Source organism: Lissotriton vulgaris, chromosome 6 (genome assembly GCF_964263255.1).
Source record: "Lissotriton vulgaris chromosome 6, aLisVul1.2, whole genome shotgun sequence".
Classification (NCBI taxonomy): domain Eukaryota; kingdom Metazoa; phylum Chordata; class Amphibia; order Caudata; family Salamandridae; genus Lissotriton; species Lissotriton vulgaris.
Genome location: NC_141694.1, coordinates 663,503,885 through 663,575,973, shown reverse-complemented (window position 1 = coordinate 663,575,973; position 72,089 = coordinate 663,503,885).

The following is a 72,089-nucleotide window of genomic DNA, read 5'->3' as shown; positions in this document are numbered from 1 at the left end:
TTTTGTTTTCTTTTGGAAGTGAAGAGGATATGTAATATCTTTGTTTCCATTTGGAAGAGAAGAGGATATGTAATATCTTAGTTAATATGTTTTACATGCTTTACACTCCTCCATCTGTAGAACACTATAATGTTGATGTCATTTAGAATGTTGGTGCATGAAGCAGACAGTTGGAGAAGGGCTGACAGCCTTGCTGGCTGCTCCTGGTGGGGCTGATTACATCTATACTTCAATGCTGTAACTTATCTTAATAAATCCTCTTGAAACATCACAATCTACGTGGACTAAGTTACTACACATACTACATGCCAAATACTAAACATGCACATTAGAAGGACATGTCAGTTGACATGAAGGCGGCAGAATCTTAAATATAAACACACGTCATGCACAACATGAGTTAATTACATTGTGAGCCCATGGAGCACTGTCAAACATACATGTGCATTGGCAAGGACTCAAATTGACACTATTAATGATGTCACCTGTAATGCAGCAGTAATATTGGGTAGAAGCCTGTCAAGGACTGGCCGTACCTTTCTTCATCAGAGTGGTGTGATGCTCAAAGGGTTCCACCTCCAAATAGCCCCTTGGTCTGAGTACAAATGACAGACACAAAAGGGTGATCAGGCGACGGAAGGAGAGGATGGGAACTGCTGGGAGGGAGACCTGAAACAGAGGCAAATAACCATTAGGAGTACATTCCATTGTCACTGCTAATACAAAAACCTCATGTGATACACTGTACCAGTCACACCTGTGAAGTAAAATGACTGGAGACAACATTACATTAGTCATCATGCTATCACATCAGATCCAATGCAATGACACGGACACATAAAACCTAGGACAGTCTGTGATCCATTAGAGTATTGTGAAACGCTCACAAGTGAGCAACCATGCAATGTGACCTATGTTGGTAGAAATACATTCACTGCCTCAGATGCAGTGGACCTCACAAACAAATGAAAACAGTTGGCAATGCTACTTACGCAGACTGTAATATCTGTTATTGACCATGTGTACCCATAAGGGCCATGTAGGCAATATTTACTTCACCAACAACAGCTGTAAGAATCACATATGATGAGGAAGCTAATGACCTACATGCAATGAAGGCTGTTGGACTTGGCCCGTCTGGCAGGTCCGCCCCTGAAGTTTTTATGGTATATGTAACCTGGGGATGGTGATTCCCCCTCTGAGTGCGTGTGAAGAGAGAGCGACCTACCCTTCCATAGGAATACATGGGGAATGGATGAGTCCTCGGTAGTTCCCGATGCGTAGGGTGTGCAGGGTCAAGTCTGGTATGTATGAACTTGTGAGATTGAGTGCTGCGCAACGGTATATGTGGCATGAGTGTGTCTAGTGTAGAAGTCTCCCTTTTAGAAGTTGGCATATTTGTGGAATGTGTGCCTGGCGTATGATTGGCTGAGGCTGGCTGGTGAGCCTGGCTCCCAGGATCTGGGAGGGTCTGCCGCGGTGGTGAATGGAGTGTTTAGCATGCTGATGTGAGGGGAGGAGTGAGCCTGGGTCTGCTTGTGGATTGACTGTCTGGTTTGAGTGTCATGAATGAGGCTGGGTTTTCCCCAGACAATGCTGGCTCCACCCCCTGGGGTGCGGCTGATGTTCCTAGCCTGGCCAGTGTAAAGAATCCCCCCATTACCAGTTCCAGCTGGTTCTCTCCCTGCCTGCCCCTTCAGACCAGGAATGTGTGTATGAAAAGGGTGCTGTGACACTCTGGACTTGTTCTTTTTCTTAACTTGAATCTACCAGGGGCTGCCCGCCGCTGCTTGGGCTCAGGGTTGGCTTGCCTCCCTGGGCCCTGCCCTACTCCTGGACTACTGATGACCTTTTTCCCTTCTAGGGGCTGCTGAGCTCCACCTGATGTCCTGGACTCTGTTTGGACTGCTGCTCTTCCTACAGCCTTTTCTTCTGACCCCCCAGCGCTTGGGGAGCGCTGTTCTTCCTACTTAGCGCCTGGAAGCGCTGCTTTCTGCCCTCGAGCGCCTGGAGCTCTTCATGGAGTTTACCCGCGCTGAGAGTGCTCTACCTCCCCTGCAGAGCGCTGTAATCCTGTCCTAGCGCCTGGGGGTACTATTTCCTCCAGCCGGTGCCACCCGGCCTTTTGCCCTGTTCTTTGGGGGGTACTATTCCCCCAGCGAGTGCCTACCTCGCTAACTGCCCTTATCCCTTGAGGGAACCTAGCCCTCGCCAGTTTCCCCGAGGTCACCACCACCGGCCCGGGTTCCTTCGTGTTGTCTGTCCCGGGCCGCGCTGGGATTGGCCGCTGACCCGGGACTAGCTGCTGACGTCTCCCCGGGCCGCGCTGGGAATGGAAGGCGGCCCGAGGAGCATAGGAGGCGGAAAGGAGAGAGCGAGCGAATGCAGGGAGCGGCGGGAGCCTACTCCGCGCCCCTGCTTTCCCCCAGGAGACTGCCGCTTCCCCCCCGGGGCCCCAGGAGCAAGAGGGAGCCCCGGAGAGCGAGGAGAGACCAGCGCGTCTGCCAGCCCACCGGTGAGTGCTGCAGGAGGGGAGGCAGGGCGTCGGGGCGCATTGCCGGTGCCCGCCCCTCCCCTCCAGCGCGAGCCCACATGCGCTTAGAGGCCCGCAGGGCCCCCAGTGACGCCGGGTCCCCCGAGGGGGGCCCCGCCTGCCCACAGTTCCTTTCCCGAGCCCCGAGAGGGACTCCCCCACTCATCATGAGCCCCGAGAGGCTCCACCATTGCCCCCCTGTTCCCTCAAGCCGGCGAGGCTCCGCCCAGCATCTTTGCTCTGGAGCCCTAGAGGCTCCCTCATGGAGTCATCCTCCCCCGAGCCTGCAAGGCTACATCAAAGCCCCTCAGCGGCCCAGCACTTCGTGGGCCGCTGCCACGTTTAGGTTTGCCCTGGGCCCCTTGCAGCCCACTCTGAACATTGAGACTCTAAGGCGCCCTTGCCCCAGGAAGGCCATCTGGCCTATGGGGTACTACTGACTAATATCAAAGTGATGCTGAGAATTATTCTGTGTTGCCCTGCTGATGGGGGCCTCTGTTGTGTTATGTACCTTGTCCCTTCCCTCCTGAATACCCGATGTCCCATGTATGTGATCCCTGGTCAGAGTGAGTTCTACTGCTAGTTCTAGGAAGCTCCCAGTGGATATGTGTTCTAATGCCAGTTCTATCATGTGCATACCCCTGGCAGGGGCCCCTTGGCCCTGCCCTGTACCTTCTTCCGTGTAACCCCGGCCTGTGCCTCGGGCCCCTTGTACAATGTGTGTTCCTATGTGTCCTTCTTAATACAAAGACTATTTTCATTTATACTTGGTGTGGAGTCCTTTTGTGGGAGGCCCTGGATGTTGTTGTTGGTGGGTGCGTGCGCAAATGCTTCACACATGTCCTCCGAGATAGGCCTGACTGCCCACACCGCGTTACCTAGAGGGTGAGCAGGGGTCGACTTTACATAGGAGTGGCGGTCTCTGACTGGCTGTGGCGCAAGCCCTGGCCGGCCGGGGGTCCCATTTCCTACAAAGGCACTCTGTGGCCAGTCTTTTGATCTATCAACTAAGCTAAACATGAGATGCTGTTAGAAGAAATATCAACTGGAAGTCAAGTTGAACCAAACCACAATATGATACCCTACCATTGCACATAAATGCTGCACGGGACTCGAGAATTATGTGCATGACCGCACTCCACTGGTGCAACACAATAATTAAGATATGCATCATCCCAACATTGTCATGTCTCAAGCAAAACATACATGGCATCATGTGATTCAAAACAGAAGTGCTACTCACTGTGAAGGCTGGTGGAGCAGTATTTTCAACCTGCACGGAGGTAACGACATGACAGTGACATGAAATAGTGCAACAAGGGGCTATGCATCCATGTCCACAGATTCACAGGACATTTCTCAGGACATGTGGAACATACAGTGGGCAACACCTACACGACATGGTGGAATGGCAACCAAACTGGACTGTCCCACAAGGTGGAGGCGAGGATCCAGTCACATTCAAATGAACACAGTGATGCTGCAATCCCCCACAGAGTCCATGTTTGAGAGCTCTGACACAATGTCAAACCATGGTATGTGCAATGTTGCAGTGGCAATGTCTACACACATTGATGCATCCACCAGAGTATACAACTACAACAGATGACTGTCAGATGGGGTGACTATCCTGTCATGGGAGTGGGCATACATGTAATAAGTAACATATTGTTGTTGCATGTATTCATGGTCGCACTACATGCACATGAACATGTACCACACGTTTCAACACATACCAACGCTAAACAGCCTCGTATGAGTCCTTACCCAAAATGACTTCTCCACATGTCCATGCATGCTCCGTTGATTAGGCTGACATTGCAATCATCTTCAGCAATAGCAGGGTGACCACAATGACCCAAACGGACAACAGGCAGGGTGAGCTGTGGATGAGAGTGGCACACAAGGGGTCAAATTCTGTACAATGTCATTCAGACAATGTCCTGTACAATATCCAGTTGTTGTAGTACACCTGTACATTCCAAGTACACACATAGCACATATGTGTGTTGCATTACATCTGCACCTGTGTGACACAGCACTACAGACATCCAAGTGACATTGCATACAGTCTGCTGCATACACATCATGCTACCCATGCAACTCTCTAATACATGTATTACATATAACCAGCTATGACTCACCATTATGAGAAGAAGTTGCGGATGAGGTGACTCCGGATATCATCTTCTACCTCCTCATCACTGGTATCCTGGGCAAGGCCTTCATCCTCTACGGGCGGATGTTCCAGCTCATCAGGGTCAAGGTAGAGCAGCACGGCCTTCTCCAACTACAATGTTGTGAAGCATGCAGCACACAGTGAAGATGTCACACACCTTGCGTGAACAAATAAACAAAGGAAGAGTGTCCATCAGAGAAGCGTTAGAAATGATTGTAGCACGTAAGATAGGAGGCCAAATGTAAGTGGTCAGATGGACAGACCAATTTCAAGAAAAAATGCAAGATTTTTTCAGGAAACCCTCACTCACCCTAGTGGTGACATGCTTCATCATCGGGTCCACCGGGAGAGATCGAATACCTCCCCGGTGTGCTGCGACGCCAGGAGACTGCGGAGCAGGTTTTTGCGAGGGTAAAGAGTGAAAAAAAGTTAAGTGTATTTAAAAATGTCTAAGGTTGTGCCAAAAAATCATTTATTAGCTGGTCAACCCGACATAATAAAATTAACTATGTGTAGGGAAAACTAACCAAATAAAATATACTGGTGTTTCCCTGTTAGGGGAAGGTCAACATGTTTCTGCCCGTGGTATGTGTGAATTTACAGGGCTTTCATCAGGACCAATTTGCGAGTGTTACCTTAACAGGTGTGGGCGCGCTAAGGCCCACCCTGCCAAAGGCGGTGAAAGTAAAAAATAGCACTATGTGTAAAAATGGTGCATAAAAGGTACAAACTAGTAAGTTTGGGGAATTACCTCTGTTACGAGGAACCTAGAAGTCTGTGGACAAATAGTGAGACAAACAGACAAATAAACAAAACAAAGAAACACAAAAATCAATCATTATTGATCATTTCTCATGGCCTTTACTCCAACTTGGTGGCGTGATACGTGCTGGCAAACCTATCAATGGCCGTGGCCGAAATGAATGGGATGCGAAGTAATGGTTGTGCCCTGAGCCGGGGTGATGGGCCTCAACTAGCGCTGAGAAGTGTGGTCCAGCGCAATCCGTTGCACGTTAGGTAGGGCAACAGATATATAAGTGGAGAATTACAGTGTTAAGTCCATCCGTGCGGGAAGCCAGGAGAGGCTGCCCGTAATTACATGACTACCTATAGTAGGGCAGCGGAGAAATAATCCCCGAGGTGTTGAGCGAAAAAGCAGGGCTACAGTGTAAATACCAGTAACTCTGCTGGCCGTGACTTTGAGTTCTGAATAAGCACACAAATAAAGGAGCGTAAAAGTGAAACAATCCTCACTTGTACACAAAGTGAACCACGCCCCATAGATTCAGGAGGGGGGTGGGAGCGACAATGGCACACCCTAATTGGGAAGGAAAAACAAACAAACACGGAGGATTAAGAGACCTGGCAGGATCTCATACACAAGACTTATCTTAGGAAGATGTCCGGAGAAGAAATCTTACGCCCGCAACGCTCTGCACCCTCTCGGCACCTAGCTGTTCCCCCGCTGGATCTCGTGGATCCTGAGCGAAGGGCGAGCCCGGTGTTAAGAGGGAGGCGGCAGAGCATTGGCCAATGGGAGCCGGTGATCCGAAACGAGGCTTGGAATACAAGTCCCGTAGTCCCGCGAGCGGTGGGCTCGAGGCGGGATTCTATTGCGGAATGGAAATGAGGGTTGAAAAGCAAGCCCTGGTTTAAGAGACTTGACAATGAGGCTTGGAAGGCAAGTGTCGGTCTAATTTATAGTAACCATAATAACCAAGTTTGAAAAGAAAACAAATGGTTGTTACTGGTAAACAAAGGCGGGGTTTTCTGGTACCGCAAAATTATTAAATTCAAAATAAATGTTGGAGTCTTAACAAAAGGTATATTGGAGTTATCAGCTATAGGTCTCAGCGCTGATAGAGGTAGAATTTGTACCATTAAAATCTATTCATAATACTACAGAGTGGATGCTCAGTGAACTCTTAGCCCTCTGAGTGCGTGGTTCTGAACACAAGGTATTAGTGGTGTACATCCCAGACTCTGGGTACTGAAAAAATGCAGTATTAGAATGAAAAGTCACAGCAATTGACTCGTGATAGATCTAATGTTTTAGAACACTGGCCCAAGGTATTTGGTCATTCAACCCATGAATGTGAGTGCTGAGTCTGTATACCCAGCGCTGTTCTTTCTCAAATAGGATACTGTCTCTGTTCCTGGGGTTGCTGACCTGTTCGATGACTGTCCAGGTCATATCGTTAGGGGTGTGATGTGCCTGCAGAAAATGTTCGCTGAGTTTAGTAGTCACTTTTTTACAACGAATATTGCTGCGGTGTTCACCAATGCGTGTCTTGACTTTACGTGTTATTAGCAATAATGATGGGACCCCCTCAAGACTAGTACAAGCCAGGGAAGGAGGGGAATGAAATGATCTAACAAGGAAGAACAGTTATCCCTTATCTACCACATAATTGAAAAAATAAAATAGCTACAAAATGGGTGACAAGAACAAGACCATAACTTACAATATTACAACAAGGTATATATTATTTATTTCATTTTTATAAATATATGCTCCACAAATTTACTTCAAGTAACATTGTTACAGAAAATTCATTAGACATAATTAAATTTATAATTTTTATACAAACAATTTTTATAAATACTAAAGAAGAAAACACAAGAATCTAACTACGCATGTAAATCAGTCAAACATTTATAACAAATCAAATAACTAAAGACAAATACATATGAAATGACCCCTGGAAAAAAGAAACAAGGTAACAACCAACCACATTCATAACGATCTCCACATTACCACTCAAACTACACACATTCTCACAACATTTAAAACACGGAAGAAAAATCAAGAGTGAAGGTCTCCAGAGTCAATGGGAGACCCCGCACTTGGTCGACGCGTTTCGGCGGCTCAGGGCCACCTTCTTCAGGACCACTTCCGTTAAAGAAACCCAAATGTCCAGGGGGTCTACAATATAAATAATCACATTGTCACCAAAAAGAAATAGTATATATTTCACATAATTAGAAAACAACAGTAAGACAACCCGATGGATTTGACCAGCATGACATGAGGAAATACAATCAGACAACACAAAATACTAGATACATGTGAGAACAACAGTAAAGGAAATTTAAAAGCATACATGGATTAACCTGTAGGGCATTTAGTCTATGTCGTGTGATCTACTGTAAAAACGAGGGTAGACAGCCCCCTCATACCTTGCATACTTATAACCTACAAACTGATCTTGATGTGAATAAAGAGTCCCATCAATAATAATCATAAGGGTATGGATACTTACAAAGAGGGGCGAGGGTTGACACTATTGATGGTGATCTAGTGACGCAATCCAATTATAAATATCCTGAGGGTAGTATGACATCTAAAGATGATCTACAGAGAGAATATGCAGGAGGCCATACTATAAGACAAATGTGTAAAATGTCTCTCAGTACAAAAGGTTAACACTGTGTGTATAAACGGCTCTTACCCCTGTATAGGTGGCTGCAGGATTAAGTCCGGTGATCTAAGAATCCTGAGGTAAGATTAGTCCTTGGCCTTCTATTATTTGATAAAAAGCCACCAATAGTTGGGTCCCAGCTGAGAGTAAGAATAGAAATAAAACGAACTAAGTGAAAGAATCAATGGTGATTATTTACTGTATACATGGCTCTAAACCAGTTATTACAATACTTACCTATTTTAGGTAAAAATTATGTCCATGAGGTATTATTGTTCTATTTCGAATACTGGGAAAGTTGCATCCAAGCTATGGCGCATCCTAATAATATAGAAATAAATATACAGATCTTAGAAAGCTGATGTATAATGAAAGACTTAATGATGTTATAACAACAGCCGAAAAAGGACCCGAGTTGAGCCTATACGATAAACGGAAGCACACAAATGCCAACTGATGAAGTATTAAAAAGATAAAGAGAAGGGGGCGGCTTGAAACAAAAGGCATCCCTATAAATAATTGTACATATGGTGTAAGACTGCTTGACACTGATCCAGTAAGCGCATATGCTGGACCCAGATCCGAGTTGGAACACACAGCCCCATCAACCTCAAACCGGCGTATTGGATTTAAAAACGCCACCCGTAATAAGCGCCGTTCCTATGACCCAAGTACTGCCGCTTACCTGCTAAAGTATGAGACTCGACTTCCATGTGACCGCATCGGGTGAAATTTCAAAACGCCGGGAAGGAATCTCCGACATTCGTCCACTCATTTTAAACTATCGCGCAAGAACGAGATATCGCGATAATACATGTAACACAGGAAGTGTAAAGAATAACCTTCCTGAATAAAAATAAAGGACGTACTCAAGTGACACCATGTTGGAATGGGTATTGAATTAAATCGCTGTACGCGGCACAATAATAAATTGAGTCAAGCCCAAGTAAACAGAGGAAATATATTTTCGATGTAGGATCACAACGTCAGTAAGATAAATTGCAAACTTAATCACGGTTCGCATATGAGGGGATGCTTCGAAAAGAGATGACAAAGTGTACACGTAGAGGATGCATAACACACACTGGAGTGGCGCCATCTTGAAATAGGCATCCAAGCATGAAATGCAATGTGTACAAAACATACATAAGGTGAAAGACGATAGGTGCCAAGATGATACACTGAGCTCCCATAAAGGTGAATTGAGTAGCCTCAGTAATGTAATGCCGGCAAGGGAGACAGAATAGAAAAACATCTATTTGCAATGGAAAATACAAAACCTCAAATAAGGGATGAGATATGTGTAAATATAATCCCTTAGGATGAATATTAAACATAATATAATCCAGCACAAAATTAATCAACTGTATTATGTGAAATATATACTATTTCTTTTTGGTGACAATGTGATTATTTATATTGTAGACCCCCTGGACATTTGGGTTTCTTTAACGGAAGTGGTCCTGAAGAAGGTGGCCCTGAGCCGCCGAAACGCGTCGACCAAGTGCGGGGTCTCCCATTGACTCTGGAGACCTTCACTCTTGATTTTTCTTCCGTGTTTTAAATGTTGTGAGAATGTGTGTAGTTTGAGTGGTAATGTGGAGATCGTTATGAATGTGGTTGGTTGTTACCTTGTTTCTTTTTTCCAGGGGTCATTTCATATGTATTTGTCTTTAGTTATTTGATTTGTTATAAATGTTTGACTGATTTACATGCGTAGTTAGATTCTTGTGTTTTCTTCTTTAGTATTTATAAAAATTGTTTGTATAAAAATTATAAATTTAATTATGTCTAATGAATTTTCTGTAACAATGTTACTTGAAGTAAATTTGTGGAGCATATATTTATAAAAATGAAATAAATAATATATACCTTGTTGTAATATTGTAAGTTATGGTCTTGTTCTTGTCACCCATTTTGTAGCTATTTTATTTTTTCAATTATGTGGTAGATAAGGGATAACTGTTCTTCCTTGTTTGACTTTACGTGTTGTCATACCCACATAGCGTTTGGCACATGGGCAAGTAATCAGATATATAACATTGGCAGAGTTACAGTTGGTATGAGATTTTTGAATCCATACTTTGCCGGGTTCCAAATTGAGTTGTTTGGTGTGGGTGGTAAGATGACAAACACTACAGTCAGTACAGGGAAAATGGCCTGTAATGGGAGGCGGGTGCTAGGGTTCTGTGACAGACCTAGTGAGTGTGGATGGTGTTGAGCATGGTAAAGGTCTTGTATGCACCAAGGCATCTTTGAGGCTCCTGCCCTTTTTAAAGGAAAAAAGGGGTTTCTCCCAATCACTCATGTTGCTTGTGATAATTCTCCAGTTTTTATTGATAGATTTTTTGACGTTATCTGAGAGTGTGCTGTAGGTGGTCACACATGTGAGTGGCACATCAGTGTTTGTTTTCACGTTCTCTTCAAGGAGGGCATCGCGGGGTTGATTTCGAGCCCGGGTCTGGCCTTTGTTGAGGATTCCTTGCGGATAACCCCTTTGTTTCAATTTTTCGGTCAGTTCTTTGGCCTGGGCTTTATAGTCAGTAGTATTGCTACAATTCCTTCTTAAGCGGAGGAATTGTCCATAGGGCAAGTTTTCTCGCAGGGGTCTGGGGTGAAAACTGCTGAACTCCAAAAGATTGTTTTTTGCCGTAGGTTTATGATGGGTCTTAGTAGTGAGAGATGTTCCCTCTATCCTTATTACTACGTCAAGGAAGACAATTGATTCTTTACTGTGATTGTGAGTAAATCTCAAATAAGGGTCAATGGTATTGACCCAGCTCAGGAACTGAGTAAGACTGTCTTCATTCCCTGTCCACAGGAGGAGAATGTCATCAATGTACCTCCTCCATAATCCTATGGAGGAGGCAAAGGGGTTAGTTGCAGGTAAGATGTGTTTTGTTTCAAAATCATACACGTACAACCCCGCTATGCTAGGAGCAAAAGTACTCCCCATTGAGGTCCCTGTGCATTGGAGGTACAGTTGTCCTTTATATTCAAAATAATTTTCTCTGAGTGCCATCCTTGCACATTGTAAAATGAATTCCTTTGGGGTGGTGTACTCCCAGTTGACTGTGTCTAGTGCTTTGGCCAGTACCCGTAGTGTTTCTTCCTGGGGGATACTGGTATAAAGACTCTCTATGTCCATGGTGACCAGTATAACAGAGTCTTGTGCAAAGGAGATGTCGTTCAGTAATCTGAGTAGACTTTTTGTGTCCTTCAAGTAAGTGCTGGAGTTTTGCACTATTGGTTTCAGATAGTGATCGCAGAAAGTAGATAAAGGTTCCAACACTGAACCGATACCAGACACGATAGGGCGACCTAGAGGTGGTAGCACATTTTTATGTGTTTTTGGCAAAGTGTAAAAATAGGGGATCGTTGGACCTCCTGCCATTAGGTATGCAGCTTCATGTGGGGAGATATGCTCATTCATCTCTGCCTCTCGTACAAAAGTTGCTATACGTGCTTTCATTTCTGCGGTCGGGTCTGTAGAAAGGGGCGAGTAATTGGGTCTATCGTTCAAAAGTGTCATACACACTTTGTCATATTCAGAAGTATCCTGAATTACAATCCCGCCGCCCTTATCGGCTGGTTTGATGGTAATTTCTTTGTCATTTTTTAGATTCTCGAGGGCTTTGTGTTCCGCAGCCGTGAAATTGTTGAACCGTTTAGGATTTTCAGTGGTTTCTAGATCTTTCGTAACAGCCTGTTCAAAAGCAGTAATTGCTGCAGGTATTGTATGTGGTGGTGGCATGAAGGTGGATTTAAGTCTGAAGTTGGTGTCGAACTCCTGTTCATTTGTTATAGACTGGTCTTTTGACTCAAAAAATGCCTTTAATTTGAGTTTCCTAAAGAATTGTGAGAGTTCGCAGTGGAGTCTGAATTTGTCCGGGCGTGAGGTAGGGACAAAACCTAGACCCTTTTCCAGGACTTTCGTCTCCTCTGGGGTTAGAACTTTCTTCGAGAGATTAGTCACAAGACTTATATTGCGCTCGTGCTGGCTGTTGCTGTTCGGCTGCGGGTGTGTTTCCCCACTGCATCTTCGTCTTCCCAGGTCACTTGCGTGTTGCCTCTCCTCCGTCCCCGTCCCCGCCCGCCTCTCCCTAAAAAAGGCATGGGTGGATGGTTTTGGTTAAAAAGAGGTTGCATATATGGGTTCCAGTTCATCATAGGGAACTGGGGTTGCTGGTAGAACAGCGGCGTGGGGCCGTTGTTTGGATGACCATAATTCTGCCATCTTGGTTGTTGATTCGGGTAGTTGAATCTACCCCTCCCTCCTCTTCGTCCTTTTTGTCTAGGACTTTGATTACTCGTAGTGCTCCCACTAGAAGAGTGACTGTCTGAATCATCAGATTTGTTAGTGTTCTTTTTTGGAACACTATAGGTAGGGTCGGAGTAAGGGTAAACACTTTCGAATTTAAATTTTTTTAGGTCCTTTTGGAATTTGGTCAATTTTGCCTGCATGAGATTGTCCTTGTACTCTGTGAGGTCTCTATTGATTTCATCCAATTTTTTCTTATAACCAGTTATCGTGGTTTTAAACTGGGCTTCTGTTTGTTGGATCTCAATCTGTAGAGTTTCAGATAGGCGAAGTGCTGTTTTAATAATCAACACTAGCCAATCTCTTGTGCAGTGCCATGCAATCATGGCCCAGTCCCTTCTAAACGTAGCATCATTTAGAAATATCCTGGGAGCGTTAGTGACCAAAAGCCCTTTTGGGGCTGAGTTGGAGGTGAGGAATTGTTTAAGTATGGTACCGTGAAGTATGGTCCTTATTCTATCACGTTTGAGTTCAGTCAATTGTTCCCATTCCGCTGTGTGTGACACCGCTTGAGATATTGCTGGGTCTGCAAATATGTTTGGATCTGCTAGTAGTTCATCTATTTCCTCCGTAGAGTATGTGAGTCCCAGATTAGCCATAGCTCTATGTTGTTTTCTATCAATAGATACAGTTTAGTGTACCTATGATAGATAAATATAAATGTGAAGGGGGCTCTCACTGCTGTGTGCAGCTAGATATCAATCTACAAAGGGAGAGAAAGGGTTATAGGGCACTCTTGGTCCCCAGTCAGTAAGCAAATAAACAAAGGAAGAGTGTCCGTCAGAGAAGCGTTAGAAATGATTGTAGCACGTAAGATAGGAGGCCAAATGTAAGTGGTCAGATGGACAGACCAATTTCAAGAAAAAATGCAAGATTTTTTCAGGAAACCCTCACTCACCCTAGTGGTGACATGCTTCATCATCGGGTCCACCGGGAGAGATCGAATACCTCCCCGGTGTGCTGCGACGCCAGGAGACTGCGGAGCAGGTTTTTGCGTGGGCTGTATTGGAGGGCTCCGCCTGTCCTGTCCAGGCACCTGAACCGGCTCTTCAGGACTCCAAATGTCCGCTCTATCACCCGCCTGGTCTTCCCATGAGCATTGTTGTACCGCTGGTCTGCAGCTGTCCTGGGGTTGCGTAGTGGAGTCATGAGCCACGGCATGTTTGGATATCCAGCGTCTCCTGCAAATCCACATCATGGAATTGAGTGTGTAATATGATTCAGATGAAGAAGGTGTGACATACTGACATACATAGCTGACGAGTATACTCACCAACAAGACATGCCCGGTGGTTGTGCAGCTGCAGCATCATCTGTGGCACCCTGCTACGCCTCATGATGAAAGCATTGTGGCACGATCCTGGAAAACGTGCAGATACATGTGAGTTAATCATGTTGGCAAGACACACCACCAGGGCATTTATCGAGTGGTAGTGTTTCCTGTTGCGATACGCCTGCTCCTGAGCCTGTGGTGGCACCAAACTAACATGTGTACCATCAATTGCACCAATAACATGTGGCATGCGTCCCAGGGCATAGAATTCCCCCTTGACATCTGTCAACTGTTCTGGAGTAGGGAATGTGATGAATTCATCAAGGTGGAGCAACATCGCAGCCAAAACATCTGTCAATACACGGCTGAACATGGTCTGAGACATCCCTCCCACATCAGCTATGGTCAATTGGAACATACCTGTGGCAAAGAAATGGAGGGCTGCCATCACCTTTACCTTGGGTGTCAGCGCCGTTGGATACCTGTGTCGTGGTTGCAGGTGAGCCTCCAGTCTGTCCGTCAGGTCCTTGATCATCTGTCTGGTGAAGCGATAACGACGGATGCAATTGCGTTCCCTCATGGCTTCCAAGTCAGGTAACGGCCGTTCCAGAGGGGGTGCCCTGCAAAACACATATATTAGGAAATGTGTTCAACTGTCTGACTAAGACAATAACAATGTACATGGCACAAGCAACACTGCTTCAACAAATCTAGACAAGTGTGAGTGTGGCGTGGGAGACACACTGTTGTAACATGTTCAAACTCCCAGCCACTCCTCCGTGAACAGTACAAGACCTGTGGTCTGTGGAATGGATATGACATGCATACAAAATATCTGATGGAAAGGTCTTATTGAGCATGACAATGTATCATGTCAGTGACACACGGCATGTGAATGTCAGTAGGAGGTTGTCTGCACATCCAGACAGCTTACAGCAATACACACACCACATGTTGCATCATTTGCACAGTTCTGACATAGTCATGTTGCGGTGTGATATTTCCCTAACTATTACCTGAACATCATCATACTGCATTAATGTTTGATTAGTCACAAATGGTCTGTGATGCCATCACACATATGAGCGCTTCATTAACACAAGTGGCATGGTGTGCGTACATTAGAAACCCTGTAATCACGGCAAGGACACAATATGGATGCTCCAACAGAAGATGTACTGAAATTTATGAACTGGTTACTTACCTTTCGTAACAAAATATCATAATGGAACAGTAGTAAGTAGCATGTTCCTGACTTTGAATACATACCAATCTTCAGACAAATTTGCCTCTCTGGATGCCATCTATGTGAGTCGGGGATATTGAGCCATCACTGGATGAAATACGGTGTTGCTGACTGGCATCCTACAAGTGCTTGGCCAAGTATTGCCCGTACCTACAACGCACACTCTGCCAGCAGTTACACAACCATGTCCCACAGACAGTCTGGGAAGCAGACAAAGAGGCATGTGATGTTGTAAGACCTCAGTCCCAGACTCAGGGAGGATGATGACATCTGTCCGTACTGCTCAGACCTCTTGGATACCCTCTACAGCAGAGATAGGGGGAATGTGGTCTGTGATTTGGCGGGCAGGATGCCCATGCTCTCTGGGGTGGGGTGGGAGGACAGGGCAAATGGCCGGTCCAGGGAGGGGTGTGGTCGTCTGACAACGTGCCTATCTACAGCCAAACATGCAGCGTGCCTGTACATGCAGAACAATATAGATACAGTACATTCCTCAGGATAGGCCTGCAGACGCTCCGCGGAGCGTGACTGCACTTGAAGGACCTCAGTGAGGAGGTTGGTCCTCACCGCGGCAACGGGGAAATGATTGGGCAAGGCTATGGCCGCACACATAAACATTACACTGTACGTTGGCCGGTCATCCATTAACAGGTTTGGAGTAGAGACATCACCAGTGTCTGGCTAGGTGTCCAGGCCACTTGCATGCCCCAGTCCACCTGTCCTGTCACCTTGGGACCGACACTCATGTGTCAGTGGGTCTTCAAGACCCTCCCAATACTCTTTGACACCCATTTCATGATAATCAGGCCTGTCATGAGCTGTGGCCGGCTCTTAGGAGTTGAACCCCCCCCTGCAGCATTAATGGCGGTATACTGCCGCACAGTTCCCACGCCAGTGACGTACAGGGTGTGGTATCAGGGACACCACCACCCGAGAACGCCGCAAAGGCTGGCAACCGGGGGAAAGTTGCCAGTGAGGTTGTGAGGTGAACCAGCGAGGACCAGGATCAACATTCAGATCCTTTCGGTCACAGCGGGTCTGGCACAAATGCGCCGCCTGCGTCAGGAACGAAGTGAGTGATGGCGTCACGGGCAAATCACCAGACGCGCAAGTGCCCCCAGACGGGTCCGCTGGGCCAGAATCCGCCACGTAGGCCTTTGGTGGTGGGAGGGACATCATGGACATGAGGACCACAGGTCGTGGTGCAGGCTACAACGGCTGCAAATTTGACAGAGCCGCGTGGGCGGTGTCACCCGAATCCCATGCAGCATTGCACGTGCATTGTGTAGATTTTGAAGTGTGATGACATCTCTTTCACATACATGGGTTACCTGATGACTTGGCCCTGGAGGACTGATGTCAAATCCAGGGGCAATGATGTCTCAACACCCACGCCCAGGCACTCCTCCTACGTCCAGACCATGAGCCATTGTGCTGCAGGGACAACTGCTGGAATCTGAGCGGCATGTGTGACCAATCACACCTGCATTCATATGTCTGGTCCCAGCAGTCGGAGCAGCTCTACTTGTCTTGCTTGACGTGAACACTGTGGAGACACCGACGGTGAGGGCAGTCACCAACATGAGAGGGTTGCAATCCTCACAGGCTTTGAAATGGACATCCCTATTGGCACCGTCCTGAGTCAGACAATCCAAGTGAAATGGTAAGAAGTGATCGTATTATGATCTTGTTTCAAAATTGAGTTAGGTTACACTTATACGGGACCAGCGCAGGTGTTGTTAATACAGAGGACCTGACGTGAGCACACTGAGGTCACGTATGAGTACCCAGACAACGTCATCACGGCACACACAACGCCAACAACACACGGTGGGCCGCGGGACATGCCTACCGACACACAAGTGTACTACTGAGCGGAAATTGGCATGTCCAGGATGACACGTGGGGATATTCTAAGGTGAGTAAGATGATACTGTCCTGAACATTTCATATGCAAACAGCAGGCACAATATCACATATGGCACACACATGACGTGGTGACTCAGGGTCATGCTGTGCGTCTATTACACCTCTGTCACAGTGGGCATGTTGCTGTCATCATGTGCCAGTTCCCTGTGCTGATTGGTGTGGCAGTCCAGTGTTCATGTGCATCGCAATATGTTGTAGACGTTACGCTGGTGCAAAGTGTTGTATGCATGTGATGCACATGTGCTGAAGGAGTAATGACAAGTCTTGCCAGCTCTTCACACATCAACTGAGGCACTAGGTCACAGTCCCTGTGCTTCTTCAATGTCTGCCACACTTGGGGCATGCTGATGTGAGGATGCCATGCTGATGTATGCATCCACATTGTCAACATGAGGGTAGAGTACATCCCTGCTATGTGATTTCCTGGAGTCACTCTCCCAATGGTGACATGAAGGAGGTCAGGAACGCAGCCTACACAAACGTTCACATGAGCATGTCTGACGCACTGTACATACGCCTCGTTTCCCTATAGCTTTTCAGCCCTACGCGAGCAAAGCGTACCCCAATGGTACGTACGTGTGTACGCCTCGTTTCCCTATAGCTTTTCAGCCCTACGCGAGCAAAGCGTACCCCAATGGTACGTGCGTGTGTACGCCTCGTTTCCCTATAGCTTTTCAGCCCTACGCGAGCAAAGCGTACCCCAATGGTACGTGCATGTGTACGCCTCGTTTCCCTATAGCTTTTCAGCCCTACGCGAGCAAAACGTACCCCAATGGTACGTGTGTGTGTATGCCTCGTTTCCCTATAGCTTTTCAGCCCTACGCGACCAAAGGTACCCCAATGGTACGTGCGTGTGTACGCCTCGTTTCCCTATAGCTTTTCAGCCCTACGGGAGCAAAGCGTACCCCAATGGTACGTGCGTGTGTATGCCTCGTTTCCCTATAGCTTTTCAGCCCTACGCGAGCAAAGCGTACCCCAATGGTACGTGCGTGTGTACGCCTCGTTTCCCTATAGCTTTTCAGCCCTACGCGAGCAAAGCGTACCCCAATGGTACGTGCGTGTGTACGCCTCGTTTCCCTATAGCTTTTCAGCCCTACGCGAGCAAAGCGTACCCCAATGGTACGTGCGTGTGTACGCCTCGTTTCCCTATAGCTTTTCAGCCCTACGCGACCAAAGGTACCCCAATGGTACGTGCGTGTGTACGCCTCGTTTCCCTATAGCTTTTCAGCCCTACGCGAGCAAAGCATACCCCAATGGTACGTGCGTGTGTACGCCTCGTTTCCCTATAGCTTTTCAGCCCTACGCGAGCAAAGCGGACCCCAATGGTACGTGCGTGTGTACGCCTCGTTTCCCTATAGCTTTTCAGCCCTACGCGACCAAAGGTACCCCAATGGTACGTGCGTGTGTACGCCTCGTTTCCCTATAGCTTTTCAGCCCTACGCGAGCAAAGCGTACCCCAATGGTACGTGCGTGTGTACGCCTTGTTTCCCTATAGCTTTTCAGCCCTACGCGAGCAAAGCGTACCCCAATGGTACGTGCGTGTGTACGCCTCGTTACACCATTGAATGGGTTGCATTAGCAAGGGCAATGTCACCTTACTTGTGTGGGTATTTGATTAAATACATAGGGGACATCTAGGGGAACAGTGGACAGATCAAAATGCAACCAGGTTGTCATGGATACTGAATTTTTTGAGCCTCCTACAGGTGTTAGAGAAAATTCAGTTGGGCAAAAGTATACAATGTTGCAAAAGTTGTTGTTCAGCTCAGGCTCAGTTTTCAAACCATGCATATGTGTGTCATGTCCTTATGTGTGAAGTGATTGGATGGAACGTAGGATGCTAACTATGGTGGCCTATCAGACACTACTCCTTGGACTCACAGCCCCTCTGCAGCACAGATATAAGGCAGCATGTGGCTGTGGTAGGGCACTTGCCTGCACAACATTGGTGTGGTGACCACAGCTGCTGTCTCTGAATCCTCTGGACCCTGATTGGCTTAGCATGGAGAGGGCACCTGCATTCACTGATGGTGAGAACAAGGCCCTGCTGGATGCCCTCCTGCCTAACTACAGCAAGCTGTATGGGAGACCAGAGGATCAGGTGAGTGATGTGTGCAATACCTTGGAGTGTGCACCTGTTTTGTGTGTGACATTATAGCCACTGTGTATGTATAGTGTCTACATGCAATGTTGTTGGGAGTGAGTGCCAGGGTGTACAGTGTTGTTACTAGAGGCTTATTTGTTGCAGTGGGGTGTGTGACAGCGTGTCACGTGCTGCAGTGCACCCAGACGTAGCATACATTGCTCAGTGAGTGCCATGCTGGGAGAGTGTTTAGCACCCATCATGTCATCTGTAGCCTTTCAATGGCATGTCATGCAGTGGTGTTTGCTCACACGCCACATACTCGGGCCCAACAGTGCTAATGTGTTTATCCTACTATGCCCTGTTATCATCAAGTTTTTTGTGCACATATGTGTGTGTTTGGAACATGGACCAGGTGTACTGATGCTGTTTTACTTTACATTTGTGACAGGTATCTGCCTATGAGAAGGGTGAAATCTGGCTGGACATCGCCAGGGCTGTCAGGAGCGAGGGGGGGCCTCGCAGGAGGCTCCGGAACATCAAAAAGAGGTGGCAGGACATCCGGTGCTGGAGCCGCCGCATCGCCAGAGTACAGCTAAAGCTGGAAGCTCCATGCCGGCATGGCGGCACCCGCCACCTCACCCCCAACATGCTCCGGGTCCTGGAAGTGGTGTTCCCAGACCTCCATAGGCAGTTGCAGGAGGGACAGCAGCAAGTAGTGGGTAGGTTTATGTCTGTTTGTTGTGATGTGTGTCACATGCTCCCTGCAGTGCTCAAAGGCATGGTTACACTCCCATAGTTTGAGTGTTGTGGTCAGACAGGCACTCCATGCATTGGCCTCAGAATGTCCCCGTTTCTGCAGCTGCTTCTTTACATGCCTTGCCCTAATCCACTTTTGACCTGCGCTTTGGATGATGTTTGTTTTTCACATGTACTCCTATGGTGCAATGTCTATGTATGCATCTTCCTTTGCACATCATCATGTTGGATGGGGGGTCTGTGACACCTGTTGGAACCTTACATGTGGCACCACATGTGCACTGTGTCTGCTGTTCTACATATTTAGGCACTGATCTTGAGTCTAAACATGTGTCTTCTGCACGAGTCAGCCTCAGTGGCCTTTGTCCATGGTACTCTTTAAAATAGTCATGTGTTGGCTACAGGTGCACAATGTACAAGTGCAATATTTTGGGCTTACGCATACTCACACTGGGCAGTGCGTGTGTGCATAGTTGCCACATAAGTCAAATGTTCTTTGTAATTACTATTGATGGTCAGTCATACAATGAGGCTTGGGGTGTCAACAGCTGTGATGCCAGTGTGAGGTGATGTTACACTTGGTTCAGGTCCCAGGATGGCATAACATGTCACTTCAGGAAGGACTTTTCCCATGTGGCACAAGGTGTAAGGAAATTCAACATGTGCAGGTCTGGGTTTGGGTGGCTGGGTGTGTAAATGAGCTGTGATGCTTCATCAGCTATCCTGTTGTCAGGCAGTCAATCATCATTGTGTCTCTCATGATAGATTTTTCCATTCACTGTTGCTTGTATCCTACTATACATTATTCGTAGTGTCTCTCGCAATTGGCCACAACTAGACTTATCATTGTGCAGTGTTCAGTCTCCTGTGACTCATGATGCATGCCATGTTCAGAAATGAAGCCTAATGAATTGTAGCTGACATGTCTGATGTGTACAGGTGACTGATATGTTATTATTCTTCTCCTTGCCCACAACATCATCATCTGAATCTGGAGGGGACACAGGCGCGGACCACGAAGAGGGACACACTGACAGTGCCACCTGCTTTGAGGAGTCGGAGGGAGGCAGTGGCACGGAGGGTGATGAGGCCCCTGCCCCTGTGTCCCCTGCTGCCCTCTGTGCTGAGACTGTGGACCTACTCCGACAGATTGCAGTAGGTCAGACATCCATACTGACTGTCCTCCATGGACAGACACAACTGATTACACAGTTGGTGTCGTTCATGGAGGGCATGTCGTTGGCCATGTCTGATCTACGTCGGAGTGTGGCTGCAATAGAGTCAACACTGATGGCAGCAATGTACTCCCAGCAGCCTCTGTCTCCCCCCCATCCTTCAGAACCATCCACCTCTGCCTCTCCCATATCTACACAACATTCACGCAGACGCCACAGGTCACACACACCCAGCACACCCACACGTCAGAAAAAGCTCAAAGCTCCACGCACGCAATCTCAAGGGGATGTAGGCACACCCACAGGGAGAGGGGACACAACGCACACACGCATCCACACACCCAGGAGTACAGACTCACAGCCCTCTACCTCCACCCCCAATGTGTCCCCGGGTTCAGGTGGTAGTTTTTCCACACTGGCTGAGGTGTGCAGCCAGGTTTACGAAGCTACTTTCGTCGCTGCACCAGCCAGTGTGGATGAATCCACTACACCTGCACCCACTCCGCCTGTCCTTCCCTCTCCTGTCCATGCGGTGCCAGAGGATTCCACAGATGGTGCCCCCATAGTTACCACTGCGGATTAAACGCCATGTGCAGGCAAGTTGGTGTGTGATCACACCCATGGAGGCACATATTGTTGCTCGGACTTTTTTGGACTGGCCATTGGCCTTTAATGAGCAAGGACTGTTATTTGCTTTTCTTTTTTGGAGCAGCTGAATAAAGCATTTATGTTAATTTTCTTTAGTAGAGTTTGTGTGATAATGTCTGTGACTGCTATGTGCCTGGGAGCTGATGTGATGTTCAAATGTAGGTATGTTAACATGTGTCAATCTCCTGATGGTAATGATGTTCACAATGGTATGTTGTTATGTAACAGCTGGGCACTGGTGGGCACTGGTGGGGGTGTTAGCCACACACACACTCTGATGCTGGGCACTGGTGGGCACTGGTGGGGGTGTTAACCACACACACACTCTGATGCTGGGCACTGGTGGGCACTGGTGGGCACTGGTGGGGGTGTTAGCCACACACACACTCTGATGCTGGGCACTGGTGGGCACTGGTGGGGTGTTAGCCACACACACACTCTGATGCTGGGCACTGGTGGGCACTGGTGGGGGTGTTAGCCACACACACACTCTGATGCTGGGCACTGGTGGGCACTGGTGGGGGTGTTAGCCACACACACACACTCTGATGCTGGGCACTGGTGGGCACTGGTGGGCACTGGTGGGGGTGTTAGCCACACACACACTCTGATGCTGGGCACTGGTGGGCACTGGTGGGGGTGTTAGCCACACACACACTCTGATGCTGGGCACTGGTGGGGGTGTTAGCCGCCCACACACTCTGATGCTGGGCACTGGTGGGCACTGGTGGGGGTGTTAGCCACACACACACTCTGATGCTGGGCTCTGGTGGGCACTGGTGGGCACTGGTGGGGGTGTTAGCCACACACACACTCTGATGCTGGGCACTGGTGGGCACTGGTGGGGGTGTTAGCCACACACACACTCTGATGCTGGGCACTGGGGGGCACTGGTGGGGGTGTTAGCCACACACACACTCTGATGCTGGGCACTGGGGGGCACTGGTGGGCACTGGTGGGCACTGGTGGGGGTGTTAGCCACACACACTCTGATGCTGGGCACTGGTGGGCACTGGTGGGGGTGTTAGCCACACACACACTCTGATGCTGGGCACTGGTGGGCACTGGTGGGGGTGTTAGCCACACACACACTCTGATGCTGGGCACTGGTGGGCAATGGTGGGGGTGTTAGCCACACACACACTCTGATGCTGGGCACTGGTGGGCACTGGTGGGCTCTGGTGGGGGTGTTAGCCACACACACACTCTGATGCTGGGCCCTGGTGGGCACTGGTGGGGGTGTTAGCCACACACACACTCTGATGCTGGGCACTGGTGGGCACTGGTGGGGGTGTTAGACACACACACACTCTGATGCTGGGCACTGGGGGCACTGGTGGGGGTGTTAGCCACACACACACTCTGATGCTGGGCTCTGGTGGGCACTGGTGGGCACTGGTGGGGGTGTTAGGCACACACTCTGATGCTGGGCTCTGGTGGGCACTGGTGGGCACTGGTGGGGGGGTGTTACTAGGCACACACTCTGATGCTGGGCACTGAAGGGCACTGGTGGGGGGGGTGTTAGGCACACACTCTGATGCTGGGCACTGGGGGGTGTTCTGCTCACCACTTACACTTACAATCACATTGCTGGCGTATGTGCCACACGTCAATTGCACTGGTGTAGTGCGGTGACGTACCGTACGCCCTGGTCGATGACGTAGGTACGGCCAGTCTCCGTATTGCACTGGTGTAGTGCGGTGACCTGCCGTACCCCCTGGTCGATGACGTAGGTACGGCCGGTCTCCGTATTGCACTGGTGTAGTGCGGCGACCTGCCGTACCCCGTGGTCGATGACGTAGGTGCGGCGTATTGCGCTGGTGTAGTGCGGTGACGTACCGTACCCCCTGGTCGATGACGTAGGTACGGTCGGTCTCCGTATTGTACTGGTGTAGTGCGGCGACCTGCCGTACCCCGTGGTCGATGACGTAGGTGCGGCTTATTGCGCTGGTGTAGTGCGGTGATGTACCGTACCCCCTGGTCGATGACGTAGGTACGGCCGGTCTCCGTATTGCACTGGTGTAGTGTGGTGACCTGCCGTACCCCGTGGTCGATGACGTAGGTGCGGCGTATTGCGCTGGTGTAGTGCGGTGACGTACCGTACCCCCTGGTCGATGACGTAGGTACGGCCGGTCTCCGTATTGCACTGGTGTAGTGCGGTGACCTGCCGTACCCCGTGGCCGATGACGTTGGTGCGGCGTATTGCGCTGGTGTAGTGCGGCGACGTACCGTACCCCCTGGTCGATGACGTAGGTACGGCCGGTCTCCGTATTGCACTGGTGTAGTGCGGGAGTGTGTGGCGCAACATGGGCAGACATTACAATCGTGTAATGGAGATGTGCGCGTGTAGCAAGACGTACAAGTATGTAGAACCTCGTTGTACTCACCTTCTGCGCCGTCGTCGGTTTCTCAGTACGAGGTGGTGGGCGTACAGGATAGGGATTACACGGACGATGGCGTCCATGTCCTGCTTGTCGCGTACCAGGGTGCGGGTCGTGCCGAAGTCTGGCTTTACGGTAGTTTTGAGCTGTCGTAGAAAAAGAGCCGTACGGAGTGTGTTGAACACGGACCGTACTTTGTGGTTCGGGAGACGCCGTTTATGTACGTACAGACGTAGCGTCGAGCGTCAGCCGACTGCTATTCGTACGGACTTTCGATTCGTACAGCGTTTTTTACGAGACGTACGGAGTGACGCATTAAGTTGTGATTGTACTTGCACATTCGTACGGGGACGCCTTCGGGTTGGATTCGTACGGGGAAAAACGCTTCGTACAGCAATTCGGAGCGCTTTTTACTGGATCGGAATCGAGCCCTATGTGTTAGTGAATATTGCAGTTTAGAAGTGTGTATGCAACTGCCTCTTGCAGTGCAATGTTTAGGTGCTCCTGTCACTGTTTCACTGGGTGTTTTGTGTGTGCCTGCTTTTCTACTTAGCTATGCCAGGTTAAACTTTGGCTGGCAGGGTGGATGTATAATTAGACACAGGGGTTACTTTGTGTAAGTGAGCAATGGGATTTTGAATTGTTTGTGCAACTGCCTCTCTAGTGCTAGTAACATATTAGTTATGCCTGTCAGTTAGAGTGAATAAATAGGTGCTGCTATCATTATTTTACTGTGTGTTTCTCTGCCTGCATACTTTTCTAATTATATATACCAGATTAAAGGAACTGTTGGTCTGTAGGTAGGTCAGAGCAAGTTTATATCCTTTGGAAACATCTATAACACTTGTATTTTCAATCCAGTAGTATATGTCCTACTTGCAATAGGAGTGTGCATATGGATGAGGTAGTAACTAAAAATAACAACTCTAACTTTTATAAAGCACAAAAGGGTATTCTTTATACCATAACTTCAGTATTACTCAAATGTCTGTTCTGTGTTTTTAATCAGCACTTCTCAAGGACATGTTAAATGCTGAGTGAAGCTGGCACTAAAAATTCACAGAAACACTGCACTACTAAGCCTTTGCCATCTTTAAACTGTACATGTTTAACTAAACAGATAAGTCTCAAAACGCACATGTGACTTTTACAACTTTAAAAACCATATCTTATCATCTAAGCATATGCAAAACTACCTTCAATGTTAGAAACTACATTATTAAACACTTTTTAATACATACCTGACAAGTTTCATTACTTCATAATTCATATACAGTTACAGAGCATTTTTCCCTTTCATTTCAGTGTTCTACTCCTCTTTTATAGGTCCAGTAATACTACTACAACTCCCACAATGCAATGAAAAACATTGTTTCTGACCAGTACATCATATTTAGTCATGTAATACATTCTCATTTTTTAATCCATTACTAAGAATACCTATAAATGTTACCATGTTGTTTTTTCCTTCAATTTGCAGAATTGAGGGAATCAGCACAAATGCAATATCATCTTATTGGCGAAAACATTCTGTACTAAATTCTCATATACATACCCCGCAACTACCACACTATGGGGCTCATTATGATTGCGGATTTTCCGCATCCTCCGGGCCGGCGGAAGCCACCGTCGGCCCGAAGGATGCTGAAAATCTGCAGCAGACCCACCAAAGACCCACCGCCACATTAGCATGGCTGGTGGGTCCTGGTTTCCGTCCGCAGCTTTTCCTCCGCGGTTGGCTTACAACCGCGGAGGAAAAGCACTAATCTGGTGACGGTGTCTCTCAGACACCGGCCGCCAGATTAGTATGTGCCAGCAAACATGCTTTTCCGCGGCGGCTTTTCCGCCGTGGAAAAGCAAGTGTAACTTCACTGCGGGGGCCCGTTGCGGGCCCCCTAGGGGAAGGGGGGGTGGGGGGTGCACATAGGGGGTACCTATGGTACCCCCCTGCATTTGTATGCAGAAAGCGGCAGGCACCGCGCGGTGCCTGCCTCTTTCTGCATGCAAATGCAATGCGTGCAATTTTTAACATTGCCGCGGGTGCAGCTCGAAGCGGCACCCGCCGCAATGTTAAAAATAGAGGATGTGACCGCCACCCTGGCGGTCACATCCTAATCGCACAGGAGGGGACTCCGCAGCCCATGCGGACGTCCCCTCCTCCTCAATGATCGCGGACGGACGCAAGTCCGTCCGCGATCATAATCGGCCCCAAAGTGTTACTCACCTATCTCGAAATGTGTAAATCCAGACACACTACCAGTCACGGATCATCTCTTATACTTTTCAAAGTTTAATATATACTATAGTCTCTTTTTTTATCAACGTCACATACACTTCTTAATTTTTAAATTAATGATTTAATAATTTAAATATAATGTACATACCAGTGATTTGAGTTTGTAAATTGTATTGTTGTTTTAGCTCATATTGGATAGGTTTGATATTCCTGTAAAAACTAGGTACAAGAATGGTACACCACTCTCACACAAAGCAACCATAGATGTATAATGATGCAGAAGGTAGCAAACAAAATTATCCCTTTCATCCCAGATTATTGTTCGTCCACTTGTGAATCGCTACTATCTGTTCACCCTTTCACTCACTTTGAAAAAGGTGCTCAAATAGATACCTATCTATGCATATTTGTGATGTCATCGCAATCACAGCGGAGAAACTGAAAAAAATGGAAATCCCAGCCTATATTTATATTCAATTTCTTTTTATTTTAGTACTGTGGTACACTTGATTACAGAGTCCTTACAAGGAAATTAAAATCTTTTATTAGTAAAATGTCCTAAACCCGTCTTTGCAAAAAAAATGCTCAGTCTCTTTAACATCCTTCCTCCCAATACACTCTTAGCACACTCTGTTTAGCAACCCAGTGGAACCAGTAGGTCACAACTTCATAGCACATTCTACAAGGTCCATGCCACTTACAAAATGTTCTGCAGCAGGTGTGGTTTACTGTGCAGATTGAAAAGCTTTTCCACATATGTATTACAATATTTTTATTTCAAGAACAGCCAATCCATTGCCAAATTATATTTCCCTACATGTTCACAGCATGCAATCAAATATGTGTTTTCATAAAACAGGACAACACCTCCATTTTAACTACCTTTCATTTGGAAAAGTGCCTTATTCAGGTCCAGCCTTCTCCTGACCGCTATTGCTGCTTCACTTGAAAATGCTAAGAGTGTGGATTGTCCAGTAAACCTTACTGCCCCCTAACACTAAGAAATACGGGCAGAAGGAGACCGTCAGTGGGAGGGAGATAGAGGCTCTGAGAGACACAGGGGCCAGCGTGACATCCGTGAGGTGTCAGTGGGTGTCTGAAGAGCAGTGTATTCCCAATGTACTCCGCCTAGTAGTTGCAGCTGATAGCTCAGTGCGCCTCTGCAAAGTGACATGTGTTCCCTTTGAATGGGGGGGAGTCTCTGGTCTCTTGGAAGTTGTTGTCAGTGATGCCTTGGTACCAACTTCATCTCTAGGTACATGAAGTCTCTGTGGGAGGAGTGTGGAGTAACTTATAAGTTCACCACTCCTTGCCACCTCAAGGAAATGGGTTCGTTGAAAGGTTCAACCGCAACCTGAAAGGTATGATTATGGGCCTAGCAGAGCCTATGAGACGGAAGTGGGACATCTTGTTACCATGCCTGTTGTTTGCCTGCAGGGAGGTTTCTCAGAAGTCCTTAGGGTTCAGTCCCTTTGAACTCCTGTATGGCCACCCTGTTAGAGGACCTCTCACACTGGTGAAGGAGGGGTAGGAGAAATCCCATGGGAAAACCCCCCAGGATGTGTTGAGCTATGTGCTGGCCATCCGCAACCAGACACAACGCTTCAGGAAGCTCGCTCAGGAGAACCTGGAAGCTAGCCAGGAAAAAATGAAAAGATGGTACGACCAGAATACCACTCTGGTCGAATTTCAACCTGGGCAGAAAGTGTGGGTGATGGCGCCAGTGCAACCTTGTGCCCTCCAAGACAAGTGGACTGGGCCATACGAGGTGGTGGCAAGCAAGAGCGAAGTAACCTACCTGGTTAACTTGAAGACCCCCAGGCAACCCCTGAGAGTCTTGCATGTAAACCGACCTCAAACCAGATTTTGAGAGGTTTGAAGTGACAATGCTCATGGCTACAGATGCTGGAGGGGAAGAGGATAGTGATCCTCTCCCTGTCCTCCTGGCAGCTAAGGAGCAAGACGGGATGGTGTGGTCCTCTCACCCACCCTGACCCCAGAACAGCAGAGGGACTGTCGCCAGGTATTGGGTCCATTTTCCTCCCTGTTCTCCCTGACCCCAGGTGTCACCAATTGGTGCGTCCATGATGTGGACACTGGAGATGGTCTGCCTGTGAAACAGAAATTTTACAGGGTAGCTGACAAGGTCAGGGCCAGCATCAAGGAAGAGGTTTCCAAGATGTTGGCGCTAGGGGTAATTGAGCCCTCCATGTTGTGGAGTTTTCACTGTGTTACTGTGAGTGTTGGTACAAATAGTTTACACATTGTTTTTGGATAAGCCTGACTGCTTGTGCCAAGCTACCAAGGGGGTGAGCAGAGGTTATCCAAAGAGTGTTTCCTCCTTACCCTGACTAGAAGCAAGGGTCCCTATTTGGACAGTGGTACCTACCTCTGCCAACTAGAGACCCACAGTTCTAACAGGGCCCTAGAAATCCTTAAGACTTGCAAAGAGGTACAAAGCTTCTCAGTTATTGGCAGCGCCAAAGGGAAAGAAAACGCAGAGATTACAGGTGTGCGGTGGTGGTGAAGTGGAGGAAGAACAGGAAGCACATATAGAAGGAGAATGCAAAGAGTCAGTGCTGAGGAAAAAATAGATGACGTGGGAAATGCAGATATAGGATTTCAGAAAGATGCAGGGAAAAATAAAGCGCAATTGTCCACCAGAGAGAAAGACTACAGAGTAGAGGGGTGTGAAAGGGAGAAAAGGAGTCAGAGATCTCCACTTCCAGAGGCCTTCTTCATGTTGTTACTCATTTATTTGCTAACAAGCATTGTCAAATCCAACAGGTAAGGCTTGTTTTAGGCAAATCCATTGTTGTGGTTATATGTCTGGAAGCAATGTTGAAGAACTAAGAAGTACCCAAATTCTGGTCAGCTGGCTTTCAGGGTAAAGCGAAGGATTTAACTTTACATGTTTTATGCCAGCCACGCCTCTTGGAAAGGATTCCGAGATATGCTTCTTTGGCAACACCACTTTTAGAGACTACCCCCTTTCGCTTACAGCACTGTCCTCCATCTTATTTTAACACACCACTAGAACTGCTGATCATTCATCCGACTGCTGGTGTTCTGAGTTTCTCTGACTTGGAATAATGAAGGTGCCCGAGGAGGGGCTTTGACTCTTGAGTGGCAGCGTTGACCCCCTGACAAGTGCCAATGGAAGAGGAGGAGTCTGAGGGGACCAGCTGTAAGTGGGCAAGGGCCTTCGGGAAGTCTTAGTGAAGATTATGAAGGGCTAAGCTCTGATGAGACTATTTTAGGCAGGGCGAGGTAGCTTTCAGGAGCAAGAGGGGGTTAGTGTCTGTGAAGCAGGCTGTACACTCTTGGTTGCTACGGGGAGGTGGTGGAGCCTGGGCTTGCTGTGAGCCTGGCCTACCCTGACTACCAGCTGTGCCTCACTGTTGGTAGTCAGGGTAGGCCAGGAGTGCCTTGGAGCTCGTCTGGGTGGAGTTTCACAGCCAGCCCTGGGCAGACTCTATCCTCCAACCTCCGGTTTCTCAAGACCAATTGGATGTGGAGCGAAATGTTATCTTCCTGAACCTTTCAGTGACTTCACCCCGCTCGAACTCCTAGGATTGAGGTTGTGACATGGCACCTCCAGCACAGCCTCCTTGAGGGATCGTGTAACCCCCTCTTCCCTCGTTGTTGGGGGTTATCCAGACTGTAGAATGTCACTGTGTTCCATGTATTCTGTCCTGCGACAGCTCTTGTGAAGGGGGCCCCGTATGTCCATTTCACCTGATCTGAGTAGGGTGGGAGACGGCCCGTCTCCAGTCGGCACATCGTGACGGCATCAAGCTCGCTCCACGGGTGATGGGAGATTCACCCCCCTGAGGGACAAGCGCAGACTCAGGCACACGGGGTTAGACCCGCCTCGTCGCCAGTGTGGCATTGTGGGCCCTAGGCCCACATACTGCTCAACACAGACACAGACACCGTGGTTGTGGTTGATCAACTGGCCACGAGCACGTGCACCCGTGCCCATTTATTAGCCGGGTCACGTCACTCGTGACACCGGTGGTGGATGGGTGTGGGGTGTGTGTGCCCACTCCCATAGGGGGAGTGGTTATTAACTTAGTGCCTGGCGAGACACTAGAACGTGTCTTGCAGGACGCTACAAGGAGCTTCACACACACAGTTCATGAAATAATCCCCCAGTGACGGTGAAAGAGAGGCTGCAGCTTAGTGCCTTTTGTGCTCTTCTGACAACCCCAGCTGAGGCTCAGCGGCTGTAACTGGGCTCCGAGAGTGATCTTTAATCCCTGTGCGTCGGTCACTGAGGTGGCTCTCCCATTAGTAAGATGCACACTGCACACCTCTTTTCGGCTACAGTCAGTCGGCTGTTGTGCATTGTGTGCCTCTGTGGGTCGTAGTACACTGTGTGCCCATCCAGTAGGGAAAACACGCTGCCTCTTTTCTACACCCTACACTTGTTACAGTCGGTTGTTGCACACACTGTGTACCCCCTTGTTCATAGCGGTGCGTAGCATAACAGATTGTTGCACAACCCCCATGTGCTAACAGTGATGCGTGCAGCCCACCTGCCGCAGGAGGTGGGATATAGGTGGATCATTAAACATAAATTCAGATTTGTGTTTGTTTGCCTTCTCCCATTCTGCCCTCTTTTTTTAACATGTTCTTTACAGACCCTCTCGTTATCTGCCCCTTAGTGTGCACACTGCCTTCTTGACATGTGGCTCTGTGCCTCGAGAGGTACTCAAAGTCCAGTGATGGGAAGCGCGTCTTGCCCCAGAGGGGGTGCAGGGTAGTCAGGTGAGTGGCATACCCTGTGTGATTCGTCTCTGTAAGGCAGGGGGAGAGCCTGGCGGTGCACAGATCTGTCATGATAGGCCTGCGGAGAGCTACTAGTTCACCTTGTGCCCTGGGGCTCTGCTTCATTGCAAGTTCCTGCATACCTGAATTCCCGGCGGAGAGGACTGCGTGTGTACATTAGGACTGTACTGGGAGCACAGGCACCAGAGAGGTGGCACGGGGACTGCTGCAAGCCCTGGCATAGGAGAGGCATACGGGGGCTTCTTGTACACATGGCACCTACCTACCTCAGAAGACACCTAACGTCTGCAGGAACATGTCATGCTTTGCAGCTGTCGTTACCGAAGATGTTTGGACTCTCCAGATCTCCTAGGCGGGTTTGACAACTCACCACTGAACACGCAAGGACTGTGTCTGAGCCACACCCGCCCCTTTCAAACTTGCCTGGAGCCTGCCAACAGTAAAGGCGCCACCTCTCCAGCCAGCCTTCCATTGCGCCTGGAATTTCTGTGCATCTCTGAGGTCTGCCATGAAGGATTTTACAGCAGCTGTGCTCTAAGCAGTCAATCTTTTAATCACCTTACGGGCCCAGGAGTTTCTTCCTCGTCAGAGCTCTGTCCACCATTTGAGAATTTTTTGAACAAGGTGTGTAACTTCAAACTATCAAGCCCCGGGGAGGGGGTGGTCCCCGGGGCTGCAAGGGCCCTCGCAATTTTTTTTCACAATGCCCCCGGGACCTGGCCCACCCAGGGGCCTCATTAAAATGAAGCGTGGGAGTCCGCGCTTCTTTTTAAAAAAAAAATGTCGGTGGGATTCACGACCCCACCGCGAATTCCACCGAAACTACACCCAAAAAAATGCTTTTTTGGACCTGGGGGTTCTTGTTCGACCCCCTGAGCAGGCCTAGGGGGTGTGGGTGTTTCTACCCTGCCCCCTTTTCTTGTTTTTTAATGTTTTTTCTACTGTTTTCTTGTGACTCGGTTCACAGTGAAGCTCATGCTCAGGAGGGGTTGTCCCTAGCTATCAAAACTTTTTCTTTTTTAAATTTCTTAGCAACTACTGAATGGATTTACACCATTTAACAAAAAGGACTCTTTCTGAAACAAGACCTACCTTTTTGCCAAATTTGGTGTAATTTCGTTAAGCAGTTCGGGCTGTAACTGTGTCTAAAGTTTCCTATAGAAATTTACATGGGGAAAACACGTTTTGGGACCCTCGTTTTTTCTCAGCCCCCACTTGTAGAATCACCCTGAAACTTTCAAGACAGGAGCTGAGCTGAGCGGGCCACTAGTTTTGATAATTTCGTGAAGATTCGTCTACCAGCGCTAAAAGTATTGAGAAATCAAAAAAAACTTTTACTATGGAATCTAGGTCCTAACTATAACTACCTACTGGCGACTGCCAGTAGGTAATATAAATATATGTTCCACTTAGAATCTCAATCTTTTGAGATTGATAAAAGGAGTTACATTTTTATATAACACCTGTTATCTGTGTAACTCGATTTCCAGTAACATGATATGGCTTAACAAAAAGCAGACACTACATTCACTAGGACTTCATTTTTGCCCAAATTAAAAACAAAGTAAGCTCACAAAACAGAGCGGAATTCCCTGTGGCACCAGATGCGATGAATTGCCCCATCTCAGAGGTCAGTAATTTGATTTGGCAGATGCTAAAGCAACCTACACAGAGCAAAATGTTAATTGGATTGGTGTAATTTTGTCTCAGAGAAGCAGGGTCTCCTTCTGTGTGATGTGCCATGCCAATTACTGGGAATTACTCTTGATAGCATTGAGTAAATGCCATGCATGCCTCCCTTTATTTTGGGTGTTTAATATTTTACTCAGAAATAGATCAGACGAAGGCGTCGAAACCAGTGCTACGTGGAATTAATTTGAGTCATAACTGCGTGCATCATGTTGTGCAGGAGTAAATAACGTGACAGACGGTTTCCTTTGACCTTTGGTTTAAGTAAATCCTAGTCCCAAGGGAGATCAATAGTTCTATTCACAACTATGGGCGTGTAGCATGCTACATGACCCTGCAGCACAGGTAGTCATTAGGGTCCTGGGGGCATATTTACAAAGAAAGTGGCGGAGCGCGCCGTTAAGCAAAGAAGGCTAACAACACGCTTCGTCACTTTAGAAACACAGGGCTGCACCATATTCACATAAAAATGCTGCACAATATTCACAAGAAAATGCTGCACCATATTCACAAGAATATGGTGCAACTCTGTATTTCCCCCTGCGCTGGTGATAACTTAATCTGCCTAGCGCCAACACAGGCACACTTGCAACATAGTACAAAGGGTGCTTGTGTTGAAGGGAAGATTGTTTATGTGCAGGAAGGTGCCCCTTCCTGCACATAAACAATCTTGAAATGCGGATTTATAACTTGCAGCACACATAGAAGTTGCAAAATGGCATTTTTTTAAAATTATTGTTTATGTGCAGGAAGGGGGACCTTCCTGCACATCATAGGCAATTTGTTGTTTCTATGGAAATACCAAAAACGAGGAAAAATAAATAATTTCTCGACGTTTCGCCTGTTTAAGACCAGGTTTTCCCTGGTCCTAATTTTGGCGCCGGCTCCTATTTACGCTGCCCTTGTAAATAGGAGGCAGCATCAAAATCAATGGGTGCTGAGGTGAAACACCCATCACAACACCCATTACTCACCACTTTCACGCTAAATACAGCAAGAAAGGGGCCCTTATTGACAAGGCAGTGGTAAGCCACGTTGAGTGGCTTAACACTGCCTTGTAAATAAGGCAAAGTTCCCATCAGCGCTATAATGTCTGTAAAAGTGGCGTTGTGGTGGTGCTAGGTGCTTGTAAATATGCCCCCTCATGTTTGAAAGGTTTGTGAGGAGCAGTGACGTAACAATAGCTCCCACAGCTGCCGCGGTGCGGGGGCCCCAAGCCCCAGGGCGCCACCTCGGGCACTATGCAGTGGCAGGTCTGAGATCTCACAACTGGATCCAGAGCTTGAGTGGCCCCCTTCCATACACTATCAGCCCCCCCCCCCGCACGTTTCGTTATGCCACTGGTGAGAAGACTAAGCCTGTGATTCGCAACGTTCCTGATTTTGCATGTGCAAAAACATGACTCCTTAGGCAATAAATGTACATTACAACTCACCATTTTCTTTTCGTATCACAGTATACACTTTGCAAATCCTCACAAAAAAGGAGTGGCATCGATTTGGAAAGTGGAAACTGTCCCTAAGTGACAACTCCAATTTTATGAATGGGGGATCTGGGCATTGTGAAGGATACAAGAGGGTCAAGAGACCCTTCCGTGCTACCTCAATGCCCTTCACATCATTATATTTGTTTCAATTAAAGCCGATGTCTGTGTAAGGTACAGGCGGTGCAGTTTAATCATGTTGCCAATGCCAAAGCACCAATGGAGGTCTGCTTTCCGGCACAGGTGTCCATGCTTACAACCACTCCTTATGATTCACAAAGAGAAACCTGCAAATTCAGATGACAGTCTGTATTCTGTGACTGATTAGTGCATCAGCTGCAGTCCAAAACAATTACAGTTCCTGTGTAAAAAACAGTAACTGATTTGTGACCAGAAAAGGGTACATCGGGCATTACATTTCTACAATCTCCATCACCTCCAATGTTTGATTCTCTGTAGATACGCAGAGGGGATAAAAAAAACGTTAATTGTGGTCAATCAGGTACTTTACTTGAAGGAGACACGAATAGTGTGTGTGAGGGCTCGGTTATGGGTAACATGCATTGATTCCAACAACTTTTTTTTTAAGTGGAAACAGGACTTTTATTTATGGGGCTGGGACTAGGTAGGCTTGGCTACATGAGTTAAGTCTTCTAAATATGAGGATCTTGAGAGAGCAATTTGGCATCTCTGACCACACCGCCATGTCCTGGAATGGTGAATTTGTCTGTGATGTCGGTAGGTTTTGTGTAAAGCTCTTTGTGTATATAACAGTGGGGTTTGATGGGTTAAAGTGACTTTCTGGGTAAGCCGCGTGGTTGTTATAGAATTGATGGTTTGTTTTCCCTCTGCTTTACCCCGGATTTGAATTGTAGATGAGGTAAAGATATTTTATAGTGGGTTAAAATCAAGGTGGCATAGGATGAGGGCTTCAGGTGACAGGAGTATGGTTTTCTTAACATAGACGACACTGAAGAAGCGTTTATGCGTAATCGAATGTGCATTATTATTGAAATGACATGTGTACACTGATATGATACTAATAACTTCGAAACCATTTGAATATGACCTTTTAACGTGTTTTGCCCTAGTTTATGCTAACTAGGCCTCAGCTAGGCCTTGCCGCCGTTTTATTCAAAATGCATGTCATATTAACTGTTAATTATTTCTGCACCAGCTAGTCAAGCATGTCAAGTTTGTTTATTTCTGAATGACACTGTTCTAGAAGAAGTCTTTTCAGCATGGGCTCGGTAATGTAACATTTCTCTTGGGACTTTCCGCTTGCAATTAGTATTGCATTCATTCACAATGGCTCGCTATTGTTTTTGTAACTAGTTTGTTCTGACAACTCCAGGTGACATTAGGTCAGTGGGGGCTGAATAAATATTCATGTAGTAGGCTAGTGATTATATGGTAGGACTGTATGATAATTTTTAAATGTTTATTCTGATTTGTTGAGAATGTATTTCTTTGCATACACCACGATGATAATGTACTTTACATGATGTTCTATGGGGACGTTTCCTATATAAACCATCCAATCAGGGGGTGAGCCAGCGACCTTTCCTATGATGCTAGGGATGCTGCCTTAGTCTTACTGGTTTTGCTGCATATTTGGGATGCTGTATTTGTCAATTCTCTGTACTGATGGCCTTTATGACAATTGATCTCTATGTAACCCAGCAGTTTCTGAATTGAAATATCATGTAACGCACTTATTATTTTTGTCATAAATCTTCATAGTTTACTAGTTCTGACTTTGAGCTCACTTTTGAGTCAGTCTTTCCTCATTTAACTATTTTGATAGGCCAATTGTGTACCTTTTCTTGGCGCACAGTGCCTCATAAATTAAGGTTAAAGCCGTCCTGATCCACTTAACCTGCGGGTGTACTTTTGAGGTATAGGACTTTAGGGGTACAGCGTGCCCACAACACTATGAGGTTGAGGCCGGTGCTTGGGAATTTTGTCATGTGGGGTCTATCACCCAGATTCATCAAAGTCCTCTTTTGCGAGTCTGTATTAGCGATTATTAAGGAATCGCTATTACAGACTCGCAAAACGGGATGCATGTAGAAATTGCAATATTTTCTGCGATTTCTACTGCTTCCTTATTTGCGAATCGCAAATTGCTAATCGCAAATAAGGATGCAATTTCCCATTCATTCCTATGGGCCTAAAGGCCCATAGGAATGAATGGGGAGTCAATCCTTATTTGCGATTAGCAATTAGCGAATCGCAAATAAGGATGCGATTTCAAGGGTGCCAGGGTGTCCAAAGGACACCCTGTAGCACCCCTGAAATGGAAATGTACACTGATGTTGCGCACACACATGTCCAAAGGACATGTGTGTATGTAACATGTAACTTAGATAAATGCACTAAAGTGCATTTATCTAAGTTTTCGCTATTTACCACGTAGTCAGACTTCGCGGTAAATAGCGGCCCTGGATTGCGATTTCGCAATTTTAAAATGGTTCATGCATTGCATATAAGGAGTCGCAAATTGCGATTCCTTACATGCAATCGCAATATCAGAACTCGCAATTATTTGCGAATTCTTATATTGCGAGAGCATGAACCATTGATGCAATCCCAAATGCAATTTTTGCGGGCGCAAACGGCCGATTTTTTCGATTTGCACCGTTTGCGCTCGCTAAAATGCCTGATGAATCTACCTGTAAGTATAGTGATCAGTCAAAGTGAATCACAGAAATGTCACCTGAGTGGTCTAGGTGAAGTGGTTGAATGTTTGTTCTCCTCGATATGTATCATCTAACAGGTACTGTGTTGTGGAGTAACATACGGACAGGTATTTTCAGGACATTCCACATTGCCTCTTGATGGCACACTTTGCAAAGCGTTATAGGTATGTTCAAAGCCTACACATTTGGAAATAGCGGAGTGTGAACTTTTTTCTTGGAGGTCTCCCCTCGTTATTCATGTTTCATTGAACTCATCCTTGCTCATCAAATATTTAGCCTGGGATCTTTTAGTAAAATGTTCACTGACACCTGGATAGGAACTCCAAGTCCAAATCTTCATTTTGAGGGTCCAGATTTACTATGCTGTCATGCAACACAACTCGGCAAGGCAACATGCTGCACCGCATCGTGAGAAAGGGTGACACCAGAAATATATAAAGATATGGTGCACCTCCGCTGTCTCCCATCGCTGGGGCACTGTGCTGCCTGGTGCCAACTAAGACACCCTTGCACCATGGTTCAAGGGTGCCTATGTTACGGGCAGGATTGTTTTTGTGCAAGAAGGAATATCTTCCTGCACAAATAAACTCCTTTGCACTATGCACCACACATGAAAAGAGTGTGTAACAAAGAGAAATAAATATATTTCTCTTTATTATGCCTCTGTCGGGGAGGTGCACTATTTTGAGTAAATCTTTGTTTACAAGTTTTTATAAATCTGGGTTTGTGTCAAAATACATTGGTAGATTGACAGGTACGCCCACACTCCACCCATGTAACGCTTACCCAGTGCAAAGTATCACAATGGAGCACTTTCACTGTGTTATGTTGCCTTGTATTTACTAAGCCACACAAAGGTGACTTTGCATGGCTTAGTAAATGCAAACAAAGGTTTTGCTTCTGGTCTACGCCACAAAAGTGACACAACCCAACTCAAAATCTTAGTAAATCTGGCCCAAGGCTTTTACCAAAGGTAACAAAGATAACTATTGGATCAATTGCTATACGCCTGCCTAAGAGTTCAAGAGCTGAGACTCTTCCAAAATGTTTAGGGATGGCTGAGGGACACGAGAGGGTGTTTCTTCCGAAACCCACAGTTTGCTCGAGCAACATAACTTGAATCTCCAACAGCAATTTCACTGTTACAACCGTGTTGTCAGTTTATGGCCATATAATGCTGGGGTCTCTTTGAAGAAGATGTTTTTTTAAAACTGGGTCTTCCAATATGCCTTTACTTTAAAGCCAACTAAAGAGTATTCAATGATTTTATGTAGTATAAAATGTGTAACTATTTAACTCGATGAAATGCTTTTGATCATTGTTTGAACACTGCACCATCTAAAGTGTACAACCTAAAAGCTGTAATTCTCCTATGGTGAAGATTATCAAATTATCCAAAATGTAATTCTTTATAACTGCTAAAAATATGGCAAAGAGAATCTTAGATTTGACAGAATCAAATATTGGTTTCCAACATCTGGAAGTGCTTCTCTTCGGTTTTGGTTAGCTAGCTCTTACTGATGCACCTGAATGCTTGTTTGACCGTGTTTTCTTGTCCATCCTATATTAAGGACCATGGCCCAAATGGAAAAACCTTTTCTATGAGTAGGTGTCTCAAATTGCAGGATAAGATGAGAGTTACACTTGAATACCTAGGCCTAATTTATGGTGCATCTTCATTGACTATGCGAGTCCTCATACATTCTTAAACGCAAATTAGTTATGAATTTCCAGGAGTAAGACATGGTTAGTTACTCTTTCTGTGAGTTAGCATGTCTTTCTCCTGGAAACTTCTCACAAAAAATACATTGTGAACCAGACCTGAATGATCAGCATAAATACGTATATCTAGGGAAAAAGTCACAAGTACTCATAGAAAAGCTATGGGCCTCATTTATGAAAAGTGACGCATCGCTGCGAGAAAACAGCGATGCGTCACTTTTCATTGCGACCTCCTTGCGACCCCAATGATGCGTCATATTTACAATATGACGCATCATTGCGCAAGGAATTACGAATTACAGATACATCAATATTTCTGACGTATCTGTAAGCGCAAAAGTGACGCATTGCTGGAGTGTGTCACAAAAGTGATGCAACTCCAGCAATGCGTCCTTTCCCATGGGGAAAGCCCCATGTGAAAGGGCTTGCGTCAGTCTCACGCCTGCTGTGAGGCAGGCGCAAGATTTTGACGCAACAGCGTCCTAAAAGTGACGCAGTAAAATCTCATAGATTTCACTGTGTCACTATTACGAGGCTTTTTGCGGGGAACGCCCCCTCTGCATACATTATACCTGACGCAGGTATAATGTAGCGCAGGGGTTTACAAAGTGACGCATCTGCTTAGATGCGTCACTTTGTAAATAGTGTGCAACAGGAGGCATGTTTTACGCCGCCGATGCGTCACAAAAAGTGATGCACCGGCGGCGTAAAAGTGACGCACGGCCTCATAAATGAGGCCCTATGTGCCTCGAACCCATTTTTCCTACTGCTTTGACGTGAAAAAAGACTGTGGGCCATATGTATAAACACATTTCCCCATAGACACAGAATGGGAAAAACCCTTTGATACATCTGGCCCTATATGTTTTAAAAGGTTAGGTGCATTCTGAAGAATCTAACATTTATTTTGAACTTTGTGGTGATGGACGGTGCTATTGGAAAAATTATATTGGATTCAGCCTAGCGTACATAAAAACAACTCTTGTCAGGAAACAAACTCTGCAAACATATACTATAATCAGAAACGAGAAGAGGCTAGTTGTTAAAATCGATATTTTCCATTGAGGGTGACTGTAGGAAAGAAAGGCACGCTATAAAAGATTCACGAGACTGCAGCGCGAGGGTCACGGAAGGAAGCGCCATCTAATGTTTACTGTTATATAAGAGCTATTTTTGACTCAGCTCTCCTCTGCAGAGTGTGTAATCTCACGCCACACTGGCTGGACATGTTGGGCAGATATCTGTAACATTTATTTCTTGTGATTTGTCAGTGCTAAATTGAATTCCTTTCGGGACTGAAGAATTCATTTACGCTCCAACAGTTATGCTTCCACTGACACTCCAACTGTTTTCAACCTTTTACCATTTAAGTACTGTTAATGTTACATGAAGAATTTTCATCACCTTAGAAAGACAAGACATAGTTCACACAATGGGCATGATTTTTAAAAACAAATGTAAAACTTTCTTCACCCACAGGTTTGCGCCATCGTGCGTATTCCTTACAACATGGATAAAAAAAGTTTATCAGCTGCTGGTTCTCTAGCAAAGTTCTAAAAATCATTGTGAATTGCATTTTTGCATACCAGAAAATGATTTTGTATCTTTGCTTGCACTAAAACACAAGCAAGGGCAACCTTTTTTATCTTCAGATGACTGTTGTGGAAACACTTTTTGTTTCCAGGACAGCTGACTTCGGAGCACAGGGTTCACCGTTCGAACCCCAGGCTAGGGCAGCAGCTCAGCTCAGCTCCATGTGACTCTGGGCAATAGCTCACTTAGGGGCATATTACCAAGCAATAGCGATAATTATCGCTATTGCTTGGTTAAAGACAAAGAAATTACCTCTGACCTGCGGCGATTTTTATCGCAGATAAACCTTGGTATTACCAAGGTTTATCGTAAATGCGATAAAAATCGCCGCAATGCATGAATATCGCTGAAAAGTCCGCGATATTCATGCATTACCGAGCTAATGCTCTTAGCCATGTAATCCACCTCCCATTGGATTACATGGCTAAGAACTGCTCAGGGCAGGTGTTAGCTTTTGGAGATATTCGCGCTTAGCGCGAATATCTCCAAAAGTTGGTAATAGGAGATAGCGATGTTAGCAACTGTTTCCAGTCGCTAACATCTTGGCACGCCCACTTTGCATGCCATTAGTGATAAATATCACTGACATGCAAAGCGGGGCCCAAGATGGTCGCTATCTCCTACTAGCTGTCGCTAACTGGTATTAACGACAGCTAGGTAATAGGGAGATACATTTATCTCCGCTTTCTTGGCTTTTTAAGCCAAAAAAGCGGAGATAAACCCCCTTGATAATATGCCCCCTAATTTCCACGATGGCCCCCAGTGCCTTGAGACCCGTAAGGGTGAGTAGTTCATACTTTACAAATACGGATTTACATTATTTTTACAACAAACTCTGCAAACATATACTATAATCAGAAACGCGAAGAGGCTAGTTGTTAAAATCGATATTTTCCATTGAGGGTGACTGTAGGAAAGAAAGGCACGCTATAAAAGATTCACGAGACTGCAGCGCAAGGGTCACGGAAGGAAGCCCCATCTAATGTTTACTGTTATATAAGAGCTATTTTTGACTCAGCTCTCCTCTGCGGAGTGTGTAATCTCACGCCACACTGGCTGGACATGTTGGGCAGATATCTGTAACATTTATTTCTTGTGATTTGTCAGTGCTAAATTGAATTCCTTTCGGGACTGAAGAATTCATTTACGCTCCAACAGTTATGCTTCCACTGACACTCCAACTGTTTTCAACCTTTTACCATTTAAGTACTGTTAATGTTACATGAAGAATTTTCATCACCTTAGAAAGACAAGACATAGTTCACACAATGGGCATGATTTTTAAAAACAAATGTAAAACTTTCTTCACCCACAGGTTTGCGCCATCGTGCGTATTCCTTACAACTTGGATAAAAAAAGTTTATCAGCTGCTGGTTCTCTAGCAAAGTTCTAAAAATCATTGTGAATTGCATTTTTGCATACCAGAAAATGATTTTGTATCTTTGCTTGCACTAAAACACAAGCAAGGGCAACCTTTTTTATCTTCAGATGACTGTTGTGGAAACACTTTTTGTTTCCAGGACAGCTGACTTCGGAGCACAGGGTTCACCGTTCGAACCCCAGGCTAGGGCAGCAGCTCAGCTCAGCTCCATGTGACTCTGGGCAATAGCTCACTTAGGGGCATATTACCAAGCAATAGCGATAATTATCGCTATTGCTTGGTTAAAGACAAAAAATTACCGCTGACCTGCGGCGATTTTTATCGCAGATAAACCTTGGTATTACCAAGGTTTATCGCAAAAGCGATAAAAATCGCCGCAATGCATGAATATCGCTGAAAAGTCAGCGATATTCATGCATTACCGAGCTAATGCTCTTAGCCATGTTATCCACCTCCCATTGGATTACATGGCTAAGAACTGCTCAGGGCAGGTGTTAGCTTTTGGAGATATTCGCGCTTAGCGCGAATATCTCCAAAAGTTGGTAATAGGAGATAGCGATGTTAGCGACTGTTTCCAGTCGCTAACATCTTGGCACGCCCACTTTGCATGTCATTAGTGATAAATATCACTGACATGCAAAGCGGGGCCCAAGATGGTCGCTATCTCCTACTAGCTGTCGCTAACTGGTGTTAACGACAGCTAGGTAATAGGGAGATACATTTATCTCCGCTTTCTTGGCTTTTTAAGCCAAAAAAGCGGAGATAAACCCCCTTGATAATATGCCCCCTAATTTCCACGATGGCCCCCAGTGCCTTGAGACCCGTAAGGGTGAGTAGTTCATACTTTACAAATACGGATTTACATTATTTTTACAACAATCATTTGCAATGCAATAGGTCTCGCAATTGCAAGATTTTGAGCTATTGGCATTGTATATGACAAAGGGGTATATTCACAAGAACGTGTTAGAACTATCCCAAGATTAGCGTAACGTAACTTTCAACATTGCAGCCTACCGCGGGAAAGTAACCATGTGTCACCATGGAATTCACAACAAGGAGGTAGCATGAGATAGACACAAGATAACGCGGCAAATGTCCGCATGAAAATCAACGTCACACCGCAAAAATGCGATACGCAAATGCTAAAAAACATGCGATGAGGCCAACCGCAGTAAAAAAAGTAGCAAAAACCAGCCACAGGCCTGCAAATCCCACGGGTCTGGTGGGACAATGCACCATAAAAACCACAGAATAAATACACCAGAAACAAGCCAAAGAACGTAGCAACATGGATGCACCCTGACCCAGTGCAGACACCAACTAGAACGCCACAACCCCCACAGACAACCAGCAAGGAACAAAGGGGTCGGGGGAGGCCAAGGAGACGCGGGAGAGGAAGACGGGCTGCAGTCTGCAGGCAAACAAGACCAGCGTCATGGCGTTGACAGAACAATACCAGCAACTGACCTACAAGCAGACCACCTGGAATGCAATTGGAGTGCCGAGGAGGCCAATCCAGGAGGCCAATAGGCGACGGCATGACATAACAACCTAAACCAGACCCCAACCTGATGCCAACAGGAAGGCAGCAATGGCGACAGGAGGTGGCAGTTCAGCGCCACCGGAGGAGCTGGAGGAAACCCAAGCCATGAATATTAATAATATTGGAAAATATTAATGTTGCTATTTATTTGCATGAGTGAATCATGAATTATATTTACTTTATTTCACAAACAAAGATGGCTGAATCTTACTAGTATTATGTCACATCCTACTTTCCCATTATAAAGGGAACGTCCATTGTTGGTCTAGTTGTGTTACAATTCCTTCTTCTCCATTTTTTGTTCACTGGACCTTGCAGACCTTCACACTATTCAGCTCCAGTTTTTGATTCCTGCTCTTCATCTGCTGATTGATCTGATTTAAGGCCTACCAATGGTCAAAAAGATTCAATCGATGAGATTTTTTCAAGTACACTGAGCCCTCTGTGACACCTCAGTAGAAAGTTCAGCATCCGGGTATGCATCACTCATCAATTGAACCTTTTTGACCACTGGCAGGCCTTCAACTGGTGGCAGTGCGCTGCAGTGATTTTTGGGTGAAAGTCTGGTCCTCTTACCTTGATGTAATTGCTGTAAATTCTTTTTGGCCCCATGTCTGCTGTCCACTGCCCTGTGGTCTGAGCACTTTAAATTTCTTTTAATCACGCGTCTGATAGCTTTACAAGATTTAATTCTTGTATGAGTGATTACTTTGAATTCTTTAGCGAAGCAGACAAGTGTTAATTGTTTATTGTGCTTGCTTAGAGTTTGTGGAATGCGACATATGAGAAAATTGTAAAGGACCATGAACTGCTGCAAGGAGTGGGAATTGTGTCCAAGAGTACTGCGCTTGATTAGGTCAGTTGGTGCAGTATCACACTAAGATTGTGTAGGAAGATGGCTCTGTATATGATATTACCACTAGGTGGTAATACCTTGCAGATTCCAGGGGTTCCCCAAAAAATGTACAGGGCTCAATGGAAATCCCAAAAGGCTCTATTAGCGGTAGTGTGGGCGAGCAGTCTTAGGCCTATCACACAGGAGTGTAAGACAATTGTTGCACAACAGTGATCAATACTGGACACAACTCAAGAAGAGGATCCAGACCAATTTATAAAAATATACTTTTTACTTCATTTTAAGACCAAGATCTTTGCAATAAGGTAAGTACGTTTTTAAAGAAAACTACTTTTCACTTTGAAAAAGCGACTCTTAGCATAGTTCGATGTTATTCTTTGAGAAAAACAATAACACAGTTAAAAAAGTAAGTAATGCACTTACAAATTCCGTCTTCAGAACCAAAAAGGGTCAGGTGAGTACCAAAACTGCACCACCAGCGGCACAAGGGCGGCCGGCTGCAGAGGTCAAAACCGGAGTTCGACCCCTTGTTTTTCAAAGGAGACTGGGGTGCCTGGAGCCAGACTGCTTGCAAGTAGGTAAATCAGTTGCAGAGGCCAAGCTTTGAAGATTAGCACCAGCACGGGGGCTCAAAGCAGCACCAAACCTGCACCACTAGCGACACATGGGCAGCCGGGTACAGGGTGCAGTTTCGATGTCGGGCGTCTAATGCTTTTCAATAGGGATTCTTCTTTTGGTGAATAGGCTGCAGGTGTGGCACTGCAGGACGCAGGAGGGAGACCAATGAAAGCAAATGTAAGTAGAGATGTAGGGGGTCGTAGGGTCACCATTGATTCAGCTCACCAAGGTCAAGGGGTTTTGGGTGCAAGGGTGCCTTCAACCTCTGACACTTCTTATTGGAGCCAATTGCTGTCAAGGGCAGCCTCTGCATTCATATTGCAGGTGCCGTTGTGGAGATCAGGAGAGGTCAGCCAACGCTGGACAAAAGGTCAGAATCGCTGGGGAGACTTCATGGCACAGGTGAACCACTTAGACTTGGGCCGTCAACATTGGGTGCAGCATGGGTAGAGATCACAGTTTTAGCTGGATCCAGAGCCCTCAGAGTCATTTTCTTTAGAACAGGCCCTCTGTCCATGGGAGATTAGAGTCTTTTTTGAAGGCAGCAGTAATGCAAGGATTTACAGAGGTCGCTGGCTGCAAGGCAGGTTACAGGTTTGCAGAAGCTGGAGATTGACCAGTCATGTTGGGGCCAAGGAAGCTCTCATCTTCACTGCAGGGCTGTATTCTTTCTTCTAAGGTCATTGCAGATCTAGTTTCCTGGTCTGGGGAAGCCACCTAAATACCAAATTCAAGAGGCATTTAAGGGGAGTTGCAGGTAAGGCCAATGGGCACCCCACCTGTGGTGACTACACCCTCTACATGCCACCCTCCTGTTGGGCAAAGGCCTAGCCCTGATTGGAGGGGTCCCCTCATCTTCAAGGTGGTAGGACTGATAGATGGGCTTTACCTCGCCTCCCCCATCTTAAGAGTGGAGTTGACATAGGTGGACTGGCCTTCCATTCTCTTGAGTTTTGCTGATGGTTTTCCTGCCCAAAGTCGTGGTGTAAACCAAGGGCTGCCATCTGCTTCTAGCAGCAGAGGTTGGGGGTTGCATTAAAAAGACTTCCCTCTTCAAACACTGGCCCATCCTGGAGGAGGTAGTGTGACACCTCTGCCAAGGTGTGCATTGTTTCTGGTCCTAGAGAGCAGGGGTAGAGACCCAGGGGTCCAGAAACCTGTTTGCGGGTGTCTGGCTGCCTACAGCGAGTCACAGAGACCACACAAGGGTTGGCTAGTTTTCAGGGGGCACCTCTGAGATGCCATCTGGGTACATGGTATGATAATTCGCAAACTGGCATCAGTGTGGATTTCTGAGAGGAGTGGTTTGGTACCAAACACTGATGTGATCATTGAATCCATCATGGTGCTGTGGTACTCTTGTTTTTCGAGTTTCCAGCTCATGTGCTCTCTATGGTTTCACCTGCACTTGCAATATTAAGGAAATTACCCCAATATTAAAGGGGCATACCTGCTCATGTAGATATGCCTCCAGTCCACCTGTGATATAATGCACCTTGCCTCAGGGCTGTGAGGTCTGCTAGAGGGGTGACTTACCTATTCCTCGAGGCAGTGCTGGCTGGCATGGCACTCAGGCAGGGTGCCATGTTGATTTTGTCATTTTTTTCCTTAGGGAGGCATGCAAGCTTCAGGGTCAGTTGTATGGTTCCAGTGAGGGGGTTCCCTGTGGATTCTTTTCATCCCCCAGACCCTATGTACCTATGATACCACATACTAGGGACTTACAGGGGAAGAAGTACTAATTGGGGATTTGTTGTTAGGGATGAAGCACTGGCACAGGGAAGCTGGTTGGCATGGACGCTGTGCTCTACAATCAAAACCACATCAATACCAGGCAAAAGATGGGGGCTAGCCATGCAAAAATAAGCACTTTCTTACAGATTGGTTGGTGTGCCGGATCACTGACTAAATATCGAGGGACAAAATATAGACTACCCAAAATATAGATTCCAAAATATCGACTGACAAAATATCGAAATCCTATCTACAAACAGGTAAGTACCAAAATTTCAAACCCAAAATATCGTTTATATATATATACTTTGTAAAAATATCGAATTTCATAAAAATAATGTAAAATTAAACAAATATTAAAAATAAATAGCTAAAATATACTTTAAAATACTTAAATTGCCTTACAAATATGAAATAACTAATTTAACGTATAAAAAAAATATACAATCATATCTGTTAAAACATATATATATATATTAACATAATATTATTAAAAAATACACAATATTATTACCGTAGGATAGCGTAGGGGTAAAAATTACTATTCCCACTCCAGAGAGTGCAACAGTAGGGAAAGCGTTGGATAGCGTAGGGGTGAAAATTACTATTCCCACTCCAGAGAGTGCAACAGTATGGAAAACGTTGGATAGCGTAGGGGTAAAAACTTACTATTCCCACTCCAAAGAGTGCAACAGTAGGGAAAGCGTTGGATAGCGTAGGGGTAAAAATTACTATTCCCACTCCAGAGAGTGCAACAGTAGAGAAAGCGTTGGATAGCGTAGGGGTAAAAATTACTATTCCAACTCCAGAGGGGGCAACAGTAGGGAAAGCGTTGGATACCGTAGGGGTAAAAATAACTATTCCCACTCCAGTAAGTGCAACAGTAGGGAAAACATTGGATAGCGTAGGGGTAAAAATTACTATTCCCACTCAAGATGGGGCAACAGTAGGGAAAGCGTTGGATAGCGTAGGGGTAAAAATTACTATTCCCACTCCAGAGAGTGCAACAGTAGGGAAAGTGTTGGATAGCGTAGGGGTAAAAATTACTATTCCCACTCCAGAGAGTGCAACAGTAGGGAAAACTTTGGATAGCGTAGGAGTAAAAAATACTAATCCCACTCTAGTGAAAATAAATTAATATAATTCACATAATTATCAATTAATCAATTAATAAAAATGAATTATAAATTAAGAATTAATTAACTATCAATTAAAAATTGATTAACAATTTATTCAAAATAAATACCAATAAATAATTAACATATTTAATTAATTATAATTAAATTACTTCCCGCCCTATTCCCCTATAAACCCACAACCCGCTACAGAAAATAAAGTAATTTAATTCACATAATTATCAATTAATCAATTAATAAAAATTAATTATCAATTAGGAATTAATTAATTATCAACTAAAAATTAATTAACAATGTATTCTAAATAAATACAAATTAATTAATTAACATATTTAATTAATTATAATTAAATTACTTCCCACCCTATTCCCCTATAAACCCACAACCCGCTACACAATTAAATTACGCAAAAATCAAATAACATAAAATTAATTACTTAAAATAAATTACAAAAATATATACACTTTTTCACACATATACTAACATACATAACACTTTAAAAAATTCGACATTATTAAAAATTCGATATTTTTAATCAACTATATTATGTACTTCGATATTTTGACTGTCTATATTTTTAAAATCGATATTACATTACTTACCTTAAAAACGATATTTTTGATGTCTATATTCTGTCCATTCGATATTTTGTCCATTCTATATTTTGGAGTCGATATTTAGGTTAGTCTATATTTTGGAATCGATATTTTGACCATTTACCTGTTGTGCCATCAGGTTTCGCACTGTGATAATTAAGCTGAGAAAGGAACTATGTTGGGTTTGGATAAAAGTGCTGATTTGTATTGAATTGTGATTCGGATTAAAGCGCTACATATTTTCTACTTTGAAATTTGCTTATGTTACTTCTGAATTGTTGCAATCAATAAATGTTTCGGACTCCTCAGAGATTTAATAAGGGGTGATTTCCGAGGTCCTGTTCACAAGGGTGAGGAAGCTCCACTGAAAGGAAAGATATGGCAGTACATTATATGGTGACAAGCATAAGGCTTCATACGTGTTTGTGGCTACATCAATGACACAAGATCACCGAAAAGGAGGGAGCATTAAGACTTCCACAATATTTGATCAAAAGGTTATTGAGAATATGAGTGGAATACTACGTGACATGAAACCACCTGATATAGTCCTGCACAATATGAAGCATTTAATAATTGGGAGCTTGCAGTACATGCAAAAGAGAAAGAAAAATATCCAAATTGAACAAAGAGAGCGGTTTGTATCTATGCTGATGCTGAATGGAATGAAAACAGTATAGATGGAGTAAATGTGTAGCTGAGGGAGCTAGAATGTAACCTTCATTGACCACAGAGACACCTAAAAAGAATCAGAAATAGGAAAATGAAAATGCCGAAATTGCAGAGAAATCTGGTAACAATAGGGATTCTGGTGATGACCTCTAAGATGCTCTGTTGTCCTCGCATCCACTGCCTTATGTTGCTCTAGCAACAGATTCAGGTAATAGTACCACCTTTAGTAGCACTGTTGCCACTCCTCAAAGCCATAATCCTGAGCATTTACATTATCAGTACTTTCAGTACTCTCCATTTGCTCAATTTATCACAAATAAGCAGCCAAACTCCACAATAGCAGCAGCATACCTAACTTGGATTACCCAAAGTTTTAACCGCATCGCTGCTGCGGCGATTTTTGCGCTGTGCGGCAATTTACAAATTGCCGCGCTACATGACGAGCTCAGCTCGTCATCAGCACACGCCACCCGTGGGTGATGACGAGCTGAGCTCGTCATCAGCATCGAAAGGGTTAAAATAGTCCTTGCTTTCACAAGATGGCGCTCGCATACGCAGCATGCAGCGCGTATGAAGCTCACGCTTGGAAAACTGTATCCAATTAGGTAAAAGCAGGGCACACGTTTTAAAAAAAGAAGTGGGGGCGCTGTCACCGGAAGTGATGTCACAACAGGAAGTGATGTCACGAAAGGTGCCGAGCTCCTCGTCCCAGAGAGGCCAAAGAGTGAAGTCCAGCTGTTTGGCAGGGGGGACGGTGTCCCCCCGGTAAAATAAGTGGGGGGACACCGTCCACACGCATGGTACCCCGACTCGAGCCTCGGGTAAAAGTGTGAGGCAGGACAAGCAAACCAAACAGCACAAAGAAACACTCAACAGCCCTGCACTCAATATTGCTTGTGCTTCGCTGCCCATGCAACGTAACCAAATCAGACAACAAACAAATGACACATGATTTAACTTTTCTGCCGCTGGTGCAACTGTAAGGATAGAGGCTTCAGACAAGTGATGATCTCATACTTATAGACTGGAATTGGGGCTAACTGGTGTTCTGTTCTCCCTCATCTACAGTCCATGTTTGATTCGTAATCAAATTGCTTTTCATTTCATTGGGGTTTGTTGCTGCTGTAAGTAAAAAAATCTGAGTCTAAGATAAGAAAGCCTAATAGAGCCTCCACTACTGCCATACAAATACCAAAGGTGTGGAAGGGGTTACTGCTGCAGCAGGATACTGCATTTCATCTGTAAACCATTCCATTGCCATTAAACCCGAATACAATATTCTCCTGTGTGATTTTCACATTTCAAATATTTTGCCTTTATGAACCATTGTAGAATTTCTCTTTTCCCTGTTACAATGATACAACTTTTCAGTTGTAAGCAATCAGCCTATTGGCCAGTATTAAATCCAACTCTATGATTTGCTCTTTCACTTTTCCTTTTCAATGATAAAGCCTCTTGTGATCCACTGCTTTTATGACCTGGTCATTGTGACTGCTCTCCCGTCGCGCAACTCCACCATTGTAGCCTGGAGCCTCCGTGCAAAGTAGGTGTTCGAGGCCATCCTCTACCCACATGCTTCTGCCTGCACCTCCTTTCTGGTGGTTCAGTGAGAGAGCACTATGTTCTTCTGCTGTTTCCCCTTTGTTGGCTTTTTCTGTGCCCTTTTTTTTATTTCTGCTTTTCTGCGCCCTGTTTTTTCTCTGCTCTCTTTTTCCTCTTTTTGTCCGTTTGCATCTTATTCTTGATTCTTTCTCTCACCCCTCAGGCTCCCCTGCCACTGTTGGCCTAATGGCCCCTCCAACGTTGTCTTTCTCGCTCCCGGCTCCCAACTGACCACCCTCGACCCGACCCCTACTTAATGGCAGCCGCTGCATGGCAAGAAGAGCAAGACCACTGAACTGGTCAATGTGCCTGCTGTCCTATTGTGCAGTAAAACCTTTGTAGTAGTGCCCTCTAAGCCCGGAACCTCCGTTCCAGGTAGGTGTTCGAGGCACTCCTCAACCTGCAGGCTCCTGACTGCTCCTCACCCCTGGTGGTCCAGTGGGAGAGTACTTTGCTCTTCTGCTTTTCTGTCTTTCTTGGCTTTTTCTGTGCCCTGTTTTCTTCTCTGCTTTTATGCGCACTGTTTTCTCTCTGCTCTATTTGACCTTTTTTGTCCATTTGCCACTTTTTCTCGATTCTTTCTCTCACCCCTCAGAGTCCTCTGCCACTGCTGCCCCTGTGGCCCCTACACCCTCCAGTGTTGTCCTTCTTGCTCCCACCTCCCAGCTCACTGCCCTCTCCCTGACTTCTATTTAATGGCAGTCGCTGCACAGCAAGAAGAGCTAGGCCACTGACCTGGTCAGTGTGACTGCTCTCCTCCATGCAGCTCCACCATTGTAGTACTGCCCTCTGAGCCTGGAGCCTTCATGCCAGGTAGGTGTTCGTGGCCCTCCTCCACCCGCAGGTTCCTGTCTGTGCCTCATCCCTTGTGGTCCAGTGGAAAAGCACTCTACTCTTCTGCTGTTCCGCCTCTCTTGGCTTTTTCTTTGTCCTGTTTTTTCCTCTGTTTTTCTGTGCCCTGTTTTCTCTCTGCTCTCTTTTCCCTCCTATTCGTTTTTTATCTGTTTGCCTCTTTCTCTTTGTTCTTTCTCTCATCCCTCAAGCTCCCCTGCCGCTGCTGCCATGTGGCCCAGTCAGAGAGCACTCTGCTCTTCTGCTGTTCTGCCTCTATTGGCTTTTTCTGTGCCCTGATTTTCTCTCTGGTTTTCTGTGCCCTGTTTTCTCTACTCTCTGTTCCCTCTTTTTCTTTTTACTTTTATGTCTGTTTACATTTTACTCTTCATTCTTTCTCTCACCCCTCACACCACCCTGCCGCTGCTTCCCCCACAGCCCCTCCCTACTCCAGCGTTTTTTTTTGTGCTCCCACCACGCAGCTGACCGCCCTCCCCTAGACCCCTACTTAATTGCAGCTGATGTGCAGCCGGAGAGCGGCTGCGTGCAGTGGGAGCACGGTTGGCATGCCAAAGGCAAGCCGGTCTGCACCCGTCTGTGACCCAAACGTGACCAGCATCAGAGAACCTGGTCCTCCAACCTGCCTCCACTATGAATCCTGCAAAAACAACACTTGATGGACAGAATACAGAACAATCTCCTACATTCACTCCAGACAGAGATCTGGGCCTAAATCTATCGTTTGTTAGCTCACCATGCCATTCCAGTTTGAACCCAGCCATATGCAAATCAGTATTGAGCCTGTGCCTCATCGGAACAGTCCACCCCGGACTGCCAAGCCAGGTCCTCCCTGGACTGGAAACAAGCATCCTAGAACCGGTTTACGGCCTTCACCCCTCTTCAGCCAGGATAGCTTGATTCCAGTGGCATGGAGATCAGGGACCGATGTCTGGGCATATCCATACCACTCGGGTGACAAATGCAAAATCAACAGTTGATGGACTTTTTCCATGAGGCACAGGGTCAAGTTTGATTTGCATACGGCTGGGTCCAAACTGGGGTGGCGTAGGGGGCAAAAGAACGATGGATTTAACCCAGATCTTTTGACGGGGGAGACTGTTTGCATTGTCAACATTCCGTCCATCATTTGTTTGCTGTAACACTTTTCGCCCTAAGTGGGATGGGTATGCCCAGACGTGGGTCCCTTGCTCGCTGTGCCACTGGATTCAAGCTAGCCTGGCTGAAGAAGGGTGACATACCCTGAAACTGGTCCCAGGATGCTAGTTTCTGGTCCTGGGAGGACCTGGCCTGTCAGCTTGGTCTAGACTGTTCTCATGAGGCACAGGGTCAAGACTGATTTGCATATGGCTGGGTCCAAACTGGGGTGGCATAGTGGGCAAAAGAACAATGGATTTAACCCAGATCTTTTGACTGGGGGAGAATGTTTGCATTGTCAGCATTCTGTCCATCATTTTGTTTACTGCAACACTTTTCGCCCTAAGTGGAATGGGAATGCCCAGACTTGGGTCACTTGCACACTGTGCCACAAGATTCTAGCTAGCCAGGCTGAAGAAGGGTGACATACCCTGACACTGGTCCCAGGATGCTAGTTTCTGGTCCTGGGAGGACCTGGCCTGGCAGTTCGATCTGGACTGTTCCCATGAGGCACAGGGTCAATATTGATTTGCATATGGCTGGGTCCAAACTGGGGTGGCTTAGTGGGCTAAAGAACAATGGATTTAACCCAGATCTTTTGACTGGGGGAGAATGGTTGCATTGTCAGCATTCCGTCCATCATTTGGGTGCTGTTCCACTATGAATCCAGCACTCTCCACGGGGTCAACCCCGGATGCAGAAACAACTGCCAGATTTTGATGCAAAGCAGCACCCAATTCCCTAACTCCTGTCGACACTGCTGCTGCACGTTCACCCACCTCTGGACCCCAACAGCAGCTCCCAGCCTACTGGACACCACTGCTCAAAAACAACTTAACTGCATCTGTCTCAACATGCACTCCCTACAGAAGCACAACATAGAAATCTGGGGCCTCCTCATCACCCATGCACCAGCCATCGTCTTCCTCACAGAAACCTGGACCAATGCCAACTCAGCACCTGACATCACCACCACCATTCCTGACAGATACATGATCCTGAAAGAACATCCACCCAGGAGGCATCACCATCATCCACAAAAACTCCCTCTACCTGGAACCACCAGCCTGAACAACACTACGACCCTCATGGAGCAGCTCCAGTTTCCTATCCAGATGACCCCTAAAACGACTCTCTGGCGAACCCTCATCTACAGGTCACCAACATCATTGCCAAGCTCATTTCAACCCATGCCCTCACCTCCACAGACTACATCCTACTCAGAGCCCTAAACTTCCAATTGGACAACCAAGACGACCCCAACACCACCGCCCTTTAGAAAACTTTGCCAACATAGGACTGAAGCAACTTGTCCGTGCCCCCATGCACACAGTGGGACACACACTGGACCCCATCTTTGCAGAAGGAAACAGCATCTCCTACAACCACACGAGGGACCTCCTCTGGACATTCACTGCATCCACTTTTCCTTCAGAAAACCCACCACACACTAGCACACCCACCATCTACCCCTTAGAACAAAGGCACTGGAGAATAGCTCGCATCTGCCCTCATTAGCAACCCACCGCGTTCGTCAGCAGACTACAACAACGCGGCACCCAGCCTCTACAGCTGGATCATGAACTGCGCCAATGCACTCACCCCCTCAAGATAGCCACAGGGCGACACATCAATAAAACAAGCTGGCTTACCCCTGCACTCCAAGAATCCAAGCGCTCCTGCCAATGGCTTAAAAAGAAATGAAGAAGCAACAAAACCCCAGAAACACACACCACCTACAGAGCAGCCACCACAGCACATCACCACCTCATCGAATCCACAAGAAAGAACTTCTTCCAAGACAGAATCCTCACCAACGCCCACAACTCCAGGGAACTTTTCTCCATTATCAAGGAATTCGACATCTCAGGCAGCAAAACAACTGAAGTCCCACCCTCCCAAGACATCTGCAACTGACTCAGCACCCTTTTTACCTCAAGATTAAGATGATCTACAACAACTTAGAGAACCAAGACCTCTGCACCACCCCAGCCCCCACCAGCAGGACGCCACCCAACAGACCCTGCTCATATGGAGCCAACTCATGACAAGAGACACCTTAAAGACCATGAAGAGCATTCACTCTGGAGCACCCTGAGACCCCTGCCCACCCCACGTCTTCCAAACAGCCACCACTGCCATCGCACCCGAACTATGACTGACAATCAATTGCTCCCTCAAAAATGACTGGAAACATACTGAAGACAACCCCCTCCTGAAAAACACCCTCTGCAGACCTGACAGATCTCAAGAACCTTGGGCCTATCTCTCTGCTTCCATTCGTATCAAAAGTCATTGAAAAGGCTGTCAACACCCAGCTAGCAAACTTCATCAAAGCCAACAACATTCTAGACATCTCCCAATCCAGATACCGCAGCAACTACAGCACCGAGAGTGCACTACTCTCCGCCACCGACAACATCCTCTCCCTCCTCAACCAGGGCCAACCGGCAGCCCTCATCCTCCTGGACCTCACTGCGGCCTTCGACACCGTCTCCCACTATACACTAGCCACCAGACTACACGGCATCCATAGAAAAGCTCTTGACTGGATATGCTAATTTCTCACAGGCCGAACTCAGCGAGTCAGACTCCCAGCCATCCTCTCTCTGACAGAGACCTGATGTGGTGTGCCTCAAAGATCCTCCCTCAGCCCCACCTACTTCAACATCTACGTGGCCGCCCTCACAACCATTGTCAGAAACCACATGCTCAACATCATCTTCTATGCCAACGACATCCAGCTCATCCCCTCCCTCAACAAAGAACTCAACATCACCAGGCACAATTTCCAGAAGGGATTAAACCCGTCACCACCTGGATGAAGAAGAGCTGCTTGAAAGTCAAATCGGGGAAAACAGAAGTCCTCATCCTTGGATCCACCCCATCTGCCTGGGACGACACCTGGTGGCCCCCACCCTCGGAAACCCTCCACCCCGATGGACCACGCACAAAACCTTGGCATCATACTAGACTCATCGCTCACGATGAACCGGCAGAATACCGCCATATCCCCAGCCTGCTTGAACACCCTCTGCACTGGCTGAAAAACATTCAGATAGATCCCACCTGAACCCAGAAAAACTGTCACACATGCCCTCATTAGTAGCAGACTGGACTGTAGCAATGCTCTCTACACTGAGCCAACAGGAAACAACTTTGCAAGCTTCAGACCATCCGCAGCCGGACTGGTCCTAGACATCCTCCACCACCACTAAATCACCCAACACCTCTGCGATCTCCTCTGGTCTCCCATCAAAAGAAGAATCACCTTCAAGCTCCTCACTCACACTTACAAGGCATCCGACCACCATACCTAAACAACTGCCTCTCCTTCCACGCACCAAAGTGACACCTCCGATAAGCTAACCTCTCTCTGGCCTCCATTCCACGCATCTACAAGACCAGAGCAGGAGAAAAGTCCTTATCATACCTCACAGCCAAGGCCTGAAATGACCTCCACCTCCGGCAAACCCCCACACTGCCCCAGTTCAGGAAGGACCTCAAGACCTGGCTCTTCGGATGACCCCAGGACTCAAAGCAGCTGCCCCCCCCACCCGCCAGGGCCTTGAGACCCTCGCGGGTGTGTACCTTAACTTTACAAACTCTGATTTATTTATTGATTGATTGATTGATGCGACATTATACTAGCCAGATATCTTTCAATTGCCTTTAACAGGATACAATGTGCAGCAACTCTTCGAATCCCTTTTTGATTATAGGCCAAAAACAGTCAGTATCGAACTTTACATAATTACAAATAATACGTGCGATACTAGGTATAGATACTTCTATTGCATTTATTCATACCAAATATTCTTAAGTATTTTTTAGTCTGTAGACAATATACATACAGGGGCATATTTACACTAACTGGCGCATCCCTGCAAATCAGCAGGGATGCGCCAGTTATTGTGCGCCACAGCTCCGCCATCATGGATACGCCGCATTTACAATGCGGCGCACCATGGGGCAAAAACGACAAAGATGCGTGACGCATCTGTGCCGTTAAAGTGACGCATTGCAGTAGTTGCGTCGCAATCGCGACGCAGCTCCAGCAATGCTCTGGGGGCTCTATCTAGTTAATGCTGCGTCAATCCTGACGCAGAATGGGCCTAAAAGTGACTGAGTGAAATCTTGTAGATTTCACTCAGCCACTTTTAGGAGGCGTTCCTGCGCCGGAATGCCCCCCCCCCCGCACAGGAACGCCTACATGTGGCAAAGGGCATTACAACGTGACGCATCTCCCAGATGCGTCACGTTGTAAGTACCCCCACACCATGGAACAGGATTTGCGCCGCCGCTGCGTAACAAATGTGAACCAACGGCGGCGTAAATGAGGCGCAAGGGGCTTGTAAATCTGCCCCATAGTCCTGTTGAGGTGATTGACTGTCCCACTCTGAATCCCACCCTGTTGCGGCTCACAGTGTCTTTGTATCCCTCATTTGCTCACTGGTTTCTCTCCATAATGTCTCTTATTGATTTATATAATTTACTCCTTAGCCCTAGCTCGGTGAATTTTGCACATGTCTGCCTTAATTAGTTCTGCAAAGCACGTAAACTATTGAGATTGAATTTTCTCTGGCTCCCGTTACACGAGTTTGCTGAACAGATTCTGTTCATTATCTTTATAAGTCCTCGATTGGCATGCAGCCTTCATCTTCCCCAAGCGATTCTGTCCTTGGATCAGAGCGTACCATTAAATATTCCTTGATCACAGGACAGGCCGTTCTTACTGAAAAGTGGATCATAGTCACTTGTCTTTTAGATTGCTCTAATATCGTACTGTCATTTTACTGTTATGTACTGTAAAATTTGAAACCAAATCATATCAGCATTTACACCAAGGGATGCCAGGGTTTCTAATTCTGCATCATTGGAATTGCAATGCTTGCCCTCCCCACTCAAGAGGTAATCCAATAATTGTAGTTGAACAAAAACTTTCTCACACAACGTATATCAGTGCAACAAACACCTCCAACATTCCTGTTCCTCCTGCGTTCTCACAAATACTCACCAAGCATTTTATAAATCAAGACAAAGGGCCTCATTTATGAGGCCGTGAGTCACTTTTACGTCGCTGGTGCGTCACTTTTTGTGACGCACCAGAAGCGTAAAAAATGTGCCTTGTTGCACCCAATTTACAAAGTGACGCATCTAGGTAGAGGCTTCACTTTGTAAACCCCTGCGCTACATTATACCTGCGCCAGGTGTAATGTATGCAGGGAGGCGTTCTGATGCAAGAAAAAGTCATAGAAGTGACGCAGTGAAATCTATAAGATTTCACTGTGCCACATCTAGGATGCACATGCGTCAATTTCTGACGTAGGCCCTTTCACTTGGGGCTTGCCCCATGTGAAAGGACACATTGCTGGAGATGCGTCACTTTTGTGACACACTCCAGCAATGCGTCACTTTTGCGCCATGCAGATACGCCAGAAATACTGCCCTATCTGTAACTCCTTGCGCAATGATGCGTCATACTGTAAATATGACGCATCATTGGTGTCGGAAGGAGCGCGCTATGAAAAGTGACGCATCACAGGCCCTAAGTATTTTCGTGCAGTACTAAATGTTTTTATTGGAGGTATCAATTATTATTCAGCAATTGTTTTTGCAGTATTTTTTTATAAAAGATTTTGGATAGACATTCAACAAAATATTAGAGTAAAAGGGCCACAAAATAAGGAATAGAATCGAATAAACCTTATCTCAAGCAGAAACACATAGCAGAGAGCAGGGAGAGAAGAGATGGTGGAACAGAAAGGTGCGTAGTGACATAGAAAGGTAAACAATGAGAGCAGAAGGCGAGGACATGAACGAGGGACTCAGAGAAGAAGCCAACGAGGCTCCAAAACAAATGTAGAAATGTAGCACATGTTTAAAAGGAGGCTATTTCAGTATGCAGATATCGTTCACTAACAGTGCAATGCCAGCCATTCAACAAGAAAAATGCATATCCTACACAGCACTATGGATCGAGACAAAGTGAACCCAGATTATGTAAAACGCATGGAATTAGCCATTTACTTCACATATAATTCATTGATATGATGCCCTGAGCGTCAGGCGTATAAGCTATTCTTCACACATGGGTGGAGTTCTCGAATTTCCATTTTATTGTATGCACACTTTCGCCACTGTTAGGGGTTTATTGATACATCTCTTCCAATGATTTCTTGTGTAGTAAGGCCAATGAGAACAAAGGGAAATAAACCCAATTGCTCACCTGCATCATGGACTAAATGTCTTGCCATGGCGTATCAAAGAAAGGGCAAGACCATTTAAATATGCACAATATCTCCAACTGATAAGCTGCATCTCCAGCAATAAGAGCCCAAGTTCCAACCTCCTCTAAGGAGTTGTGTTACATCTTCTGTGAATATTGTAGGCACTCGAACAATCTAAGCTTGATTTGAGTTTCCTGCTGGCTTCTGTCCTGAGATTTGGGTCCACTTTCCTTCCATGTAATCATTAAATAACCTGATCTGCCACCTGTCTTACAGGACTTGCCTTACCGGGTTGGAGTGCACTTTTTCAATTAGGAATCCATAGATGCTTGAAACCACACCCCTGAAATCCCAATTCCCTTCAGAAACCCATGCAACTGGGGACATGCCATGATCTGTGGTTTAAACTTACATTTCTGCCCTTGGCGGTCATGCAGAAGCAAAACTCTCAGCTGACAAGTGTAAGTGCACTTGAAAGCTGTCCTTAGCTGGCGAACAACTTTGCTTCTGTGGGATGCACTATACATAGGTGCCTGAATGAAATTTAGAATGCTTTATTTGACATGAATTCACAGAACTCTTGTGATTTTCGGAAACAATGCCAGCTGTTTTGAAAATAAAATATTGAATACATATTTTCTCTTGGTACAGAATGTTCTTGCGCTAGGCAATCAAGTTGCTTTGTTACTTCAGATGGACTTTGTTGCCATGCAGTCTGGCAACCTTAGACATTGCTTGTTTTCATTTCAAATGAAGTGTTAGGTCAAAGCTTAATAGAAAAAAGTATTTTAGGGAATTGAATTGCATTTTCAAGACCAACTTAAAAAGTTTAAAATAATGTTATAGAGATAACATTGAAGGAGTTAAAACTATATTTCCTGTTGCCCATTTGGTACGTAGAAAAAAGGAAGAATTCTTATTTTCTTGAAAGGATGTTGATACTTTCTTGATGAACATTTATTGCTTTTAAGGTAGTGGTATGTGCTTAGGAAAAAAACAGAACTCATTAGTTAGACTAGAGAATGGAGTGAGCTTAAGGCAAAACCTAAATAATATCAGTTACCTGGATATCATTTGTGCTTCAGTTTTAGTATTGTAAGATTTCCATCAAATCCGAGAGTCTGAGGTGTAGAGACATTCTGGAGGCATATGATGTGTTATAGCAAATGTTAGAATATTATGTTCAAAGATAAGTATTACATTTATCAATCCCGTTTTTAGAAATCCAGTATGACCGAGTGGATGTCAGGACCCAGCAAAGTGATGAGTCAGAGTGGTGTTACCCAATGCCTCTGTTTTCTTGGATGCTTTGTTACACTTGCAAACATATCAGCTGCAAACTAACATGTTCATATTATGTATGGATGATGTTAGACCTGCTTCCTTGGTGGTGTTTTCCCTGTCTTTTAGCCACTACCTCCTGTATTTTTGACTGTGTGCTGGACTTCGTTTTTGCTGGTTTGTGTACTCTGGGAATTTTACCACTGCTGATTAGTTCTAAAGTGCAGGTGCTGACTGTGTAAATTGTGATTATGATTGGCTATCATGATTTGCATATTTTATTTACTGGTAAGTCCCTAGTAAAGAGCACTGTGTGTGCCCAGAGTCTGTAAATCAAATTGAACTTCTGGGCCTGCAGCATTGGTTGTGCCACCCACATTAGTAGCCCTGTAAACTTGCCTCTGGCCTGCCATTGCAGGGTCTGTTTCCCACTCCTTTAAATCCAAGTCGCTGATTATGCTCCCCATACCCTCCGTCGACTATGTTCTTTTTAAGCTTGAGTTAGAAACCCTCCCCCTTACTTTCGCCCTATTCTATCGTCCCCCTGGCCAGGCCCCTAGCTTCCTGCACCATTTTGGTAGCATGATAGCCGAATTAGCAATAAATCACGGCAGCATCCTGGTAATCGGGGATTTCAATTTATGGCCCAATGACCCACACGAAAGCGCCCTCTCTAGAGAATTTACTAACCTGTTAGTCGGGCTTAACTTCTCTCAGTTCACCCATGCACCCACCCATGTGAAAGGTCACATTCTAGACCAGGTTTGGTCGCTGAATCAGGACATTCTAGATGTACAGATTTCCCCATGTGCATGGTCGGACCACTCTTCCATCTCCTTTTCGGTCCCCAAGTCCAAGTCCTCAGTCACAACACCATGCCCCTGTATTCCCTCATTAAGCCGCAACTGGGGCAGAGTCGATCTCCCATCGCTCTGTCTATCCCTTGCCACCACGACTCCTCCGCTGATTGGAGAGGCTGGTCTCCCCCTGTCCATTGATGTGCAGGCAGAGAACATTCATAACTGGTTGGCAGATGCTCTAGACACGTTTGCCACCGCTAAAGATACTCAGGACTAAACGCCCTCATGACGCTCAGCGTTGCTTCACCATTGACCTCTCTAACATGAAACTTGCCCTTCGACAAGCGGAGCGCAAATGGAGGGCTCAGTACTTCCCTGACAAGAAGCTGACCTTCATTATGGCTCTGAAAGAATACAAAGCTGCCATTCTCGTGGCCAAAACAGAGTATTTTTCCCAGAAAATTCTTAATTCTTCGAATAAATCAAGGGAGTTCTTTACGATAGTCAATGAGCTTGCTAAACCTGACCGGGTTACAATGCCCCCTCCGCTTTCCCAGGCACTCTGCGACTCGCTTAATAACTACTTCGTTGAGAAGATAGAGCTTATCAAAGCAAGTATCCCTAGCTCGGGCCCGGGACTTGACACAGGTGACCTTCCAACCAATCCTGTCCCTCTGCTGAATTTCCCCCCAGTTACCATCAACACTTTTCCCCCGCTCCTCTGTAAAGTCCGTTCCGGCTCTTCTTCCGACAGCTGCCCAGCTCATGCCGCTCGGAAGGTCTTCCTCGACCTCCCTGAGGCCCCGCTCTCTCTGCTCAACAATTCCCTTAACCAGGGCATGGTTCCCAGTCCCTTTAAATCAGCCATTGTCACACCTATTCTGAAAAAACCAGGGGTGGACCCGGCCACCCTCAGTAATTTCTGACCTATATACCTGCTCCCATTCCTGGTTAAACTACTGGAGGCCCATGTCTCCAGCTGTCTTGGCTCGTTCATTGAGAGCTCCAAGTTTCTGGACCAGCACCAGGCAGGATTTATACCTCAGCACTCCACGGAGGCTGCCATGGTGGCTGTCCATGATGAACTCAGAAAGGGAGCGGATGGGAACATCTCTCAGGCCCTGGTGCTCCTTGACTTGTCGGCGACTTTCGACATCGTTGATCATTCCATCCTTATTCAGCGGGTCGAGACCGCCGGCATTAGGGGCACCGCACTTAGGTGGCTCGCCTCCTTTCTGAAAGACCATAAGCAAGCAGTCCGCCTCGGCCCTTTCATGTCCGAGACCAAGGACCTTGCTTGCGGGATCCCTCAGGGCTCTTCCCTGTCGCCCTTATTGTTCAATATTTACATCCTCCCGTTGATTGCAAAACTTAGAGAGAAACCAGTGATCATTTTCAATTATGCAGATGACATGCAGCTCATCTTCAATATTGACACCTCTCCCTCTTCAATAGAGAACTTTCAAAGCACCATGATGTTCATCAGCAGCTGGATGTGCACGAACCAGCTTAAGCTCAAACCAGACAAGACCAAGCTGGTGCTTACTTGCCCCCGAACAACCCATGGAATCCCAGCTTCTGGCCATTCTCGTTGGGTGGATCCCCTGCCCAGCGAGCTCGGTCAAAAGTCTCGGAGTCACCATCAGTAAGGATTTGTCCATGAAACCCCAAATTAAATCTGTGGTGTCGGTTTGCTTTTTCCACCTGCGCCGCATCAGGAAGAATAGCAGTTTCCTTACCCGTGAAGCCCTGGTTCACATCGTATTGGGCTTAGTAGTGTCCAGCATTGACTATGCGAACTCCCTCTATATCAGGATTCCTCTCTATCAGACCACCAACTCCAACTTGCTCAAAACCAGGCGGCCAGATTGATCTATCGACAGCCTAAGTATTGCTCTGTGAAACCACTCCTGAAAAGTCTGCACTGGCTCCCGGTAGTCCTGCGCAGTCTCTTCAAGGTCGCCTGTCTCACCTACCTAGCCCTCCCCAATCAAGGAGATTCCTTTATTGGTGCCTTACTCCACCGCTACACCCCCTCCCGTACACTCCGGTCGACTGGTCTTAACCTCCTTGCCACCTGCACGTTCAAGCGTAAAAGGCTCGGGGTCTAAGGTTTACCTCACAAGCTCCCTGCCTGTGGAACTCCCTCCCCCCGAACTCCGCCACATCCCCTCCTACCAGGTGTTCAGGAGAGCCCTGAAGACGTGGTTGTTTGTACAGGCGTTTTATTAAACTCTCTCCTGCTCTACTGTTTTTTTTGCTAGTCCGTCCCTAAGCTCCAAGAAGCCGCTGGTGAGCGTGCGCTCTATAAATTTCTTCTTCATTCATTCTGTGAGTGCTGTTTTAAACTCCCATGTCGAACTGGCAAGGGCAACCCCTTGCCAGGCTCAACCATTCTCTTTTGCTACATATAAGGCATGTCTAATGTAGGCCTAAAGTAACCTTGTGGGCAGGGCCTAGTGTATCTGAAGGGTAGGACATGTACTGGGGTGTTTTTTATGTGCTGAAAGTGAAATAATGCCAATTTTGTTTTTCTAGCCCTGCCTTAGGTTATCTTTTGAATTGCCTTGTAACATTTTTCAATTGTAACTTTCATTTAAGAAGAGCTAGAGATTTGGAGTTTGGACTCTCTGAGTTTAGGATTTAAAAGCACATATTTTAGGAAATTGTGTGTTTGAAAATGCCACTTGTAGAAATTGTGTATTTTCTTGCTTTATCATCCTGTGCCTCTGCTTACCTGTGGAATCAATGTCTGGTTTACAATGCCATATGGGTTGTTTGTGCATTCAGTCTAGACCTGAGGTCTTCAATCTATGGGGTGTGAACCCCCAAGGGGGCCCTGGAGTCCTGGGAAGTGGGTTGCACATTTCCAGGCTTAACTTCTGCCTGGAATACAAAATGTCAACCATGATAGTTACAATGCTTTAGCTGAAGTTAATTGATTGTGGTGTGCTGTAAAAGGAAGAGGCCCAGCAGATAGGTAAAACAATCCTTCAAATTAGCCTTCATGCCAGGGTGACTGCTTGCCTGAATGAAATGCACATGTACCTAGGAGTTAATCTGCAAATGTAAAGGATGCTTGGGCGTGGTTCTTCCTTTATTTGCTCAAATCACTTCAAGCATCGTGATGGCAAAGATGTGTTTTTTTAGTGTTGTGGTTAGCAACTGGTCTGTGAAGTGTTTGCTTTTAATGATAACTGTTTTTACACAGTGCATAGTACCCCTGAGGAGGTGTAGAAGGGACAGTTATGAAAAAAAGGCCTTACATATGGTATGATATTGCACAAATCTACATTTTGGAAGTTCCATGTTATCCTAAAACTCTTTGCAAATTTTGTAGCAGTCTTTCTAATAATGTGTGTAATGTAAGCTTAAAATAATGAATTATACATTCACATTTCTGCCTCAGGCTGTGACCTCATAGTACTAAAAATACACCATTTGCCACTTCACCAACTAAATTTAATTCTGTCGCTCTCTGGTTACACAGAGACTGCACTGCATTAAATAAAAGAGGTTTCATAATGTACTATATAGTGCATTTCCCACTGAGTAACTGTTCACATTTATTTTTCATTTAAGCTACCCATTACTTTATATTTAGCTCCCTAATGGTAAAAGACCTAGAAAACTAACAAAATATTTTGGGGCTCATTTATTAGAGGCTTGTGCCGCTGGAGTGCCAGTTTTTTTTAAGCTTCGGCGGCACACGCATCTCAATCATATCTATGAGGTGAGGCAAAGTCAGCCTGCGCGGCTTTGCATGGCATCGTTGATATGGAGTAAAAGAAAACAGAGCAAGTTACTGCGTTGCCTTACTCTATGTCAAGCAGGCGTTCCATAGACGTTGCAGTGGGTGTTCCCCACACAACGCCCATGGATTTTGACGCTACCCCAGATTGGCAAAATCATGGAAACCTGGGGCAGAGCCAAAACCTTACACCTCTGCACAGCAGACATAACGAAGAGAAATGTTTTAATTTCTCCTTGTTTTTTCCTCTTGCCATGTGTGCTGCATTCTGCAGCACACATGGAAAGAGGAAAACCCCTCTCAGGATTGTTTTTGTGCAGGAAGGTGCCCCTTCCTGCACAAAAACAATCCTGCCTATGTTGGCGCTAGGCAGCAATTTGTGTGCCAACTTTTGTGACACTCCAGCAATGCGTCACTTTTGCGTCATGCAGATACGTCAGAAATACTGACGTAGATGTAACTCCTTGCGCAATGATGTGTCATACTGTAAATATGACACATCATTGGTGTCGCAAGGAGGGCGCAATGAAAAGTGACGCATCGCTGTTTTGACGCAGCGATTCGTCACTTTTCATAAATGAGGCCCTTTGGGGCAGATATACAAGCCTCTTGCGCCAATTTGCGTCACTTTCTGCATTGTTAAAAGTGATGCAAAAGTCGTGCAAGGGGCTTGTAAATCTGCCCCTAAGTATTTTTGTGCAGTACTAAATGCTTTTTTTGGAGGTATCAATTAATATTCAGCAATTGTTTTTGCAGTAATTCTTTATAAAAGATTTTGGATAGACATTCACCAAAATATTAGAGTCAAAAGGGCCACAAAATAAGGAATAGAATCGAAAAAACATTATCTCAAGCAGAAACACATAGCAGGGAGAGAAGAGATGGTGGAACAGAAAGGTGCGTTGTGACATTGAAAGGTAAAAAATGAGAGCAGAAGGCAAGGACATGAACGGGGGACTCAGAGAAAAAGCAAACGAGGCTCTAAAACAAATGTAGAAATGTAGCACATGTTTAAAAGTAGGTTATTTCTGTATGCAAAAATCGTTCACTAGCAGTGCAATGCCAGCCATTCAGTATGAAAAATGTATATCCTACACAGCACTATGGGTCGAGACTAAGTGAATCCAGATTCTGTTAAACGCATGGAATTAGCCATTTACTTCACATATATTTCATTGATATGATTCCATGAGCGTCAGGTGTATAAGCTATTCTTCACACATGGGTGGAGTTCTCGATTTTCCATTTTATTGTATGCACACTTCCGCTACTTCTGGTGCTTTATTGATACATATCTTCCAATGATTTCTTGTGTAGTATTGCCAATGAAAGCATGGGAAATAAACCCAATTGCTCACCTTCTACATCATGGACTAACTGCCAGATTCATGAAATCCGAAATCTGCAAATTCTAAATTGCGATTAATACCGAATCGCAATTTAGAATTCGCATAATGGGATTCATGTAAAACTGCGAGAAAATATAGCGAATCGCATCTGGCCGCAAAAGCCGATAGCGATTGTCCGAAATCGCAGTAAAATCGCTAAATCCGTCCATTTTCGTGTTGGAATTGCGATCTCGCAATTAGCGAGATCGCAAAAATGGGAAGTCGCATTTCGAGCACAGTGATGATATCACAAACAGGAAGCAGGCAGTTCCCTCCCCCATTGAGAACACTGAGGCAGACATTGAAGCAGCACCACTCAGAGCTCCTCTCAAACCACCTCCAGTCTTGGAATTTTGGATACTGCAGACTGCAGCTATGGCAAGGGAAGCAGCAGCAGGGCCCAGTGACACCGGGCGAAAGCGCAAGATCAAGTTCTCAGAGCAGGAGCTGGAGCATCTAATCGATGGAGTCTGCAAAGACCACGATAAACTTTTTGGCATGGACTCCAGGAGGGTGCCTGAGGCCGAGAAACGGCGACTGTGGCTGCGCATCCGCGCCAGAGTGAACGCAGTAGGAGTCACACAGAGGTCCATAGACGACCTCAAAAAGAGGTGGTACGACCTCCGAGGTCATGCCAAGGAGAGGGTGGCTGAGAGGCTGGGTGAGCGCCTTGCAACTGGAGGGTTAGAGACTACAGTCCCTCCTAACACCCCCTTGGAGGATCGTGTGGAGGACACACTGCAACCTGAGGCATGTGTTGGGGTTATCCGTCTGGACTCATCCCAACCCACCCAAGACAGCCAAGGTAAGTGCCATGCGACTGCGACCCTGTCCCCTAACAATGGCCATGACCCTATAGCCTCCCATAATCAACCCCAGTCATGCAGCCCATGCACATCAGAACATCCCTATTGCATTGTGGGACATGTAGTCTGACCACAATGTACAAAAACTCCCATGCAGCCAGACATGTCCCAATGTACGCAATGCAACAGCCAGTCAGGGAATGGTAGCCAGCATGCATGTAGCAACTGCACATGTCAAAGATACATGTAATTAATCTACGTCCACTTTCCATCACAGGTGGCGCAGATAACACCAGCAGTGACAGCGAGAGGCTGCAGATAGATGACGCACCAGAGGGGCCTGAGGGTGAGGAGGAGGGAACATTCACACAACCAGCTCCATCTGGCCAAGCACCAGTGCCACCATGCGTATCACCACCTGCAACGCCAGCTACATCAGGCACACCACCATTGCCAGCTGCAAGACCCATTCCAGTGGCACCATCAACATCAGGTGCTGCTAGACCTGCGACACAGCGCACACCCACTGTGCCCAGCCAGCACAGCAGGCATGTCAGGGAGCGGCGGCAGAGTACACCACGCACCGGCAGGAGGGGGATGGCTGTGCGTGTGCCAGGGCTCTCTATTGAGCGCCGCATGCTGCGCGTGCACCAATTGCAGGCACAACACCTAGGTGCTATACACCTGCAGCTGCACAACACAGGCAGGAATGTTGCCAATCTGTCTGATCGCATTGACCGGATGTCCACTGCCATGGAGGCAATCACTCCGGCCATGATCAGCCAGCGCAACCTCACCCGCCGCCGCCACTGCCAGCTACTCACACGCCTCTCGGCGTACACGCGGTCAAATTACGTGATAGGAAATGCCACCTCCCAGCTGTCCCGTAGGTCTCTGGCAATGCAGCTGCAGATGGTACAATGCTGTGAGGATGTGGCATGTGCACTCGAGCAGGTGACCACTGCTGTCCAGGCTCTACAACCAACTGGCCAAGCCAATGCTGGAGGGGATGACACAAGCGAGGGGACATCGAGTATCAGCAGCCTGTCTGCGACACAGGTCGGTGTCCTACGCCGCAGCAGCTGGCCCAGTGCGAGATCACGTGCCCTGCCGGAGGAGGAGCCTGAGAGGCGACTGGGAGTTTCGCGCCGGAGGCGCCAATGACATTTCAGTACATAGGCAGGGATATGCTGCTGACATAAGCATGTCCAGTTTGAAATATTGAGCATTATGGCGCAATACGCCTCATATGTAACTGATACAAATTATTCCTTATTATTGTGCAACCAGCAATAATATTTATTCAAGATTTGAACATCGGACTCATGTCATTATTTCCATTGTCATGCATGAGTGAAGTGTTGGGTGAGGGGAGTGGTGCACTAGAAACAGTTCATTGTGATTTGGTTGCGCCGTCTGTGTCCTTCAGCAAGATTTTCCCCGCGTGCATGATGCGCATGTGCAGGTGGCCGGTGGTCCCCTTCTGACTCACTGCCAGATATCTCTACAGGTATCCGGCGCTTGGTAGCAATGTTGTGTAGTATTGCACACACAGCCACAATGCGGCAGCAGACATCAGGATCGTATTTCATGGCCCCACCAGTCTTGTGAAGTATGCAGAATCTGCTCTTCAGGAGCCCAAATGTCCTCTCAATGCAATTCCTTGTGCGTATGTGTGCCACATTGTAACGCCGTTGCTGTGGTTTTGCAGGGTTGAGGTATGGGGTGAGGAGGTACTCACGGAGAGCGTAGCCACTGTCACCTGAATAAGAGGAGCAGAGGGTGAGTGCCTGTGCTGCGCAGCTACATCATCACAGTGTAACATTGTGGGGCAAGTGTACTTACCGAGTAGGTATCCTTCACCAAAGTCTCCCCTGGCCAGTCGTGTGTGGAGGCCGCTGTGCCGGAATATGAAGAAGTCATGTGTGCCCCCCCTGGTACTGTGCCACTATGTCCGTAATGTATGTCTTAGCATTGCACACCATCTGGATGTTGAGGGAGTGGTAGGACTTGCGGTTGCGGTACATGTATTCCGTTTGTGCTGGTGGGCAGATGTGGATGTGGGTACAGTCAATGCATCCTATCACATGTGGAAATTGCGCAACATTGTAAAATTGATGCTTGGTCTCATCCAAGTCATGTTGGCTGGTGGGGAATGAGATGTGGTGGTGTAGCTGGGTCAGCATTGCATCTAGGAAACTCCTTAGGCAGCGGGACATGGTGGGCTGGGATATCCCCCAGCAACAGCAACTATCCCCTGGAAGCTTCCGGAGGCCAGAAGGTGCAGGCTGCACAATACCTGGACATGTGTGGGCACCGCATTGGTCCGCCTTGTTGGGTGCTGCATCAGGGGGTCCAGGTCCTGGATAAGCTTGATGATCATTGGCCCATTCAGGGGGTACTTAGCGTATATTTGCTCTCTGGTTTGGCCCAGCAGGGTGACCCGCTGGCGGAATATCCTCTCCTGGATCCTACGTCTGTTCCGTGCTGCTCGCTGTAGCCTTCGCCGCCTGACCACCATGTAGAGTCCTGGCATTGTGAGCGTCCTAATGCTGCAGCCGCATCTCCTTAAGTGTGTTTGGTCAGGCCAGCACCTGTTGCTGATTAGGAAACGTTTAAAAGAAAAAAATGTAATTACTGGTTACCACCTGGTTTGGGTTCTCCTTAAATTGCGCCTCGCAAAAAGCGATTTTCGGGATATTCGCAAATTGCAATATTTCTTGAATAGCGATTGCGATTTATTTGCGATATCGCAGTTTTATTCGCAGAATCCGTGGTTTCTCTCATTTACAGAATCGCTAATGGGCTACTACCAGGATTCTGCGAGTTCAATTGCGATATCGCAAATCTATGTTAGCGAACTCACAAATTTTGTTCTTGAAAACCTTTTCATCAAATTGCGATCGCAATAGCTTTTTCGCAGCTATTGCGATCGCAATTTGGCTTCTTTCTTGCCATGGGGTATCAAAGATTGGGCAAGCCCATTTAAATATGCACAATATCTCCAACTGATAGGCTGCATCTCCAGCAATAAGAGCCCAAGTTCCAACCGCCTCTAAGGACTTGTGTTACATCTTCTGTGAATATTGTAGGCACTCGAACAATCTAAGCTTGAATTGTGTTTCCTGCAGGCTTCTGTCCTGAGATTTGGGTCCACTTTCCTTCCATGTAATGATTGAATAACCTGATCTGCCACCTGTCTTACAGGACTTGCCTTACCGGGTTGGAGTGCACTTTTTCAATTAGGAATCCATGGATGCTTGAAAACACACCCCTGAAATCCCAATTCCCTTCAAAAACCCATGCAACTGGGGACATGTCATGATCTGTGGTTTAAATTTACATTTCTGCCCTTGGCGGTCACGCAGAAGCAAAACTGTCAGCTGACAAATGTAAGTGCACTTGAAAGCTGTCCTTAGCTGGCGAACAACTTTGCTTCTGTGGGGATGCACTATACATAGGTGCCTGAATGAAATTTAGAATGCTTTATTTGATATGAATTCACAGAACTCTTGTGATGTTCGGAAACAATGCCAGCTGTTTTGAAAATAAAATATTGAATACATATTTTCTCTTGGTACAGAATGTTCTTGCGCTAGGCAAACGAGTGCTTTGTTACTTCAGATGGACTTTGTTGCCATGCAGTCTGGCAACCTTAGACATTGCTTGTGTTCATTTCAAATGAAGTTTTAGGTCAAAGCTTAATAGAAAAAAGTATTTCATGGAATTGAATTGTATTTTCAAGACCAACTTAAAAAGTTTAAAATAATGTTATAGAGATGACATTGAAGGAGTTAAAACGGTGTTCCCTGTTGCCCATTTGGATACGAAGGTACGCAGAAAAAAGGAAGAATTCTTATCTTCTTGAAAGGATATTGATACTTTCTTGATGAACATTTATTTCAAACAGAGACTCAACTTTGGGAGTGCTCGGGATGAATTTGTTTGCTCTGTGGTCCTATTGAGGTAGAGCCTTGTGGATGTTGGTAACCGCATCCTTTGGCTGGAAGCACCATGTGACAGTTGATCCTTACTTACCCCGGATTTGCTGAGCGCCCTTTTTTCTGAGTGTTGCCAACTTTTCTTTCCCTAGGAAAGAGCACTGTGTGTGCCCAGAGTCTGTAAATCAAATTGAACTACTGGGCCTGCAGCATTGGTTGTGCCACCCACATTTGCTGGGCAAACCAAACTTTGCCCAGCTTGCTCTCACGTCTTCATTTTTTCGCCTATTAAAGGATTGACCACACCCAATACACAGCCCAACAGATCAGATTGTAAACTTAACATCACCAAAGCTGGATTAATCAACGCCAGGTCATTGGTTAAACACAACACCCACATGGTGGAGCTAATAGAGAACCAAAACTTAGATCTGCTGTTTATCACAGAAACCTGGGCAGACGAGGCCTCGGACATTGATTTGGCCGCTGCTATCCCAGAGGGGTTTTCTATCTGTAGAGCTAACAGGAAAGAGAAACGAGGGGGGGACTAGCAATTATATTCAGAGACAGGTTTAGGGTCAAGAGCTCAGATAAGGGCGGTAAGGTGGACTGTGAGACGTTATCCTTTCAGATTAAGGTCACCAACAACTTCACCTTTAACGGCCTGCTAATTTACAGGCCTCCCAGAGCCAAGACGCCACTGATAGTTTCACTTAGTCCATACACTTAAAAAAAAATTCAGATACAACGGTCTCAACATTTAGAGACTCAATGGCCAATTTTGCCCTGGAACAGAAGGTTCTTCAAGATACTCACAGAGCCGGTCACACCCTTGATGGGATTTTTACGTCTTGTGGGGGCATAAACAAAGTGGACATTTTAGAAGTCCCTTGGTCAGACCATAAGCTGATTACCTTCTCACTGGAAGTAAAGGAAGAATTAGGCAGGGCCACTGATTCATATAAGATTGTCACATACCGGGACTGGTCGAGGACCAATTTACAGATTCTTTTAGAGAAACTGCAGGCTTCATGCCCAGATCTTGTTCCTGAAAGCAACACGGCCAATGATGAAATCATGGATTGGATAACCGCCGCAGTTAATATTGCAGTCCCGATAAGAAAAGTCACCTTTAGGAGGGAAACTCCATTTTAGCCATGGTTCTCGGAAGCTTTTAGGTTACAAAAGCAGAATTGTGGAAGAGCTGAGAAGAGATGGAGGACCAACTATGACTCAGGGCTGAAAGAAGACTAGAAAGCTGCCTTAGTAGTCTATAAAAATATGATTATTGCAGAACAAAGTAGCTATTTTACCCAAAAAATTAACGAGACAAAAAACTCTAGCAAAATGCTTTTTGCCACAGTAAAAAAACTAACTATATTAGATACCAACAGTACAGTAGCAATGACATCGGATTTCTGAAATATGCTGGGTGAATTTTTCCTCAACAAAGTATCATCAGTTTATGCCTCCTTTAAAAGACTCAATATAGTTACACCTGTACAGGCACCCCCAGAGACAATTACAGAATCTGTGATGATATTGCAGAGCTCATGGTTTAAATTCATACCACCTTCAGCAGATGAGATTCTGTAAG